We start from the raw sequence: 72,089 nt of genomic DNA, 5'->3' as shown, positions 1-72,089 counted from the left end.
GCTCCAGGTGGGTTGAGACCAATTGATGTATCTTAGGTGGCCGCTTGTTGGCATTTAGGACCCCAGGCGCCACAATTCAAAGTAGGATGCAGAATGTTTTCATAATAGAATTATTTTGCCCGTTGACTTAGAAGTCCCCTCAAACCAAGTTCCCCAGACCCCAGCCCCTGCTCCGCTGACCTTTGAAGCTTTCATTTTATCCCAGAAACCTCTTTGCTTTTAGTCCAGTCCAATTAGGCTGACCTTCCTAGTATTGAGTGTTGTCTTTCCCTTCACCCAAAGCAGTTCTTATCTACAGAATGATCAATAAAAAGCCCTCTCCCTCCCTCCCCTCTTTGTAACCACAAAAGTATGTATTCTTCTCCCTTTTTTATATTTCTCAAGATCTTATAATAGTGGTCTTACGCAATATTTGTCCTTTTGCAACTGACTCATTTCGCTCAGCATAATGCCTTCCAGATTCCTCCATGTTATGAAATGTTTCAGAGATTCGTCACTGTTCTTTATCGATGCATAGTATTCCATTGTGTGAATATACCACAATTTATTTACCCATTCATCCATTGACGGACATCTTGGTTGCTTCCAGCTTTTTGCTATTGTAAACAGAGCTGCAATAAACATGGGTGTGCATATATCTGTTTGTGTGAAGGCTCTTGTATCTCTAGGGTATATTCCGAGGAGTGGGATTTCTGGGTTATATGGTAGTTCTATTTCTAACTGTTTAAGATAACGCCAGATGGATTCCCAAAGTGCTTGTACCATTTTACATTCCCACCAGCAGTGTATGAGAGTTCCAATCTCTCCGCAGCCTCTCCAACATTTATTCTTTTGTGTTTTTTGGATTAATGCCAGCCTTGTTGGAGTGAGATGGAATCTCATCGTACTTTTAATTTGCATTTCTCTAATGGCTAATGATCGAGAGCATTTTCTCATGTATCTGTTGGCTGCCTGAATATCTTCTTTAGTGAAATGTGTGTTCATCTCCTTTGCCCACTTCTTGATTGGGTTGTTTGTCTTTTTGTGGTTGAGTTTTGACAGAATCATATAGATTTTAGAGATCAGGCGCTGGTCGGAGATGTCACAGCTGAATATTCTTTCCCAGTCTGTAGGTGGTCTTTTTACTCTTTTGGTGAAGTCTTTAGATGAGCATAGGTGTTTGATTTTTAGGAGCTCCCAGTTATCTGGTTTCTCTTCATCATTTTTGGTAATGTTTTGTATTCTGTTTATGCCCTGTATTAGGGCTCCTAGGGTTGATCCTATTTTTTCTTCCATGATCTTTATCGTTTTAGCCTTTATGTGTAGGTCTTTGATCCACTTGGAGTTAGTTTTTGTGCATGGTGTGAGGTATGGGTCCTGTTTCATTCTTTTGCAAATGGATATCCAGGTATGCCAGCACCATTTGTTAAAAGGCTATCATTTCCCCAATTGACTGACACTGGTCCTTTGTCAAATATCAGCTGCTCATACGTGGATGGATTTATATCTGGGTTCTCAATTCTGTTCCATTGGTCTATGTGCCTGTTGTTGTACCAGTACCAGGCTGTTTTGACTACTGTAGCTGTATAATAGGTTCTGAAATCAGGTAGAGTGAGGCCTCCCACTTTCTTCTTCTTTTTCAGTAATGTTTTGCTTATCCGGGGCTTCTTTCCCTTCCATATGAAATTAGTGATTTGTTTCTCTATCCCCTTAAAGTATGACATTGGTATTTGGATTGGAAGTGCGTTATATGTATAGATGGCTTTTGGTAGAATAGACATTTTTACTATGTTAAGTCTTCCTATCCATGAGCAGGGTATGTTCTTCCACTTAAGTATGTCCTTTTGAATTTCTTGTAGCAGAGTTTTATAGTTTTCTTTGTATAGGTCTTTTACATCCTTGGTAAGATTTATTCCTAAGTATTTTATCTTCTTGGGGGCTACTGTGAATGGTATTGATTTGGTTATTTCCTCTTCGGTATTCTTTTTGTTGATGTAGAGGAATCCAAGTGATTTTTGTATGTTTATTTTATATCCTGAGACACTTCCAAACTCTTCTATTAGTTTCAGTAGTTTTCTGGAGGATTCCTTAGGGTTTTCCATGTATAAGATCATGTCGTCTGCAAATAGTGATAGCTTTACTTCCTCCTTACCAATCTGGATACCCTTTATTTCTTTGTCTAGCCTAATTGCCCTGGCTAGGACTTCAAGTACGATGTTGAATAAGAGCAGTGATAAAGGGCATCCTTGTCTGGTTCCCGTTCTCTCCATTTAGAGTGATATTGGCTGTTGGCTTTGCATAGATGCCCTTTATTATGTTGAGGGATTTTCCTTCTATTCCTATTTTGGTAAGAGTTTTTATCATAAATGGGTGTTGAACTTTGTCAAATGCCTTTTCTGCATCTATTGATAAGATCATGTGGTTTTTATCTTTTGTTTTATTTATGTGATGGATTACATTAATGGTTTTTCTGATATTAAACCAGCCTTGCATACCTGGTATAAATCCCACTTGATCAGGGTGAATTATTTTTTTGATGTGTTGTTGGATTCTATTGGCTAGAATTTTGTTGAGGATTTTTGCATCTATGTTCATGAGGGATATAGGTCTAAAATTTTCTTTTTTTGTAATGTCTTTACCTGGTTTTGGTATCAGGGAGATGGTAGCTTCATAAAATGAGTTGGGTAGTATTCCATCTTTTTCTATGCTTTGAAATACCTTCAATAGTAATGGTGTTAAGTCTTCTCTGAAGGTTTGGTAGAACTCTGCAGTGTAGCCGTCTGGGCCAGGACTTTTTTTTGTTGGAAATTTTTTGATTACCGTTTCAATCTCTTTTTTTGTTATGGGTCTATTTAGTTGTTCTACTTCTGAATGTGTTAGTTTAGGTAGGTAGTATTGTTCCAAGAATTTATCCATTTCTTCTAGGTTTTCAAATTTGTTAGAGTACAATTTTACGTAGTAATCTGAAATGATTCTTTTAATTTCATTTGGTTCTGTTGTGATGTGGTCCTTCTTGTTTCTTATTTGGGTTATTTGTTTCCTTTCCTGTTTTTCTTTAGTCAGTCTAGCCAATGGTTTATCAATTTTGTTAATTTTTTCAAAGAACCAGCTTTTGGCTTTGTTAATTCTTTCAATTGTTTTTCTGTTCTCTAATTCATTTAGTTCAGCTCTAATTTTTATTATTTGTTTTCTTCTGGTGCCTGATGGATTCTTTTGTTGCTCACTTTCTATTTGTTCAAGTTGTTGGGACAGTTCTCTGATTTTGGCTCTTTCTTCTTTTTGTATGTGTGCATTTATCGATATAAATTGGCCTCTGAGCACTGCTTTTGCTGTGTCCCAGAGGTTTTGATAGGAAGTATTTTCATTCTCGTTGCTTTCTAAGAATTTCCTTATTCCCTCCTTGATGTCTTCTATAACCCAGTCTTTTTTCAGGAGGGTATTGTTCATTTTCCAAGTATTTGACTTCTTTTCCCTAGTTTTTCTGTTATTGATTTCTAGCTTCATTGCCTTGTGGTCTGAGAAGATGCTTTGTAATATTTCGATGTTTTGGATTCTGCAAAGATTTGTTTTATGACCTAATATGTGGTCTATTCTAGAGAATGTTCCATGTGCACTAGAAAAAAAAGTATATTTTGCAGCAGTTGGGTGGAGAGTTCTGTATAAGTCAATGAGGTCAAGTTGGTTGATTGTTGTAAGTAGGTCTTCTGTGTCTCTATTGAGCTTCTTACTGGATGTCCTGTCCTTCTCCGAAAGTGGTGTGTTGAAATCTCCTACTATAAATGTGGAGGTGTCTATCTCACTTTTCAATTCTGTTAAGATTTGATTTATGTATCTTGCAGCCCTGTCATTGGGTGCGTAAATATTTAATATGGTTATGTCTTCCTGATCAATTGTCCCTTTTATCATTATATAGTGTCCTTCTTTATCTTTTGTGGCGGATTTAAGTCTAAAGTCTATTTTGTCAGAAATTAATATTGCTACTCCTCTTCTTTTTTGCTTATTGTTTGCTTGATATATTTTTTTCCATCCTTTGAGTTTTAGTTTGTTTTTGTCTCTAAGTCTAAGGTGTGTCTCTTGTAGGCAGCATATAGATGGATCGTGTTTCTTTATCCAGTCCGTGACTCTCTGTCTCTATATTGGTGCACGTAGTCCATTTACGTTCAGCGTAATTATAGATAAATTTTTTTTAAGTGTTTAGTGTTGTCATTTTGATGCCTTTTCATGTGTGTTGTTGGCCATTTCATTTTTCCACATGCTTTTTTGTGCAGAGACGTTTTTCTTAGTAGCTTGTGAGATCCTCATTTTCATAATGTTTAACTTTGTGTTTGTTGAGTCGTTACGTTTTTCTTGGCTTTTTTCTTGAGTTATGGAATTGATATTCCTTTTTGTGGTTACCTTATTATTTACCCCTATTTTTCTAATTAAAAACCTAACTTGTATCCTTCTATATCGCCTTGTATCCCTCTCCATCTGGCAGTTCAATGCCTCCTATATTTAGTCCCTCTTTTTGATTATTGTGATCGTTTATCTATTGATTTCCATGATTTCCTGTTATGTGTATTATTTTGTTTATTTATTTATTTTTTAGAATTAGTCTTAATTTGTTTGTTTTTGTGCTTTCCTTATTTGAGTTGCGTTGATGTCAGGACGTTCTGTTTTGTGACCTTGTATTGTGCTGGTACCTGATATTATTGGTCATCAGGCCAAACAATCTCCTTTAGCACTTCTTGCAGTCTTGGTTTAGTTTTTGCAAATTCTCTAAACTTGTGTTTATCTGTAAATATCTTAATTTCTCCTTCATATTTCATAGAGAGTTTTGCTGGATATATAATCCTTGGTTGGCAGTTTTTCTCGTTCAGTGCTCTGTATACGTCGTCCCATTCCCTTCTTGCCTGCATGGTTTCTGCTGAGTAGTCTGAACTTATTCTTATTGATTCTCCCTTGAAGGATACCTTTCTTTTCTCCCTGGCTGCTTTTAAAATTTTCTGTTTGTCTTTGGTTTTGGCAAGTTTGATGATAATATGTCTTGGTGTTTTTCTTTTTGGATCAATCTTAAATGGGGTTCGATGAGCATCTTGGATAGATATCCTTTCGTCTTTCATGATGTCAGGGAAGTTTTGTGTCAGGAGTTTTTCAACTATTTTCTCTGTGTTTTCTGTCCCCCCTCCCTGTTCTGGGACTCCAATCACTCGCAAGTTATCCTTCTTGATAGAGTCCCACATGATTCTTAGGGTTTCTTCATTTTTTTTAATTCTTTTATCTGTTTTTTTTTCAGCTATGTTGGTGTTGATTCCCTGGTCCTCCAGTAGTCCCAGTCTACATTCTAATTGCTCGAGTCTGCTCCTCTGACTTTCTATTGCGTTGTCAAATTCTGTAATTTTATTGTTAATCTTTTGGATTTCTACATGCTGTCTCTCTATGGATTCTTGCAACTTATTAATTTTTCCACTATGTTCTTGAATAATCTTTTTGAGTTCTTCAACAGTTTTATCAGTGTGTTCCTTGGCTTTTTCTGCATTTATCCTAATTTCATTTGTGATATCTTTAAGCATTCTGTAAATTAGTTTTTTATATTCTGTATCTGATAATTCCAGGATTGTATTTTCATTTGGGAAGGATTTTGATTCTTTTGTTTGGGGGGTTGGAGAAGCTGTCATGGTCTGTTTCTTTATGTGGTTTGATATGGACTGCTGTCTCCGAGCCATCACTGGGAAACTAGATTTTCCAGGTAATCAGCTAAAAAAAATGCCGTCAGATCCCTATCTGAATTCTCCCTCTGGCTCCGGGTATTCGGATGTTAATGGAGCCGCCTGGGGAGGATGGGGGAGGGATCAGAGAGCTGGGAGTGTAGCACCACAGAATATAGAGCTGAACACCGCGTTCACAGTCCGCACCCGTCCGCCAAAATCCGGGCGGGACGGCTTCCCGGCTAGGACACTGCTTTCCTTGCTCGGAGACCAGTCACTTCCTCCCGAGGACTACTCCCTCCGGTGCGGCACCGCTCGCGCGCACTGGGTGGGCGTCTGCCACACGAACGGGTGGGCCTGCCCCCAGGGTCTATTCAGGAGAATATAATTGGACCCCGCGCTCACGCCCCGCCCGCGCGTGCGCCCAAATCCCAGCGGAATGGCTCCCCGTCTGGGATGCTGTTTTCCCCGCTCTGAGACCAGTCACTTCCGGGGATTTCTCCCTCCGGTTCACCGTGCCACATGCGCGGACTGGGTGGGCGCCCTCCCGCACGAACGTGTGGGCCCCGCCCCGGGGTCGCTTTAGGGAAATATAGCTGACCTCCCCCCCGCCCCCCCGCTCGCGCCCCGCCCGCTTCCTGCCAAACTCCCGGGGGGACGGGTCCCCAGCTGGGACGCTGTTCTCCCCGCTCCAATATCAGTCACTACCTCCCGGGTGCTTCTCCCTCCGGCTGCTCCACTACGCCGCCCGCGCCAACCAGCTAGACTTCCTCCCGGGATGGGTTCGGTGGGGGAAGGGCTGGGCCCCCCCGTCTGTGCCGTCTGCCCCCCTGGGCTCTGCCCCAGATCGGGCTCCGAAGGTCACCTGCCCGGTACGCTGGCTCCTAGTTCTGAAAACAGTCGCTGTCTGCCCATATTTGTTCGTTTTCCGTCTCTAAGTCTGTGCTTGTTGTTCAGAGTTCGTAGATTGTTATGTATGTGATCGATTCCCTTGTTTTTCTGAGTCTTTGTTGCAAGAGGGATCTGTGGCAGCATCCACCTAGTCCGCCATCTTGGCCCCGCCTCCTCCCATTTTGAAACTCTTCATGAGGCAACAGATCCAAGGATTCAAGACATAGAACTGGGAACTTCCTACCTCGTCAAGTGGTCTCTGGTAACAGAGCCAAGAGATGACAGACGAAATAAGTGTCTTAAAAGTCACTATGGATATTAAGAGCCACACTTCCAACTGTTAAAATCCGGAGACAATGGTGCTCCCTGTTAAATGGTGTATTTTCAAATATGGAAGTCTATTACGTTTGGCAATCAGGCATTTTAAAGCCAAAGCAAAGGTTGGTAGTGCTGTAGCGCTATAGGTCAGACTTTCCTTGAGCAGATCTTTCCAGGATTGTTCCTCCAGCCTGTGACTCAAGTGTTAGCAGGGAGCTGACTCCTGTCAGAAAGAAAACGAGAGCTTGAGCAGAACGTCCACACACTGTCATCACAATCTGTGCTAGTCGATGTCAGTTTAACATTGCACCTCTGCAGTCACTGAAGAAAAAAAAAAGCTTTAATCTCAAATTGTTTCTAAATGTAATTATTACTATGAGAAAAAAATAGTTTTCGTGATTATTTTATATTAAAGATTTCTTATGAAGGTTTTGGAAACACTGGCGGTGTAGTGGTTAAGAACTATGGCTGCTAACCAAAAGGTCAGCAGATCACATCCACCAGGCGCTTCTTGGAAACTCTATGGGGCAGTTCTACTCTGCCCTATGGGGTCGCTATAAGTCGGAATTGACTGGACCACAGCGGGTTTGGTTTTGGTTGGCTATGAAGGTTTTTTTTTTTTTTTGGTAAGAATGTTTTACTTGTTAATTTAAACCACAGTGAAAAAAATCTAAGTTTAACTGAGTGCTTAATCTGTGCCAGACCCTTTTCTCCATATTCTATGTATGCATTACTTCATTTAATTTTAACAGTAACCCACAGGAGTTATTATTATTCTATCATTTTATAGGTGACAAAACGGATCATTGGAAAAGTTAAGGAACTTGCCCAAAGTTACACGATTAGTAGAAAACCAAGAATTGAACACCAGACCACACAACCTCAAATGAATATATATTTTTTCTAGAACAGGACACCACCTTGCCAGGTAAATACCCCTTCACCACTGTATATTGTCTATTTTATCTAATTAAGTGTAATTCATTCAACAGGGGATGAAAATAAGATTGTAAGGACCAAGACATACTATTTAACGTACTGAGAATACAAAACACGCTTTACTCCTTAATCATACATACTGTCTTGAGCTTTATTTGTTTATATGTTTATTTATTTTCTATTTTCTTTGCTAATATACAAGCCCTGTGAGGGGAGAGAATTCTGCCTGCTTGTTCTCCAGAGCATCTCCACCACTTAGACCAGGGTCTGCCATATGGTAAATGCGGAATAAATATTTGTTAAAGGAATGATTGAATGGATGATAGGACAACAGATTTTCATTATGTCCTCAGTTTGTATTTTAATTCACACTGTATATCACATTTAATATTCTTTCCTCTTTCTATCACAGACGTTAAAAAAAAAAAAAAAACCTGTTGCCGCCAAGTAAATTCTTACACATAGCGACCCTACAGGACCGAGTAGAACTGCCCCATAGAGTTTCCAAGGAGCGGCTGGTGGATTCCAAGTGCCAACCCTTTGGTTAGCAGCCTAGCTCTTAATCACTGCACCACCACAGACATTGGCACCATAAAATGGGTGGCTTAAAACAACAGGTGTTGGCAGGGCCACGCACCCTCCAAAGCCTCTTGGGGAAGAACTTTTCTTACCTTTCCAGCTTGTGGTAGCCCAGGCATTCCTTGGTTTGTGGCAGCATCACTTCTATCTCTGCCTCTGTCTTCACGGGGCCTTCTTCCCTCTGGGTCCCTCTGTCTGTGTGTCTCTTCTTATAGGGACACCAGTCAGATGGAATTAGGGCCCACTACACTCCACTATGACCTCATGTTGGCTAATTACATCTTCAAAGATGCTACTTCCAAATAAGGTCACCTTCTCAGGTGCCGGGCATTAGCACTTGAACACATTTAAAACATACAACTATCTCCTAAACTGTAACAAAACCCAGTGTGTCGAGTTGATTGAAACTGTAACAACTTTTTCAAAAATGGCACGTGTTCCCCAGAAGAGTGAGCTCTTTCTCTCATCTCTTCATGACCTTATTTGCTCTCCCACGTGCTCTACTTTCCAATTTTCCGAGTGAAGATCTGGAGATTTAGAAATTGATGAAAGGTAAGGGAAAACAAAGAGCCCCCGGGTGGTGCAAATGCTTAGAGCACTGGGCTACTAACAGAAAGGCTGATGGTTCCAACCCACCCAGAGGTGCCTCAAAAGAAAGGCCTGGCAATCTACTTCTGAAAAATCAGCCATGGAGAACCCTATGGAGCACAGTTCTACTCTGACACACATGGGGTTGCCATGAGTTGCAATAAACTTGAGGACAATTTTTTTTTTGAACACTTGCAATGATCCTGGTTCTTAAGAAATTGTGAGAAATAAAGAAACAGAGTTGAAGCGTATAGCAGGAGGTGGAGAAGTTTTTAGTGAGGGTTCAGTTTAGGTTGCCCAAGAAAATAGAAACAGATTGTGAGAAGACCAGAAATGCTTGCTAAAAATGGGTATGCCATCTATGGTTATGTATAGTGGTCCGCTCAATTGGACAATCACTGCAACTGTGGCAGAAGAAGCCTCTGTCCAGCTGACACTCAACAGCTACTATAAAAGAATGGAGACTCTTGCCTTGTGACCTCGGAACTTTTCCAGTAGGAATATTGTCTAATTTTCTGTTATCAAACAGACAAGAGGTCGAGGGGGTAAATGAACGGCTCTCCCAGGCAGTCAGTTGAAAGGCATAAGGGAATTTCCCCCAGGCTGCCAGCCCCTGATAACACAGGTGTTAACAATTAATTCTGATAATTTCTGGAGTTCGTAAAGCCCACATTCTGGAAAAAAATACTTATCAAGTGTCAGTAATCAGAGAAATCCATTCCTGCCGAGTTCCCAGTGGCCATCTGGAGATTCTCTGACCTTCAAGTTAAGAGTCAGCAGCGGTTAAAAAACATATTTTCACCATACATTATTGACCACACGCCTGCACTATTAGGCTGTTAAAAAAATCATAAGGAGTGAAAAAAGTTCTACCATTGTCTAGCAGGAGCAGAATTATAACCGAAATGCCTGATGGGTTTCAAAGTGACATACCGTTTTCCAATCACCCCTTTCATGGTGCGCTATTTGAGCTTAGGTAGTCACCAAGGCAATATAAGTAAAGCATTAAAGTGTCATTTTATTACTTCACCTTTTAGGATCCAATTTATCCAGCAGGTTTTTTTTTTTCTTTTTTTTGAAGCCAATAGTTTGAAGCTCAAATCTTACAACTCTCAGATAGAACAGGTGGCACAGCCATATTAGCAGTGACACTATATATATACACCAAGTGAACCGGTGCTATTATCTGGTTAAGTGGCTGTCAGCATTTCCATTACAAACCCCAGCTTTCAAGGGTCTGTAATTCAGCTACTTTAAATAACATCTGGCTGAAACTTGGTGTATAGCAATGATGAATGTTGAGCAAAAATTTGTATAATTTTGTGAATGTCTGAATATTTCTAGAAGACTCAGCTTGATCAATTGAGTCCATTTTTAAAAGATAACTTCCACTTATCAGTATATTTGGGGATTCTAAACACATGGCATTCATTCATTCCTCCATTCCATCATTCATTCAACAAATATGTATTCCACATTTATCATGTTCCGGGCCCTGTTCTAAGTGGTGGAGATACTCTGGAGAACAAGCTGACAGAGTTCCCTCTCCTCATAAAACCAAAATCCATTGCCGTCGAGTTGATCCCAACTCATAGTGACCCTATGGCACAGAGTAGAACTGCCCCACATGGTTTCGAAGGAGCGCCTGGTGAATTCGAACTGCCGGCGTTTTGGTTAGCAGCCGTAGCTCTTCCCTATGCCCTATATATTAGTGAAGAAAATAGAAAACAGTAAGTATACAAACAAATGAAGCTCAAGCCAATATGTATGATTAAGGATTAGGGTATATTACATAAAGTATTCTCAGTATTTTAAAGAGTGTATCTTGATCCTTCTAATTGTATTTTTGTCCCACCATCAAAAGAGCAGCAATCTTCTTTTTAATATTTATATTATTTCATTCATAGTTTATAAGAATAAATACAAAGCACACTACAAAATATATTTAGCTGCCATAATGGAGCAAAATTTTTCTCATTTGACATCATAACTTTTAAATGGATCAAAAGGTACAAAAACATAAAAACTGGGCTCTCAAAACAAGTCATGTCAGTTTTAAGAAAACCACTGCTTTATTGCTAGCAGAGGGAGTATTTGGGACCTCTCTTTAAGAAAACTTATCCCAATAACAAATATAAATTTGGGTGTAAAAGTGAATATTTAGAATGAGAGAAGAAATTGAAAAATACAAATTTCATGAAAGCTTGAGCATATCAAAACATCAAAAAACCCAGATCCAATTTGGAAAAGGATGGGGAGAATGGTTTGCACAACTTGAAGAATGAAATCAAGGTCACTGAATTACACACGTAGAAATTGTTGAGTTGGCGTATGTTTTGTTGTGGATATTTTCACCATAATAATAATAAAAAAGGATATATATATATATATAAACAGGTCCTTGGGTGAAGCCAATGCCAGTGACAGTCTGTGAAACTAGCTTTACGACCTTCATGATAAGTTTGCCTCTGAGTAGAGGGATCTCCCAACCCAATATGGTGAGTTAACATGAATCTTAACATCAAGGAATCTCAAAACTGTTAGATGCAAATTTGAAAGGAAATAGAAGACACACCAAATACTCACTAAATGGTGATAAACGAGAAATGAATATTTAAGTAACATCAAAGAAGAAATTACACGTGTAGACTTCTGTTTGGTGCCTAAGACATACAGATTTTTCCCTTTAAAACTGCATATCATTGGTTAAAAACTTCTATTTTCAAGACTAGAGTATTGTTTTCTCTCTACCTGATAAATTCATTTCATGTAACAAAAATTGTCGACCCCATTCCGGCAGTAGTGACTGTTTGGAACAGAAGAGAGGGATCCTAAGGTCACGCTTAGTCTTGTTGAAAAAGAGCATTATAATAAGGTGAAGGTCATGGGCACAGGCATGGTGAGTGATCATAGGTGGCCCACACATTTTATACATTAAGGATCAAGATGTAGAGGAAAGAAAACAGGTTTGGGAGACAGTTTTGAATTCAAAGCCATGCGCTCCCACTTATTAGATGAGGGCCCTGGGGTAAATTAATTTCTCTCTCTAAATCTCATTTGTTTTATCTACAAAATTTCAATGATAATATTTCTACTGTAGGGATGTTTTCAGGCTTACATAAGATTACTGCGTGTAGAGAAGCTAGTACGTAGTAGCTGGTCCACATATCCTAGCATCACCCTCATCCATATTTGAAAGCAATGATGAACTTTGAACACGGGTAGTAAAGCCGAATCTGTTGTATGTAACCCACAGTCTTCTTACTGGTAACCAACGAGCTTCTTTCTGGGGATGTTTGCTGTGACACTGCCTCTCAGCACTGAACTGGATGTCTTCTAGTGTAAGAGCCACCAGGCACTTACTTAATTCTCCTCTTCTAAATAAAAGCAAAGGGCATTTCAGTGCATCACAGAATTGTTTGTTTATCATGCATAATATCCTGTAGGTATAATAATCACAGTTCCCTTTGTTCAAAGATGTCCCATTAGCCAGCCAATTATGTTGGTGATCTGTTAGTCTCCTTTATAGCCCAAATGCTCCCCGCTCTCCAATTCCTATGAACCTTTAAGAACGCCATATGTTCAAATTGCTTCACTCTGTACTTAGTCCCTTTCCTACTATTATCCCCATCTGTGTAACTGCATGCTTTGGGGAAGGGATACTTGACTCTTCGTTGGTTTTAAATCCAAGTTACTGCCTGGATTATCTACATGTGCTGTCTTTAATTGCTTTCTCTGGGTATTTAATTTGTTCCATGTGGACTTGACTAAAAATCTCAGTTAAAACAATCTGTCATGAGAAAAATGTGGGAAGTTTCCAACTTGCCCATCTTACTCCTGGTTTGCAATTCTAAGGATGTGACCATTCGTGGCTCTCTGTGATTGACGAAAGACATCCTGCCTTCGGAGAACATTGTAGAAACGTTCTCAGAGTCTGTCTTTCTTACAATGATCCCTTTGTTCTTTTATTTATTCCATTTAGCTTAGGTGAGTGAAAGACCTAATGCAGTCAAATAATAGCTGGTGGTGGGGTGCTATCAAATGGATGTGATCATTATTGTAATCACTGGAGGGTTGTAATCAACCTTGAGAATAACTGACTGACTTGATGTTTTCAGGAATATCAGCCCTGTTTCAGTATTTCCTTGCAGATTGATTTTGACTGTCTCTTCAAATGCTCAAACATGCATTTCAGATTTCTATACTTTTTGGGAAGAACTGGCTGCTGTACATGGTAAAGATAGAATCATCTAAATGGTCACGTTGTTTTGGACAAAATTATATTTTTGGTCATCGTCGTTCTGCCATGGTGGCAATTAAATAGAATGTTTCGATGCTTTGTCTCTACTTTTTGAAAGGAGTAAATGATTTCATGAATAATAGGGGATTCTCATTCGGCAGTATATAGCAAATAAGAAAAGGTGGAAGCATGTTGTAAAGCTATTTGTGCCAAGCTTTTCCCTGTTTAGAGGCAGAGGGTTTGCTATGCATTTGCAGAATACACAATTTCTAGGAGCAGAATCCGGAGGACTTCAGAAAGGCATTCTAAAAGTGGAAGAGAAACTTTAGCTAATTTATGAGTCCCCTTTTTAGAGGATAAGGTCTCTGGGTGGCACAAACGGTTCACCCTCAATGACTAACCTAAAGGTTGGCGGTTTGAACTTACCCAGTGGCACCATGAATAAAGGCCTGGTGATCTGTTCCCATAAAGATTACAGCCAAGAAAATCCTATGGAGCTCAGTTCTACCTGGTAACTTGGGATGGCCATGAATTGGGATTGACTCGATGGCAAGCGGTTTGGGGTTTTTGTTGTTGTTGTTTAGTGAATAGATGTGAGGTTCTCCGAAGAAGTCATTGCTTTACCATGCTTCTCAAGTTGGAACCCCAGCAGACACACGTGAGAGAGTGCCAAATGAACACAAGTTCAAGATAAGTGCATCTTTAGGGAATGCTCATTCTACTCAAAACCCTGAAAAAAAAAGAGGGGGGGGGGAATAAAACCAAATCATTTAATTGCAAATAAGTTTATGCTTCTTTTAAATTAAAACACATATAGCTATATTACTGGAGAGACTGTAAAGTCTGTTTGATGAGACATGAAACCTCAAAAATTATTCAAGTCCGGTGGTATGCTCCTAGTGTAATGCCCCCTTTGCTGCAGGGGAAGATAACCATTCCCTTCTGTCTCTAATGGTACCTTGGCAGAAATGCTTTAAAAAGCACAGTCTTGAGTAAGTTGTAGCACCATTCCATTATCTCTCTTAGGAAAAGCTAGCCAGAAAATTTTTCTAAAGGCTAATGTGTTTGAGCATAAGAAGAGATTTATCAATCCATTTTCACACACCCATACACAAGAAGAGAGGCTGGGAAACAACCATACATGCTAAACACTTCCTTTCCACATCTTCTCATTGCCACGGATGTTTGCAAATAACGGGCAGACAGTGATCACAACACAGACGCAGCAAGGGAAATTGACATTCATTCATTTATATTTAATTTTTATACCTTTTTTATGTTCAACCTGAGGTGGGACTAACTCCTCATGTCTTTACTTATTAAGATAATTAAAGGGTGAGTAATTGATACCTCAACTGAGGTAATTCTGAAATGGTATCATACATGGATATTCATTCATAAGGCACTTGGGCTAGGTTAAGAGGCTGAATACATAATTAGGGTTACTAGTATTTTCTATAGGGTCGCTATGAGTCAGAATCAACTCAAGGGCAATGGGTTTTTTTTGTTTGTTTTAGTACTTTCTATAAAATACTTTGATTTTCTGGTGAGATAAAATTACCTTGGAAAATACAACATGGTGTTATTACACCAAAACCCTCATTCATTAGAACCTGAGCCATTTGAAATTAATAATAATTTGGACTATGCTGTACTGAACTGCCCTGGGCTTTTAGCACTATTAACATTAAAAAAAAACATTAGCAGGCAGTATTTCAGAATGACTGAAGTATATAAGGGAAGAAGCATCACTGATATTTTATTGCCACCATGTCAAATGAGAAACATATACTAATTACATGATTAATTTTGTCCAACAAAATTATCATCCGGCAGCAATTTCAAAAATTTCACCTTATATATGTAAGCTCATTTAAACTTTCCTATTATAATTTCCCCGCAAGCCCTGGTGGTGTAGTGGTTAAGCACTATAGCTGCTAACCAAAAGGTCAGTAGTTCGAATCCACCAGGTGTTGCTTAGAAACTCCATGGGGCAGTTCTACTCTGTCCTACAGGGTCGCTATGAGTCGGAATCGACTCGATGGCAGTAGGTTTTTTTTTTTTTTTAATAATTCCTCCAATTAATTCTCGAATTAGTATAAGATATGTAAGTCATGTTTGCCAAAATACTCTGAAATCTAAATCCATTCATAAGGACGGTGGCCATCGGTATTTAGCATTACTATATTTGCCGCCTCTCGGACTGAACAGGCATGCACACGAAGTCGTGGCTTGCCTATTGTCAGTGTGCATTTACATATAATTTTGAATACTAAAAGAAAACTAGGAAGGCACAGGTAAAACAGAACACATTTGGAAAATATTACTTTTAATTTAGATTCCTTTTGTTTGGGGGATTCAAAGATTAAGTTATTTCTTACATGCTTTTGGCGTAGGTCCAGCTCTCTCTCCCTCATTCTCTCTCTCGCTTCCCCCACTTTAAAGCAAAATTACCTTTAAGATAAAAAAAACCCAAACCAAACCCGTTGCCGTGGAGTCGATTCCGACTCAAAGGACCCTGTAATAAATATCACTAAAAATACATAAATGAAGAAAACGGTCAAACACTTAAGGTGCTTGGGGAAAAAGCCTACTTTGCCTCCTGGATCAGCAGATGAGTTTATAGTTCTATGTCTCCGATAGGGGGAGCTGCCGCACTATTGAACGCTGAAGACCCGGCCTTCAGTTCCCCAGCTACAATTTTAAGCAAAAGAAATACTAAGGGCTTATTAACATGTAATTGTGGAAGACATTTTTTTTTCTTCCTTCACAATGTCACAGATGTCAATTGAGTTTGTCTAGGGAAGTTGATGCTACTATCTGTTGGTAAAACACAGCCTTTTTTTTGGCAGAACTCAGACCAGGTGTCAAGGTAATGGAGTAAATGTGGGTTGCTTAACACACAAAAAGATAGATACCTACACACAAAAAAAATAAAATGATGCAATTTGAGAGGAGGGAGAGACAAAGGTGTGACCGCCTCCCCACCCCCACCCCAGTTCTGATGGAAACCACAGTGTCTTTACTTATTTCCTGACTCTTAGCTAAGGGTTATGAATACTAATTATTTTCAGTTATCATTTTTTTAAGAGAATCTAACATTCTTCTCTCCCTTCCATGGGAAAATATTGCAAAAATGATACACTTTTTAATAAATTGACATCAAAACTTGGAAATGTGGTGTTGTAACAACTGATTGAATCATCACGGAAGGGAGAGAAGAAGTAATTAAGATGATATTTGTCAACTGTTTTTTAAATTCTGAGAAGCACCAAGCTATAACTCGCTAAATTTAATTAAGTTTGGATGGAAACCTCAGTGTCTTTATTTATATCCTGACTCTTAGCTAAGAGTTATGAATACTAATTCTTTTCAGATATTGTTTTCAAGAGAATCTAACGTTCTACTCTACAATATAAATCAGTTATCGGGAAAGAAATACTTTAAAATATTTGATAACTACAAAAATGTTACTGATGAGCTGAAATAAAATAATTTGAAGATTTGAGACAGTTTCTAGTGTTATAAAAAGTTTAGTCAATAAAGGCATTTGAAATCCAGTGGAATTGTGCTTAAGAAATAGAATTATATCTTGTGTAAAATTAAGCATTTGAATGAATAATGTAGTTTCCTTTAGCAGTAAAATTTATGGAATTGGCTTTGTTATTTGCTTTCCCAATTTACCCAAAGACTTGTAAATTTTTTAGTGGATTTTGTATTTGAATTTGAGAAAAGTATTCAATTTTATGATCATGTTTTTAGATAATAGAGCTGGTTACATTATAAAAGTTTAAATATTTATAATGCTTTATACCTGATGATTTATACAGACTATGAAGAGAACATTTACAATATTTCTCTGAAGCTTTATTTTCCCTTTATAGTCACTAAATTCAATGCCTGAATGAAGCTCATAAATTACATAAATTATTGGTTAGTACAGTTACTATAGCTCTTTCCACATGCTACAATCTTAATCATAACCTTTACAGTGTATAACTGACAGAGTGAAAAGGCTAAGAGTTTTTTTTTTAACCTCAACCGATTTGTAGTAATTAATTATTCTGAAATTTACTAAATTGGTAGTAGAGAACAATACATTTGGAACTTTTCAACAATGGCGCACGGAGAGCCTGAAAAAATGTCATATGTACACAAAGAAAACTGAGTTTGGGGCAAAAATATTTTCATAGAAATAAAAATATATATTTTTAATATCCTTCCTAGGCTCAGAGTTTTACAAATATCAAAAAATCTCACTGATAGTATTTCTCTGAAACTGGGTGTCAAAAGAATCATGAAGGTTTGTAGGTTAAATGATTATTTTCACCTCCAAGACTATTTTTATGCTACTTTTGATCAGGAGAGTTGCCAAATCTTTAGCACATGAGCCGACTTACAGAATAAATCATATGTGCACTCGACTGGATTTGAAACAAAAGAAAAAAGTGAAACCTGGTGGTTGATCAGTTAGTTAATTTGAAGAGTAATAATATTACTTAAGTTAATCAACATTTGCTGAGCATTATGCCTGGCTCTGTAGTAATCCTCAGAAACAGATAGTCCAGTGAGATATGGTTCTTGGCTCCAAGCAGATCAGTCTCTCTCTTTATGTATATATATATATATATAATCCAAGGATCTCAGTGTAGAGAGAAGACACAATAGATAGGTAAACAAGTCAGGCAAATAGATGATAATAGGTAATAGACAAGTAGAGAGAGAGAGAGATAATAGACGTATTAAAAAAAAAAAAAAAGACCAAACACATTGCCGCCCAGTTGATTCCGACTCATAGCGACCCTATAGGACAGAGTAGAATTGCCCCCTAGAGTTTCCAAGAGCACCTGGTAGATTTGAACTGCCGACCTTTTGGTTAGCAGCTGAACTCTTAACCACTGTGCCACCAGGTTTTCCAAATGGATGGAGAGATAGGTAAAACTCAGTGAACCTTGTAGAGAAAATTTTTTTTTTTTTTTGTAGAGAGACCAGGAAAAGGAAGAAAGGAGTTCAGTGATGAATACTGAATAGTGTTTAAGCTCAAACATAGGTCAATCTTCCATTATCCCAATGAGAAACACACACACACATACACATGCATACACACATATATAACTATTTTGGTCAATTTAAATATAAGACCTTGAAGGAATATAGATGAAAAGGTCAAATATCTATTTACATGTATTTTATTTATTTCACTACATATGTTTAAAACTCATATATAAATAATATAATTTTCAAATATTTTTCTTCCATTCACATTTCACAAAAAATATTAATATGCTTCAAAGTCAACTCCAACATCAACGTCCTCTCATCACCTTGAACCCTTTTCTGTGTCCTATAGCAGTTTTCTAGGTACACATTTGCCACTTCAGTCTAAATTATTTGAAACACAGCACATTTTTGGATTTGTATTTGGTGTGTTACCGGAAATGTTGATTCAAGCCATGGGTGCCTATTTGCATATAATGAGAGTTTTTTTTTTTTTTTAAATCTGGTTGGTATACATTCATGATCCCCACAAAATAATCCCTTCTGATACTGCCATATTTAGAGTAATTTTGAAAAGATTTGTTTTCAGTGACATTTGACAATTTAAATATTGATGTACGAGATAATTTTTCAGTTTTTTTTTGGAAGGCAGCTCTGCTAAATTAGCATTTCCCAGAGTTAACCAAAAACCAAACCCGTTACGGAGGAGTCAATTCTGACTCAGAGAGAGCCTGTAGGACAGAGTAGAACTGCCCCATAGCGTTTCCAAGGAGCGCCTCGTGGATTCGAACTGCTAATCTTTTGGTTAGCAGACGTACACTTAACCACTAAAAATGTTCAGACACTAAACAGTTTGGGTAATGTGAATTTAAACTTTTTAGAAACTTTAATTGCTGATAGGTGGCGTGACTTTGCAAGGAGAAGATGTAATAGGTGTTTTTTTTCCCCCTTTAAAAAAAATAATGGCATAGCCTTTTTTGTTTTTGTTTTCATGGAGCATTTTTTTTTTTTTAAGAGTAAGCTTCTGGCCCACTTTGGGAAAAAGAATGCTACACTTTACTACTGGTGATACAAATAAAGGCCTGCAAACACTTTAAAATATCACGTGTGTAGGGACAGGACATGAAACTGGAAACATCCTTGGGGGTCTTGCACACCTCGCAAAGTATTTGGAACTATATGGAGTTGGCATTTCGGCATGGGAAGGGTGGGAGTGAGGCTGGGAGAGGCATAAGCTATATTCTAGAAAGCACTGCAGGTGGTCGTATTCAAATGATATTTAAGAGTTAGATTAAATAGGATTTGGTCAAATAATCCATTAGAAACCTGCCTAATCTATCAAATTAGAATATATTCAGCACTTAATCTCAAAGTGATTTATATATTTTGGCATGAGTTAGCAGAATGCCTTATTTTTAAATGTCCACACAATGCAATTGCCATTCTGGAGTCACAGATAAGCCAGTAGGCACACTGTGCCATTCTGTGGTGATTTTTATTACTATATACGTTCTATTATAGATTGCTGGCTTTTTTTTTTTTTTACTTTTTTCCTTGAATTTTGTAAGAACTCCTGACGTAAAGTTCAAAGGTGTCCTCCTAGCTAAATTTGTTTAATAAGGTTAAGTAAATGTTCTGCTGATAAATAGAGTTGCAATTTAGAGTACTTACCTGCTTCAGTGGGGAGGAAGCAGAATTGGGACTCGTGTTTCTATTTTGGAGCGAATGGCTTTTCATTGTCTCAAGTTCTGAGAATGTGTAAACTGTTAGGGGTGCCTTTCCCTTTCTCTCTTACTCCCCTGATTTCCCCTCATATATTATTAATTTCTTCTCTTTACTTATCTTTTTAAATCCAAAGTAGGGGTGAATGGGAAAGGAGGTGTCACACAGTAAAGAGAGGCATTTCTACATTTCCACTACAACTACCCCAGAGCTGAAAGGATTTTCCTTGTTAGATTATCTACATTACTGTCTCCAATCTCCCGCCATTAATGCAATTCTGGCTTGTATTCCTACTACTCTACTGAAATTGCTCTTGTCAAGGTCAAGTTGACAAAATCCAATGGACATGTCTATGGCCTCAATATCAAACCCAAACCAAACTAGTTGCCATTGAGTCAGTTCCAACTCATGGCAACCTCATGTGTGTAGAGCAGAACTGCACATCATAGGGTTTTCAAGACTGTGACCTTTCAGAAGCAGGTGACCAAGCCTTTCTTCCTAGGCACCTCTGGGTGAATTCGAACCACCAACCTTCCAGTTAGTAGTTGAGCACTTAACTGCTTGTACCACCCAGGGACTCCTGACCTCGATATTAGAGCAGTGTTAAGTTGACCCCGTCTACTGGCCTCTGTGACACCACCCGATAGTGCTTTTCTTGAACCTACCTTGCCACTCTATCGCAATCTCCTTTGCTCCTTTTCTGAACAACCCACGAAATCTTTGTAAGTCCTAGTAGCTTTACCTTGCAAGATTTTTACTTACGGATTTCCCTTGACTTCTCTCTCTCTTTGATTGGTCCTTAACGGCAGCTTAGGCTTGACTGCTTTACGTGACCTGCCTCTTGACTACTGACATATTCTTATTTTGATGTTTAGTACAGTTATCTACTCAGTCCCTGCATTGATGTTTTTAGGGAAAAAACCAACTCTCATTATTCATTTTTATCCATTTTTTCATGGTTTACACATATAAACTAAAATGAACTGTTTTTTTTACAAAGTATGGCAAATATTTGGAATATAATTTGGGTGGAAAGCAGTGAGAAATGGTTTGTAAGAAGACATTTTCCAGTTTCTTCCTTTTTACTTTTCTGAAGAAACTTTCCCACATAATGTTTAATTTGGGGTTGAGAAGCCTTCTTTCAGAATCTATGTATTTCATGGAAGTCATTGACTTTCCAGAGAGGTCTCACGGCTTCTTCTCTGAGACACAAACAATACATTAATATATCAGTTTGCTCCAGTTATCAATTGCTGCATAACCAACCACTCCAAAATGTAGTGGCTTAAAGCAACCTTTAGTTTGTTCACAAATCTGCAGTGTAGGCAGGACTTGGCAAGATCAAGTTATCTCTGCTCGTTGAAGCATCAGCTGGAGTGGAACAAAGGCTGGGGGTGGGACTCATCTAAAGGCTCATTTCTTTCTTAGTCTGGAGGCCAGGCTTGGAAGAATCAAACAGCTGAAAGCTGGAACAGATGAGGCGCCTTTGGCTTCTTTCTGTATTTGGCCTCTCTACAAGGTCTCTCCAGCGTGGTGGCTTCAGGGTAGCTAGACTTCTTATATGTCAGTTCAGGATTCCCAAGACTTCTGTTTCAAGGGAAAAAGTGCTTGGTAGAAGCCATATCTACTTTTATGACCTACCCTCATAAATCACATAGATCACGTCCATTTCATTTTATTCATGGAGGCAGGCACAAAGATTCAATCCCCTATCCCTAGCCCCTACCCTGCAACTTCCCATCCTCTGCCCCAGGTTCACTGCCACGTGCAATCACGTTATATTGAATACAGTAAGTGGTAGGAGTGCCTGGGCAGTGCACACGGTTAAGCGCTTGGTTACTAACTGAAAGGTAGGCAGTTCGAACTCAGCCAGAGTTGCCTCAGAAGACAGGCATGGTGATCTGCTCCCGAAAGATCACAGCCATGAAAACCCTACAGAGCACCATTGTATTCTGCACACACGGGGTCACTGTGAGTCGGAATCGCCTTGATGGCAACTGGTAAGTGAATACTTACTGTATTATAAACAGGTATTTTACTCACAAAAACTGACTAGATAAATATTGCAGTGTAGCCTAGATTAACACAAAATATAATCTAAGATCCCAGAATAATTACATTGTGAGTATAGTCATCTAAAGCAATCCAAGAGAGATAAAACACTAATTTGGAAAAAAAAAATTGAAATGACGATCCTTTTAAAGCTCCAAATGGATATATCATTTTCAGCAATTACAGAAATAGCCAGAATACTAAAAGCCCTCTTCAAATATAAAGTATAGGATCTAGAAAATGCATCACTTTTATGTCATTTATATTGCATTTTGAATTTAAACCTCCGTCGGTCTTCCCTTCCAAATTCCATCCGTTTCCCCCTCTCTCCATTATTGTTGTTGTTGTTAGGTGCTGTTGAGTCGGTTTCAATTCACAGGGACAATAGAACAAAACGCTGCCCAGTCCTGCCCCATCCTCACAATCGTTTCTATGTTCGAGTCCATTTTTGCAGCCACCGCGTCACTCTCTCCATTACAGCCTTCATTTCAAGTATAATCTCTTTTCATAATGGATGATTTTGCTAAGAGTCAAGTAACTTCCATATAAAACTGAAGGAGGGAAGGTTGAAGTGAAACCCTTCAGATAATTCCATATTAAGTAGCTAAGAACAGGAAATCAAGGGTGCTGACATGGATGAGCAGAGGGAAAAAATCTCAAAGGAGAAGAATTTTCTTTAAAAGCTATAGACCCCCTGATGATTTCTCCATTAAGTTATCATTTATTGGCTATGACTCTGCACTATCAAGACAACCAACTGAAAAAGGAAAGAGTCGTTTTATCATGTGCGTCAACACAGGAGATTCATTCCTAAAAAGTCAGCTGCCTTGAATTATCTCCTTCAAATAACTGACTGAAATGAAAGCTGTCAAAGCTCCTTCCCTCTCTCTTCACTGATCACACGCTCAGATGCATATATGTTTCTCCCCACTCACTGGCTTGCTTTCTCTGCTAACCACACAGTTAAAAGCACTTGGGCCTCTTTTGCTATAATGCCCCTTTTAATTAGATTCCCTACTGGTATCCAATAAAATGGAGAATGGGTGCATATGGTATCATGATAACTTAAAATCGTATTCTCTTGGAAGCTTCTACCTGCTGGGAAACCCAAAGGAGAAACTGTTAGAAAATGGTGACTCTTTGTTGTCATTCAAATCATAAAATCAGACCCCTGTCTCTAATGTACGCAAAGGAGCGTTTTCCCATCCCAGCCACACACTTCTCCTGCCGGGAGTAGGGTGACTGATATTGTGAAAGTATGTCTTCTGTTGGGTGGAGTTAATGCATCAGAGGCCTCTGTCTTTGAAGCTGTCTGTACTAATTACAGCTGGAGGCAGACTCTGCACCTCTATGAAACAGGTTAGTTGAGTGTCTGGAAGCCTCGTTTCATTCCCAAGGAGGATGGTAGACCCTTAGGAGGAGAGAGTATGAGGAAGGCCACTTTGGCCTTAGAATTTTTGACAGCCTAGTTTTAAAAAAAAAAAAGTTTTAGTGGATATAAAATGTCATGTTGTTGTTGTTGTTGTTGTTAGGTGCTGTCAAGTCGGCTCTGACTCATAGCCACCCTATGCGCAACAAAACAAAACACTGCCCAGGCCTGCAGCCACTGTGTCAGTCCACCTGGTTGAGGGTCTTCCCCTCTTTCGCTGACACTCTACCAAGCATGGTGTCCTCCAGGGACTGATCCCTCCTGACAACATGTCCAAAGCACGTAAGATGCAGTCTCTCCATCCTTGCTTCTAAGGAGCATTCTGGCTGTACTTCTTCTAAGACAGATTTGTTTGTTTTTCTGTCAGTCCATGGTATAGTCAATATTCTTCACCAACGTCATCATTCAAATGTGTCAATTCTTCTTTGATCTTTCTTTTTTATTATCCAGCTTTTGTATACATACGATATGATATCATATGGTATCTTAATATTAATTTCCCTATACAGTTAAAGGAGCTTGGTGGTGCAATGGTTAAGTGCTCAGCTGCTAACTGAAAGGCTGGCTGTTTGAACCCACCAGCGGCTCTGGGGGAGAAAAGACCTGGCAATTGGCTCCCGTAAAGATTACAGCCTAGGCAACCATGGGGCAGTTCTACTCTGTCACACGGGGTCACTGTGAGTCAGAATCAACTCTACAGCACCCAGCAACAACAATATAGTTTAAAGCGTTGGGAATTGTCTGTAAATCTGGTACTTTCTTTAAGAAAAAAATTATTCAATTTCTCTAATGACTATAAGATACTACAGATTATGTTTCCATGAGTTGATACTTTAATGGTTTTTCATTTACAAGTTACATTTTCTTCTTTTTTTTTTTATTTGACTGGTAATTTTTGGCAGTCTCTTGTTACTTGCTCACTTTTTATTCCAATGTTTAAATTTGTATACAGTTAATACAAAGCTATTTTATATTCTTCTTGCGATGATTCCAATGTCTGAAGTCCTTGAGGGGGAAGGAGTCTAAATCTTTTATGTATTATTTCTGTTGATTCTTTCTTACAGCAGTTTGTCTCCTTGCGGTTTTGGTGATTTTTGGTTATGAGATTATATATAGTTGATTGTCACTATGGGACTCTCAAGGACCAAAATATGGTTTCAGGGACCAAAACCAAAATGGGATATTTTCACCTCCTTTGAGCGTTTTTTTTTCTTATTGGGGTCTCAGGTTCTACTCTTTCCCCAAGCTCCTGAACACCATACAGTCATACATTCAGTTTCTTTTCAGTCCACTCATTTCCCTTTCCCTTTCCACTTTCTTCCACCTTTGGGAATTCCCCTTACTTTTTTTTTTTTAAGTCAGCAATGTATTAAATAAAATGTTTGTTACAATAGGTTATTGATAGAGATAGATAGTTGCTGTCGAGTCAACTCCAACTCATGACAACTCCATGTACAGCAGAACAAAATGTTGCCCAGACCTGTGTCATCCTCACAGTTGCCAGCACGTTCAAGTCCTCATTCTGGCTATTGTGCCAATTCATCTCACCCAGGGTCTACCTCACTCTCGTTGGCCCTCTGCTTCACCAAACATGATGTCCTTAACTAGTGATTGATAATTCTTGATAATGTGTCCAAAGCAAGTGAGTGCTCTGTAGTGATCCATAAGGTTTTCACTGGTTAATTTTCAGAAGTAGATCACCAGGCCTTTCTTCCTTGTCTGTCTTAGTCTGGAAAAAAAGAAAAAGTCTGGAAGCTCCACTAAAACCTGTCTACCAAGGATGACCCTGCTGGTATTTGAAATATTGTTGACATGGTTTCTAGCATCATAGCAACACTCAAGCCAACACAGTAAAACAAACTGACGGATGGTGGGCAACATGTTATAAAGGTTTGTAAAAAGGAAAACAATCTGAGAATACATAATAAATTCATCAAAGACTATTTCCCCATTTCTGTATTAGAAGCAAATAGCAGAGATGGAGGAAGAGCAGAAATAGTATAATTAACATCACCTGGAGCCTCGATGGTATTCCGAGTGCTGCTGCCACACCCTTGCTACTCTAGTCTCCACCTCTTTAGCTCTCCAGGTCCTGCTACCACCCAAAAGTTTGCTGTAGACTCGCCGATGCACTAAGTAATAACAGTGAACAAAGAACCTTTCCCTTCTCCTTCACCTTATCATCCATTTTTCCTTTCTCTTCCCTTTGCTTTCCTGGTTAATTCAGTTCTAAAGCCATTAGTTAGGGCAAAGGAAGCTAGGTAAGCAAGGAGGAGTGTTACAGCCCAAGCAGGCTGATAAGGGTATCCATGTGGTGGGGGGTGGGGGGGCAGTGACCTAGCATGAGGAGTTGGGGCCTGAGCAGAGTGAGAATGGCATCCATGTATGTGAGCAGTCTGATGTGGGGTGTCAGATCACATGGGGGGTGAGGAATGCTTCCATGTGGGGGAAGTGGGCCAGTGTGGAGCGTCAGAACCCGAGTGGGGTGAAGAAGACCTCCATGTGTCGGGGCAGCCCAGCACAGGTGTCAGAACCCAAGCAGAGTGAGGAGGCGGTCTGCATAGGGGACAGCCCTGCATGGGGTTTGTGAGCCAGAGAAGAAATGGAAGGGAGTTGATGTGGAGGTAAAGCTTGGCATGTCTGTCAGACCTTAAGTGGGCTGAAGGGGGTGTTCTTGTCTCTGGGTGTCTGGCATGAGGAGTAAAAGCCTAAGTAGGGTGATGAAGGTGTCGAAGTGCCAGGAAGGCCAGTGTGTCAGACCCTGCCTACAGAGCAGAGGGCATCCATGTGGATGGGGCCTGGAGTGGAAAGCCAAAGCTCAAGTAGAGTGAGGAAGGCATCCATGGAGGAGAGGGTAAACTGTTTATATCCAGGGGATTTTATCAAATAAGTAAATATATTAAGGATAATAGGAGCCAGGATTCTCAATGGTGAAGAAGGAATTTATAAATATGGAAATGGAATACTAAAAAGCCTGTTATTAAAAAATATATATATATATAATATATATAATAATTACACACAAACATTTACATGTACATGCATGTGTGTATATACATACACGCCTTGGAGTAGCAACTCACCCAATGAATTGGCATCCTAGCTTTTAAATACTATTCTCCACTAAAAGCAACCGAGGATATTTTGAAAAATGGTTCCAGGGCTGGGGCAGAGAAAACACAGGATGAACTTGGAAGACCCTCTTATGTTGGGTAACAAGGAAATGTGCAAAGAATGTTGGGAACATGTCAAAAGAACACAAACTGAAGAGGCCCTCATTGGCCAAATCTGGGATCAGGATCCAAACTACAAACCAAACCCTTTGCTACTGAGTCAATTCCAATTCATGGAGTCTCAGAGATACAGAGCAGAACTGCTCCCTAGGGTTTTCTTGGCTGTACTCTTTACAGAAGCAGATCACCAGGCCTTTCTACCATGGCATCGTGGGGAGGCGGGGAGCTTGGACCGCCAACCTTTAGGTTAGTTGTTATTGTTATGAGCCATCAAGTCGATTCCTTCAGGTTACTAGTTTGTGCCACTCAGGGATCTGGGCTCAGGATAAATACCGGTAATGATGGGTTGTAGTCCATTTCATAAAACAGGAAAACCTGAGCCTATACTGAGGTAAATGAATAAATAATTTTAAAGTTTGACAGAGAACAAGGCATTTATATAGTTTCAAAGTACCTCCTCCACAAAATACCTATTAATAAAAAAGGAGAACAAGTAACTTTTCAGCGGGGAAGCCTGGCAGATGTCCTCTTCGTCAAGTTAACAAAGCAAGCACCATTGGTAGGAGGTAAATCAAAACCGTGCATCTCCAGTTAAGAGGCATTTCGAATAACACAGCAGTGCTTGATGACATGCTTCCAGTTGTAAGGAAACCATGGACAAACCCAAACTAAGGGAAAGTCTACAAAGTAACTGGCCTGTAATTGTTAAAACTGTCAAGTCCCGGAAGTCACAGGTTGAGGAACTGTTTTGGACTAAAGGAGACAATGAAGATAGGATAAATTCATGCAACATCTGAATCTGAGCTAGATTTGTCTGTTTTAAAGAGCATCATCGCGACAGTAGTTATAATTGAATGGAGTCTGACAATTAGGCAGTAGTCATTTAATATGTTAAGTTCCTGATTTTACTGCTAAAACCAGGGCATTCTTTTACATCACCTATGTAGAATTTTTTTTTTTTATGTAGAATTAGAAACCAAACTTTTGGGAAGTGTTGAGGTCTCAGGTCAGCAAGTTTATTCTCTGAGAGTTCAGGATAAAAAAATAATCTTTGCACTTGCAATTTTCCTGCATGTTTGAGATTACTTCAAAAACTGTATGTACAAAAAAAGATCAATATATCATTGGCAGATATGGGACAGGCCTGAAATGGAGGGAGAAATCTAGAAATATTGATGAAGTGATTTGTTGAGCAAATTGAAAAAGAAAGTATATTTAGTTAAAATTTAATTTATAGGTCCAGAAAACAAATAAATGGGAATACATGCATTAAGCTTTAGAAAAAAGGTTAAAAATAGATTCAATATACAGGCATTAGGTTATAGCAAACTTTTAAAGAATGCTATGTATCGGATATGTTTAAAACTACTTCTATAGGTAACCTGGAGTCCTGAGCCGTGCAAATGGTTCAGTTCTCGTCTACTAATGAAAAGGTTGGTGGTTTTAACTCACCCAGCGGCACCACAGAAGACAGGCCTGGCAATCTGCTTTTGAAAGGTCGCAGCCTTGAAAACCCCATGGACCAGTTCTACTCTGCACACATGGGGTTGCTATGAGTCAGAATTGGCTAGACATCAACTTTTTTTTTTAAGTATATGTAACCTATATTTTTCAAGATTACAAAACCCTGAAAAGAAAAAATATGATCAAAATAGCAGGAATAAATCAGTCTTCATCAGCTACTATCATCTTCTAGCCCCATTCATTTGTGGAAAATCCATACCATCTAAAAGCCCTTCAGAATGGTTCCAGGTGTCCCTAGAGTGTGACTTTTGTCTCTTTGGTCATAAGATGGCAGCAGTGATTATCTTTCTGTTCTGCTCTGTTGTCCTTTGCCATCAAGTCGATTCCAAGTCATAGCGACTCTACAGGACAGAGTAGAACTGCCCCATAGGGTTTCCAAGGAGCTGCTGATGGATTCGAACTGCCAACCTTTTGATTAGCAGCCTGAGCTTATTATGCTCTACTAGAAAAAAAAAATGCTCTAGTTCCCTATAAAGAGGTTTCCTTTTTTGTTGACATGGTCTCTAGGTGGTGCAAACAGTTTATGTTCAACTGCTAATCTAAAGCTAGGCAGTTCAAACCCTTCCAGTGGTACCATGAAAGAAAAGGCCTGGCAATCTGCTTGCATAAAGATTACAGCCAAGAAAACTCTATGGAGCAGTTCTATCCTGTAACACATGGGGTGTCCACGAATCTACATCAACTCGAAGGCAACTAACACCAAGAAGGAGTCCTTGGGCGATGCAAATGGTTAACGTGCTTGGCTGTTAACCAAAAAGGTTGCAGGTTCGAATCATCCCAAAAGATCCTCGGAAGAAATGCCTGGCCATCGAAAACCCTAGGGAGCACATGGGGTCACCATGAGTAGGAGTTGATCCAATGGTAATTTATTTTTAATAAGGCAGGAACAATTTTGTCATTTTGCCCAGAAATTACTGCTGTTGTTCATGCCTGCTAAAGGCATTTCTTCAGCTGTTGGTATCTGCCGATGCTTTCATCATGTTGGCTAATACCTGGTGTTAAGGGTGACACTGGCAAAGCCACTAACATGCCAATTTCATCATTGCAGAAGCCACCCCTCACTTCATTTCTTCAGGAGAATCAGAAACTGCTATAACAGCATATCTGAATTCTTGCATTAATTCAATTTTAGTTTTTTATTTATTCTCTGATTGCAGCTTCCTTATGCCAGCTAGGACTTAGGCTAGAGTCCAACATTGGAAAGGAGCACAACCTAAGTGACATATTAACCTCTCCTTGCAATCTCTCTCCTTGCCTGGATTCATTGGCTATGCCTCTGTTTTCTCTTTTTGTCTTATTTGGTTTTTTTTCTCCCCCAAGAAGACTAACTGATAAACCTACCTCTATCTATTCTTGAGGTATGCGCAGACATGATTGTATCTCAGAGTTGTCAAAGCTTTGACTCAGGCATAACCCCACGTACACCTGAACATCATTCTAGTTCATCACACGTGCAGTACACTACACTTTTTAAGAAAGGGATACCAAACTCCATTAGTCCATGTTGCATTGTAAGTTCCTTAGTGCCATTTAAAGTGTTAAAAGCATCAACAGCTTTAAATACAACTCTTAGGAAATTCCAAGGCCATCTCTATAATGTAATAACACGTGCACTGTTATTTCTAACTTTCTTCTAAAATCCTATTTCTGGTTTTTAAAATTGTCAAGAACATAGATACAGAAAGGATCATACCATGTGACATTGTATCATGTAATAATGATGTGTACGTGTACACACACAGTCTATAAAAGTGTCATAAAAATGAATTACCTACCATATTTCTATGCAAATAATGTGCACCTTTTATGTTTGTTTGCCAACCTAGCCCTCCTCCCACGAGGTATTTTTGTAAGCGTGCTAATTTCTTTTTACAGCAACATGAGAAAAAAATTGGCCTAGTAGTGCTTATAAAAATACCTTGCTGAGAGGGTGTGGTTGGCAAACAAACATAGAAGACGCGCGTTATTTATGTAAAAATACAGCGTATTGAAATTATGGACAGCTGAGAATTTTAAATCTCTTCTAACTAAAGCAATTAATTACTCCTTAAAATTATTCTTTGTTGAGAAAAGTAAATTTATCCCCTCTGTTCTAGTGAAACTAAGCACCAAAGGGATTATAAAAAAATTTAAATCAAGATTTAAAAATGCATGCACTTTAATATCCTTTGACATACTGAGCAAGTGCAGATTTGACAAATAAAGAGTGGCTTTTACTGCTTCAGTAAACAGCATGATCATGGAAGAAGTTATGTCTTTTAAGGAAGCAAGTTAGTAGTAATTAAAAATGTACGTTAGATGAACAATACAGTTCCTTTTAAGAGAGGATGTTCATTTGTAACACTCGCTTAGATGCTAATGTATAATTTAAATTCCTTCGGGATTTTCAAATAAGGCAGGATAAATAGCACACACATGTACATTCACATCCTAAAATAAAAAGCTAAACTCATACAGCTTTAGGAAGGAAAACCATTTCAAAGCCAAAGCTTAACATTAAATATGGGAAAAGACAAAGGATAATTTCAAGGTTTCCAATAGGGATTATACAATCGTAGCTACTCAAGGACATGGCAAGGGCATTACAACAGTAATTATTTCTGTGACATCATCTTTTTTAAAGAGAAAATTTCATTTTTTCAAAATTTTAGTGAACGCTGCAATTTGTTTTAACGTCCTTTTCCCCTTTGTTTTATATTCTTATTAGATTCTTTTTTCTTCAATCTTAGTATAGTAGATGGGTTATAAATAATTGTGTGCATACCTATGTTACCTTAAAAATTTAATAATGTTAATTTACTGGGAAAAACCCAAAGATAATAAAAAATATTAAAATCAGGAGAATTAAGACAGTTTTAAAAAAATAAGCTTATTTTTTATTTTCTTCTGGATTATATGACACCAGACCGTGGGCTGCTCTTGGGATAGAAGAGATACGAGCCTCCAGTAAGCTCTTATCTATTTCTTAGCCATTTCCACTTTGCCCATTAAGGCATTTATGCCCTCACCCATATCTTTCACAAATTGGTTTTATGCTCCATTGAATTATATATTAATAATCATGCATATAGGAACTTCTCAGAGTGTAGTATTTTTCTCTCCCTCTTTAGAGGCCAGTGTTTGCGTCAAGAAGGTTTTGAATATTCAGGCGTCAGTATAAGAGTTGCTCTTTGTTCCTCTCATTCCCAGCTAATTGAGTTAGTATCCTTATACTAAGATCTGAGGACGTTTTTTAAGAGCTCTCCACACCCTTACTTGGAAGGTCTGTGGGATGTATTTTTTGATTGTTAAGACTCTGCCTGTAACACCAAGTAGTCTGATTACAGCTTATAAGGAATTTCAAATACATTGAACTATTTAGTTGGAATCGACTCCAGGGCATTGGGTTTTAGTTAACATTGGAAACTTCTCAGGACAAAAGCTAACTGGTTGCAATAATGAGATAGTCTTACCTGTCTTTTTGGACAAAGTGCTTTATAAATCCAACCACATCTCCTGTGTCTGGGCACGTTGTATTGGAAGGGAGAATAAATCGGTGAGAGAAAACAGGTTAGTCCAACTTGTGAAATCATTTTGAATGCCCTTTTCTCTGCAATTTTATTGATCTGAGACACTAGATTTCTCTATGTACAATGAGGCTTCATGCCAATAAGGTATATGCCTGCTACTTACAGTGGCTGCAGTAGTTAAGGTTATGTGTCAATTTGGCTGAGCCATGATTCTCAGTGGTTTGGCAGTTATGTAGTGATGTAATTTGGCAGTTACACAATGATGTAATTTAGCAATTACATGATGATGTAATTTGGCAGCTATGCAATGATGTACTCATCCTCCATTTTGTGATCTGATATGGACATCCTCCATTTATACTTAATGCTTATTTTTGCATAACAACCTGGTCTTTGGAACCTAATCATGTTGATAAGTGAGGAGTGGGTGTACTAATATTCTCTTTACAAAATGCTCTCCATTTTAGTACACCTGCTCCCAGGACTCTAGGTTCTAGGGCTGGGAGTGGAAGCATAATGGGGGAGGCAGCAGGAGGGGTGATAGCTTCAGTCCTTTCTCCATTTATTATGATGTTGCTCATTGTTCCAGTTGTGAGGATTTTTGTTTTCTTTCTGTTGAGGTGTAATCCACACTGAAGGCTACCTTTAATCTTCATCAGTAAGTGCTTCAGGTCCTCTTCATTTTGAGCAAGCAAGGTTGTGTCATCTGCATATTGCAGGTTGTTAATGAGTCTTCCTCCAATCCTGATGCCGTGTTCTTCTTCATTTGATCCAGCTTCTAGGATTAGTTGCTCAGCATACAGATTGAATGAGTCAAAATCAACCTGACTGCAGTCTGTTAGTTTGTTGGTTTTTGATTTATCATTATTACAGCTCTGTGGTGAGAGAACTTGTTCTCCACACTTAAGAATTATTCCAAGGTGTGTTGGGAATGGGAGAATATGCCAAACTACAAAATATTCCCTAGAATGGTCCTCTATCTTTATTCACGTGTCACATGAGGATATAATTGGTTACTGTGTACAGTTTTTTTTTTTTTTTAGATTGGCTTTTTTTTTAATGCTTTAGATGAAGGTTTACAGAGCAAATTAATTTCTCATTAAACAATTAATACACATATTGTTTTCTGACATTGGTTGCCAACTCCACAACATGTCAACACTCTCCCCTTCTTGACCTTGGGTTCCCCATTACCAGCTTTCCTATCTCCTCCTGCCTTCTCGTGCCCATTTAGTCTCGTTTTGTTTTATGGGCCTGTCTAATCTTTGGCTGAAGGGTGAACCTCAGGAGTGACTTCAGTACTGAGTTAAAAGGGTGTCTGGGGGCCATACTCTTGGGATTTCTCCAGTCTCTGTCAGGCCAGCAAGTCTGGTCTTTCTATTTGGGTTAGAATTTTATTCTACATTTTTCTCCAGCTCTGTCCAGGACCCTCTATTGTGATCTCTGTCAGAGCAGTCAGTAGCGGTAGCTGGACACTGTCTAGTTGTGCTGAACTCAGTCTGGTGGAGGTTGTGGTAGTCGTGGTCTATTAGTCTACTATTTTTTCCCTAGTGTCTTTGGCTTTCTTCATTCTCCCTTGCTCCAGATGGGGCGGGACCGGTGGAATATCTTAGATGGCCACTTGCAAGCTTTTAAGATCCCAGACACTACTCACCAAAGTAGGATGTAGAACATTTTCTTTATAAACTATGTTATGCCAATGAGCTAGGTGTCCCCCGAGACCAGAGTCCCTAGCCTTCAGCATAGTAATTTGGTCCCTCAGGGAATTTGGATGTGTCTATGAAGTTTCCATGGCCTTACCTTGGTCAAGTTGTGTGCAGTGTTTGATCTTTCTTTCAGTTGTAGAGTTGAAGTACAGTTCTAATGCTTAGATGTGAATTACTTTCTTACAATTTCTTCCTGCAGCTTGCCTTTGTGAACCATCTACTATTTCTTAAATACCCACTTTACTAATATTTGGTAACTGAGTGTTAATTTGGGGCCACATTCCCTTCTGATTATAGAGATTGAGGATAGGGATGATGCCATGTTATTACTTAACATAATCATAGAAAATATTATTCTAATAGGAAAATATGTTCTATTCTTATAGCCACGTAAGAGAGAGTTTAAGAACTATGAGGAAAATCATGGGAAGACAGCTAAATAAGAAGCCTAGGAAAAGTATCCAACTAAGATTATGCCTTTATACCTAATATTTTAATAACTACTACACAAGTGAACACAATATTAACTTTATGCTTGGTGAAAAAGCAAACCAAGCCATTGCCGTTGAGTCTATTCCAACTCATGGTGACCCCATTTATTACAGGGTAGAACTGAGCTCCTTAGGATTGTCTTGGCTGAATTTTTATGAGAGTGATCACCAGGCCTTTCTTCTGCAGTGTTGCTGAGTGGGTTCAAACCACCAACCTTTAGGTCGGGAGTCAATGGCAAGCGACTTGTGCCACCCAGGGACCTTGGTGTTATAATAATACAAATTGTTTAAGGTTTTTTCTTCCGTAGGTTGACACACCAATCTTTGGTTCCCTAGTCATTGTGTTGAGGACTCTACTGAGGCCAAAAAACCTGTTTAGAGCCAGGTTAAAAAGGACTAGGAGAATCCAGTTCACATAGCCCAATGGTAGCAAGAATTGCAGGGAGCAGAGTCAATGGAAGATGGCAGATCTAGCAGCTCTCTATTTCTAAATAGATTATCTAAGTGGCAGTTATTTCTACTTTTTGCATCCCAGTGCTTCTCACTAAGGTGAAAGAAGAAGAAGAAGGGGAAGGGGGAGGGGGAGGGGAGGGGGGAGGGGAGGGGGAGGGGAGGGGGGAGGGGGAGAAGACAACGAAGAAGAAGAGTATACCAGACAGGAAGTGAGGCAAATATTAGCATATAGAAATCAGATAATAGAGTACAATCATGGAATGGAATTACTAGAGCATATTCTCCCTTACTCTCTCTCAAACTTGGATTCTTTCTAAAAGCCAGAAGATTAGCAACTGTGATTAAAAGCTTTCTTCTCACGTGTAAAAAGAAAGGTGATCACACCCATGTTTATTGCAGCTCTGTTTACAATAGCAAAAAGCTGGAAGCAACCAAGGTGTCCGTCAACGGATGAATGGGTAAATAAATTGTGGTGTATTCACACAATGGAATACTACGCATCGATAAAGAACAGTGATGAATCTGTGAAACATTTCATAACGTGGAGGAACCTGGAAGGCACTATGCTGAGCGAAATGAGTCAGAGGCAAAAGGACAAATATTGTATAAGACCACTATTATAAGATCTTGAGAAATAGTAAAAACTGAGAAGAACACATACTTTTGTGGTTACGAAGGGGGGAGGGAGGGAGGAAGGGAGAGGGTTTTTTATTGATTAATTGGGTAAAGGGAAAGACAACACTCAATACATGGAAGGTCAGCTCAATTGGACTGGACCAAAAGCAAAGAAGTTTCCGGGATAAAATGAATGCTTCAAAGGTCGGCGGAGCAGGGGTGGGGGTCTGGGGAACATGGTTTGAGGGGACTTCTAAGTCAATTGGCAAAATAATTCTATTATGAAAACATTCTGCATCCCACTTTGAAATGTGGCGTCTGGGGTCTTAAATGCTAACAAGCGGCCATCTAAGATGCAACAATTGGTCTCAACCCACCTGGAGCAAAGGAAAATGAAGAACACCAAGGCCACGCGACAACTAAGATCCCAAGAGACAGAAAGGGCCACATGAACCAGAGAGCTACATCATCCTGAGACCAGAAGAACTAGTTGGTGCCCGGCCACAATCGATAGACTGCCCTGTCAGGGAGCACAACAGAGAACTCCTGAGGGAGCAGGAGATCAGTGGGATGCAGACCCCAAATTCTCATAAAAAGACCAAACTTAATGGTCTGACTGCTACTGGAGGAATCCCGGCGGCAATGCTCCCCAGACCTTCTGTTGGCACAGGACAGGAACCATCCCCAAAGACAACTCATCAGACATGAAAGGGACTGGTCAGCGGGGGGGAGAGAGATGCTGATGAAGAGTGAGCTAATTAAATCAGGTGGACACTTGAGAGTGTGTTGGCAACTCTTGTCTGGAGGGGGGACGGGAAGATAGAGAGGGAAGCTGGCAAAATTGTCACGAAACGAGAGACTGAAAGGGCTGACTCAATAGGGGGAGAGCAAGTGGGAGAAGGGAGTAAGATGTATGTAAACTTACATGTGACAGACTGATTGGATTTGTAAATGTTCACTTGAAACTTAATAAAAGTTAATTAAAAAAAAAGAAAGGTGATGTATTTTAAAGCACATTGTAACTGTTCAAGTTTATTGCAAATATGAGATATTCTTAGTATACTTCAGAGTATATTATTTTATATATAAGGTATTATTAGGAAAATGTAAAGTTTTGTTAAGTGTTACACAAATGTAAGCTATCATAATTTTGAGGAAATTGAGCAAACTGCTCCAGGATAAGTCCTTAGTTTTCAGAACAACGGAGTCCCTGGGTAGTGCAAATGGTTAAGTTCTCAACTTGATGGTTCGAACCCACCCAGATGGGCTTTGGAAGACAGGCCTGGAGATCTGCTTCTGAAAAGTCACAGTCTTGAAACCCTTGTGGAGCAGTTCTGCTTTAACAAATGGGGTCACTATGAGTTGAAATGAATTCAAAGGCAAATAACAACAGTAATAGCATATAATTGGAAAATTAAATATATTGAATTATTGATTAAATGTTGTTTTTATCTTTAGAAAATGAGCCCTGGTGGTACAGTGGTTAAACACTTGGCTGCTAACCAAAAGGTTGGCAGTTTGAACCCACTAGCTGCTCTGCAGGAGAAAGATCTGGGCAGTCTGCTTCTGTAAAGATTTACAGCCTTGGAAACCCTATTGGGCAGTTCTACTCTGTCCGATAGGGTCTCTATGAGTTGGAATTGACTGGATGGCAACAGGTTTGGTTTTTTGGAACAAGTTCTATGACCAATAGTTTGTAACGAAGGTATGGTGAAAAAACAAAATCATCAGATGAAAGAAAGGTAAGGGACTGATAAGATTTTATTCTCTTTTTATCCAGAGTTTCCATTTTTACCTTTGTTCTGAGACAGTGTACCTGAGTTCCAGCTCATTGGTGCCTTACTCTCTTAGCTTAATGCCTCTAGGTTCATACAAAGTAAATATATTGATGTTTCTCAATTGGGTGCATACAGAATTTAGTTTTCCGAAATGAGGTTATTGAATCTAATAAGTTTAAATTGTTTGTGAATATATCAACCAGCACAAAGAACAAAGAAGAGATTCATTATGGGCAATTGCTGGAATGGAATCAGCTACAGAACAATGTAGTTGATCAGGACATTGATTATTTGTGTAAATAAGAATCGTATCGCCTCCTCCCTTACATGGTTCTCGGAATATATGTGTTTGAGTGCAGAAGTACAAGCCCAAGGATCATTTCTAAAGGTATTCCTTGTGTTTCAAGTTATGCTGAGTAGGGTTCTATATAACTCTGATTGGAAATTATATTGAGTTCTCTTGAAGTGGGTAAAAAATGACTACAAGGGGAAAATGAAATAAAGAATACATAAAAACGATACAAGAAAAATCAAAACTTTTGGAAGGAAAAATCACTCTCCCTGAAGTAAATGTAGACAAAAACAAAACAAAACAAAAAACTCCTGAATTATGTTTCCTCCCTACATAACAATCTTAAATGAATCTATTTCTATCCTCTGGCTTGGATTAATTCTCCCTTCACTCACCTCTTTTCTGTCTCTTTTCAAAATTCTCCCAACTACTCCTTCCTATCACAGAATTTTTTTCAGAACTGGTAACAAACAATCATTATGGAAAACAAATTCAAATCCATTGTACACAGAAGTATACATACAACTGCCCACATCGGTATATACCTATAAATTTTCTTCTTCAGCCTTTCTGCTCACTCTCAGAAGGCCAACATTCATCAGCAAGTATATCCATCATTACTGACTAGCCTAGATCTACTGCTGAGCCTCAAGATATTCCCACTTGCCTTGCTCACTACACATGAATACCTGCCCATACTCAGAGTAACTCACTGAATTTTTTAGTCTGTATCACTCTATTGGTTTCATTTTTTCCCCTGGCCTTTTATAGGTTCTAGTTATTGCGAGATCCTTAAGATTGCCCCAAACTCTAGTGTTTGCCAATATCTATCCATTCCTGAAATACTATCTATGTTTGGGAGAGGTCTGTTTGTTTTAAGGGGATGTCACATGCTCCACTCCGATAATGATTGGCTAACCTACCCAAAGTACCTAGATAGAAAGTGAGAGGTCATGCTGCTTCACAGGATAAAGGTGAAAGACATGCTCAGTGGTAGAAATGTCAAACGAACACCCTATCTTCCTTCTGTCCTTTTTTCACCAGATAAATTCCAGATGAGTTAAGTTGAAATGTTCTGGAAATCACTCAGGGTTCATCTTCAGGGAACAGAAGCCACTCAAGCTAAGTAAAGTAAGTAAGGACTTTTTAAAATAGAGAATTAAATGGCTCACAGCATCCTTGGGAGGTTGGTAGAAACAGAATATATACTCTGGGTGTGGGAAATTGGATTACTGTTGCCAGCGCTGCTCCCTCCATATTATAGAATTGTGCATGCAAGATCTTTGTCATGTGACATTGAAGTGTCTCCCACTAGAACAGGTAGAGTAATAGGTCCCCACCCCATTCACTTTGTCCAATCTAATGTGAAATTATGCCAATTTTGAGCAGATGATTTAGAAGAATCTTGGTTTCCCCTCACTCTTTTGCACTCCTGCTGCTCATCCTGAGAAGAACATGCACCAGGGAGCTGTTGCTCCTTCAACCTGGATCTTGGAATGAGAGATCCATGAAGTAAAACTGAATCTGATCTGCAGCCTGAAAGAGGGATGCCACAGCCAACTCACAAACTCATGGGAGAGAAATAAATGTTACAGGCAACTGAAATTTTGCACAGAAATTTACTTACATATTGCACTTTCTGGAGCCCTGGTGGTGCAGTGGTTCAGAGCTACAGCAGCTAACCAAAAGGTCGGCAGTTCGAATCCACCAGGCATTCCTTGAAAGCCCTATGGGGCAGTTCTACTCTGTCCTATAAGGTCGCTATGAGTCGGAATTGACTCAATGGCAATGTTGTTTTTTTTTTTTTTAATTGCACTTTCTAGAATGAATCTGAAAGTCACATCATAGAACTGGGTCACCAAGGGAAGATCCCATTTTCCCTTGTGAAAATATAACATTTTCACTTATACCTCACTAGCCAGAGCTTAGTTACATGTCCATAATCAGCTGCAAAAGAGGCCTAGAAATATTTCCTTTATTCTGGAAATGTGTGTGTACAGTTAATTTCATAATACTGTGAAAGGATGGAATGACACTGAACTTCAATTAATTATTATCCAATAAGAGTTTATTTGAAACATCAATTAAGATAAACATATCAATTAAAAGGTAAAACATATGAATGGGAAACTGAAAAGAAGAACTATATTCAACAAATTTTAATACTGATGAAAGAAAATTAATGTAAAATAACAAGATACCATTTTTGCCTATACATTAGTGAGTGTGTCTGTATACAGATTAGGAAGAAAGGTGATCTACTTCTTAAATTAACCAATGAAAACCCTATGGATCACAACAGAAGATTGTCTGATACTGTGATGGAAGATGAGCCTTGTAGGTTGGAAGGCACTCAAAATACACAGGGCCACAATAATGAACTTGAGCATACCAATATATATCACTAATATTGTTGTTAGGTTGTTGTTGTTAGGTGCCCTTGAGTTGGTTTCAACTCATAACGACCGTAGGTACAATAGAATGAAACACTACCTGGTCCTGCGCCATCCTCACAATCGTTGTTATGCTTGAGCCCATTGTTGCAGCCAGTGTGTCAGTCCCTCTCGTTAAGGGTCATCCTCCTTTTCACTGACCCTCTACCTTACCAAGCATGATGTCCTTCTCCAGGGACCGGCCCCTCCTGATAACGTGTCCAAAGTAATTAAGGTGAAGTCTCACCATCCTCACTTCTAAGGAGCATTCTGGCTGTACTTGTTCCAAGACAGATGTGTTTGCTTTTCTGGAAGCCCATGGTATATTCAATATTCTTTGCCAACTTAATTAATTATGGATCATTCTTCTTCAGTCTTCCTTATTCGTTGTCCAGCTCTTGCATGCATATGACATGATTGAAAGTACCATGACTTGGATACGTGCACTTTAGTTCTCAAAGTGACGTCTTTGCTTTTTAACACTTTACAGGGGTCTTTTGCAAGATTGGCCCAATGCAATATGTCATTTGATTTCTTGACCCCTGCTTCCTTGGCTGTTGAATGTGGATCCAAGTAAAATGAAATTCATGACAACTTCAATATTTTCTCTGTTTATCATGATGTTGCTTATTGGTACAGTTGTGAGGATGACGTTCAACCATTTCAGGAGGCAGCATATGATCAAGAACTGATGATACTGAAGGAAGAAGTCCAAGACACACTGACGGCATTGGTGAAAAACAAGGAGCCAGGAATTGATGGAATAGCAACTGAGATGCTTCAGCAAATGGATGCAGTGCTGGAAGTGCTTACTCATCTATGCCAAGAAATTTGGATGACAGCTACCAGGCCAACTGACTGGAGGAAATGCATATTTGTGCCTATTCCAAAGAAAGGTGATCCAACAGAATGCAGAAATTATCAAACAATATCATGAGTATCACACACAGGTAAAATGTTGCCGAAAATAATTACAAAATGGTTGCAGCAGTACATCGACAGAGAACTGCCAGAAATTCAAGCCGGATTCAGAAGAGGATGTAGAATGAGAGATATCATTGCTGATGCCAGATGGCTCTTGGCTGAAAGCAGAGAATACCAGAAAGTAGTCTATCTGTGTTTTACTGATTATGCAAAGGCATTTGACTTTGTGGATCATAACAAATTATGGATAACATTGAAAAGAATGGGAATGCCAAAACACCTGTAATTGTGCTCATGCGGAACCTGTATATAGACCAAGAGGCAGTTGTTTAAACAGAACAAGGGGATACTGCACAGTTTAGAATCAGAAAAAGTGTGCGTCAGGGCCTATCTTTTCACCATACTTATTCAATCTGTATGCTGAGCAAATGACCCAAGAAGCTGGACTATGTGAAGAAGAACGAGCCATCAAGATTAGAGGAAGACTAATAAACAACCTGTAGCATGCAGATGACACAACCTTGCTCATTGAAATTAAAGAGAATTTAAAGCACTTACTGACAAAGGTCACTAATATTGGTGATGATAAAATTATGAATGTTCATCAGTATAAACTAAGATCACCTTGATAAAGGTTAAAATGACATTTGCAAAGAAACATTTAAAACAAAATATTGCTAGTGAAGTGATATTTAATTGACACACAAAAATTTTCTTTAGTGTAGTTTGGAAATATATATGACAAGCTTTAAAACTATTCAGAGCCTTAAACCTAGTAGTTACATTTCTAGAAATTTGTTTTAAAGGAATAACCAAAATTGTTAATATGGGTTCTTGTGCAAGAATGCTCAATACAAGGCAAATTGTGACACTGGAAACTTTGAAACACCACTAATATCCAACAAGAGAAGACTTGTGCAATAAATTCTTCTTCACCTTTCAATTGAACATTAGCAGAAGTCTGTAAAATAAGGTTATGAATAAATGCATGTTTTGTAAACCAAAAGACCATTAGTTGAATGAATCACTACTCTAGCACATACTATCTCGTGACCTGGGTAAGTTACTTATTGTTTTAAAGATTCTCTAAAATAAAGATAATATTATCTGCCTCATATTGTTACTGTGTGAATTATTATTACTTAGATTAGAGCCTGAAGCTTGGTATATGGTGGCTATTATTATCATCACAATGAAACTATTAAAATCAAAATATTAGGAGAATATTTTTGACATTAAAGTGTGCAAAACCTGTGAAATAAATCAGTACCTGCAGTAACGATCTCAGCATTATGGAAAAATATACAGAAAAAATGCATAGAAAGAAAGAAACAAGATGAAAATTAAATTGATTTCTACCGTTCTACTTCCTTCTTTTTACAAATATATAGAATATATGTAAATTGTATGTATACGTGTGTGTGTGTGTATGTGTGTGTGTATCCACCACCTGTCAGTTTGTTGTACTGTGGTGGCTTGAGTGTTGCTAGGATGCTAGAAGCCATGTCAACAATATTTCAAATACCAGCAGGGTCACCCATAGTAGACAGGTTTCACTGGAGCTTCCAGACTAAGACAGGCTAAGAAAAAAGGCCAGATGATCTACTTCTGAAAATTAGCCAGTGAAAACCTTATAGATCACAGCAGAACACCATCCAATACAGTGCTGGAAGATAAACTCCCTTGGTTGGAAGGCACTCAAAACACTCAGCGTCCGCAACAACGGACTTGAGCATTCCGATGATCGTGAAGATGGCATAGGATAGGGCAAGGTTTTGTTCTGTTGTACACAGGGTTGCCATGATAGCAGCCAATTCCACGGCAGCTTACAACAACAACATGTGTGCCTGTGTGTGTGATTATGTTAGTTTTCTAAAATGACTGTTTGCTTTTTTCCTTGTTGGAAAAAAATATATGTAATATATTAGCCTCAGCAAGCAGGTTATAAAGGTAGCGACCAAGGCAATTGATTTGCTATTTCATTAATAGAAATGTACTTTGTCATCAAATGGATCAAAATAATCTATGCTCAAGAATCTTTGACACAAGAGAACAACCGTCTTACTTATCAAGAGGAGATTCAAGGAGTAAGGACTTTTATGTCTGTTTACACAGATTCTACATTTACAACTCCACATATCTTGTTAATATATTAGAAAAAGAATGGATAAAACAAAAACTAATATTCCAGTAGGGACTTGAGAAAGACAGGGCAAAATTTTCAATATGAAAATTGTAATCAGAAATACTTGGAGGAAAATGTACCTGGCCTCCCCATGATGCCAGCCTTACTTGGAGAGAGTTAGCTGATCATTGTGGTTAGTCTACTGGAGGGAAGCAAAGTGAAACAAGCTGCAATCACGTGGATGCTGTCCTGAGATGTGAGGCAAACCCTGCACAGTAATCGTGGCAAACAAATCAGCTGGAGTAGCCTGCCAGCTCACGAAGTAGGCGGCAAAACCCCACATGCATTCACGCAGACACACATTCACACACGTGTTCATATTGTCTTTCTCTTTGACTCATGGCTCTGAACCAAGATTCTATAAACTTATCAAATGTAAATGTTACATCTTTTCCTTTTTATCCCCCTCATAAGTGGAATGGAAAAAGCGTAGTGGTTAAGAGCTACGGCTGCTAACGAAAAGGCTGGCAGTTCAAATCCACCAGGTACTCCTTGGAAACCCAGTTCTACTCTGTCCTCTAGGGTCTCTATGAATTGGAATCGACTCGAGGCAACAGGTTTGGTTTTGTTTGGTAAGCGGAATGTGAATTCTTCCCTCCATGTGGAAGACAATTAGCGCATCCACAGTGCTTCTGCTGTTTTGTGGAACTTCTGGTTTTCAGGAAAACTGGGTAAAGATCAGCATAGTTAGCCTCTTCTTTTAGGGAAGCTGCGCAATGGGACATAAATGTAAGTAGGTTCTTTTGTAACCCTGTCCTGTTTGTTCCTCTCAAAATAGCCAGCATGAAGTTGCTTTCCTATGATTAATGTTATGTTCACTTTTATTATTCTTTAATACTGTTTTTGTTTTTGTTTTCCTATTATTTTCTCCTTTGGGAAGCATGGAATTGGCAGAATTGCTTTTATTTTATTTTATGACTTTCGGGTCATATTCTGTAAGTCAAACATATAATCACTAGGCTAGCATCGTGAATGTAGTAAAATATTTCTTCCAGAAGGCAAATTTTAATTATGATTCTATTTAAAGGATATCAGTAACGTTGTTAAATTTACACTCACTATTCTTCTCTAAAATAATAGGGACTCTCATGGCTTTATTTGTTTAAATCTGTTTTATTATTTCCCTTGAAGAATGTGTTTAAAATATTCAAATGTTACTGATAACCCCTATCAAAAATAATTGTGTTACTGTGTTGAAAATTCCTGTTAATATTTAATCCACAGTAGTTTTAGATGAGTTACTATGGTCATGACTAAATCTCTTTATTTAAAATCCATAACTTCCGCTTACCAGGCACAAGTGAACAAGCCGTGCCATATGCATCCTCCAAGATGGGCTTATCAAGCATTGAATCAAAGCCTTCTGTCCTTCTCCTCAATTAACTCAATTTAACACAACCAGAGATTTCAAACATTAAATTTCAACTAAAGCAAAAATGCCACAGTTTCTCTGTGAATCATCATTTGCATGCCATTTTATTGAAAGCAGTACCCAGAATGTTGAAAGCAGCACCATCTTCAAATTTGCCCCCTCTTTTTTTTTTTTCTCAATACAGAGAGTTTGACCACCAAAAAAAAAAAAAAATAGCAATTTTGCTAAGAGTTAAGTAGTATCGAGCCAGGAACTCTTCTGAGAATGCCTCAACTTATTTCATCCCCCCGCCCCCCACCACAGCCCTGTGAATAGGTACTATTGTTATCTCCATGTTGCAGAAGAAACTGAGACTCTAAGTTTAACTAAATTGCCCAGGATCACCCAGGTAGTAATGGACGGAGTATATGTATTACTTCCACCTATGTAACACCTATATACAAGCTTCTACATATTTTATATGTAATACACAGGATTAGAGTAATAAGGAGACAAATAAGAGAGCTAACTATAGGGGGACCAAACTGTCTCAGTTTGCCTAGAAATGAGGGTTTCCTGAGACAGGCAACTTTCATTAGTAAAACCAGGAGGTTCCTGGAAAACTGGAACAAGTTGGTTACCCTAAATCAAAAACCTGAACCAAATCCATTGCTGTCGAGTGATTCCAAATTGTAGAGACCCTAAAAGACAGAGTAGAACTGCCCCATACGGTTTCCAAGGCTGTAAATCCTTCCAAGGAGCGGCTGGTGGGTTCGAACCACAGACTTTTGGTTTGCAGTTGAGCGCTTAACCACTGTGCTACCAGGGCTCTATGGTCACCCTAGAATACGTTAATAAATGTAAAGTGGTCAAAACAATTCACTGAATTGTATGCTTACACTGAATTTTATGGTATGCAAATTATATCTCAATAAGTCTGTTAACAAAAAAAAAAAGAAGGAGGAGGAGGAGGAGGAAAGGGGGAGAAAAAAATTTAAGGAAGGGATCCTAAAAGTTGATGTCTGGATTCTGAAGCCAAAGGATAAAATACAGCCAGTCCGAAATTCCCAGTGGCAAAAATGGCCAAGAAATTTTAAGAATGTTTAAAGGATGCTCAATTTGCATAAACAGTTTTCTTCCTTATAGCAATACATCCTTTATTTCTATAACTACCCTCATCTTTCCCTTTCCTCATGGGTAATGAATATCCCATTCATTCTATTTGCAACTGAGCACTGGAAGTAATGCCACCGTGACTTCCTTTGACCAAAATATAATGCACACCTTTAAATAAATCTCTTCTTCTTAGAGAGAAGAATTTTGTATTCTGGCTTTGTCAAATTCAGGCTATGGTTCCAATTTATCAATTGGAGTTTGGAAGGACCTTACTACTTTCTATGGGGAATTAGTCTCTGACTTTTCTGCCAAGTTTCTGACTACATGAGAACTACTATAGATATGACCAACACCTTGGCTAGAGGGGTCATGGAATACTTTGGTAGAAATACCCATGGATTTGCTCGTGGTTCCATCATTACTAGTTCAATTTCTTTCATTCTTTCCCTGTCTTAACAAGCATACCCACAGATTGGAAGTGCACTGTGCTTCCCCTAATATAACATTAGTAGAACAATACAGGGTTATTTCCCAAAGAGAAATGAATTTCTTGTCTCATAAAATGGCATAGACACAATGGTATCATACCACGTACTTAATATTCAGGTAGATGGTACCCAGCTACCATTACTCAATATTTTGACCAAAGATCCTATAGAATAATCTTGATCAGAAAGGGGAAAATGTAGAACAGAATTCCAAATTATCACGGAATCCAGACTTTCTGAACTTGTGGAAACTGGACGAACCCCTGAAACTAGTGTCCTAAAATAATCTTAAACCTTAAACCAAAAATATCCCCTGAAGTCTTCTTAAAACCAAACATTAGTTTAGCTGTAGTAGTAAAGAATGTTTGCCTTGAGCGTTATGCTCTTTTAAGATCTATCTACAGGGGCTCAAAATGACAACAGCAACTCAAAAGATTAAATAGGAAATTTACGGGCAGTGAGTTTATGTTAATGAAGAAGGAACAACTCGGAAGGGAGAGTGAGAATGGTTGCAAAACTTGAAGAATGTGATCAATGTCACTGAATTGTACATGTAGAAACCTGAATTGGTGTATGTTTTTGCTGTGTCTACTCTCAACAACAACAAAATGAAATAAATTATTTTAAAAAATTTCAGACAGTCCTGTGTTTAAACCTCAGCTCCATTATTGATTTGCTCTATGTCTCTGGAAAAGTACCTTAATCTGTTTGAACCTCATTTTACCTACAGGCAAAAATGGGAATAATTGCATTTAATTGGTAGAAAGCAGCCCTGGTGGCACAAGGGTTAAGCACTGAGCTACTAACTGAAACGTAGGCGGTTCAAATCCACCACCCACTGTGCAGGAGAAAAGACCAAAAAACCAAACCGATTGCTGTCAAGTCGATTTCAACTCATAGCCCCCCTATGTAAGAGTACAGGCTAGGAAACCGTATGGGATAGTTCTCTGACACATAGGATTGCTATGAGTCAGGGTCAACTCAATGGCACACAACAACAATTGATAGGGAGGTATCGTGATGGGTAAATTAAAAAAGGATTAAGATCAATAGCAGGGTGCATTGCATATAGCAAACAAATCAATTTATAGACATAATTTAACTATTTGCTATTATTCCACTCACTAATTTTCCTAGGAGTAGTCGACATGTGTGCTTTAAAATTTAGCTCGTGTCCCTAGAGATTTTCTGGTTAGTAGACTCCCTTTCCATTTGGAAGCGTTCTCTCTCTGTCTCTCTCTTTCCTTTAATTGAATCCATCTAGCTAAAATAATTTAAAATGTGGTTTTTAAATATATTTCAAAGATGAATATTTCCAATGAATGTTGCGTTGTACGTAGGGATTCCTTATATGTAGGAAGTGTTAGTATCTAGTAAGAGAGATTTCAAATAACAAAACAGATTTGCACATGTACTTGAGGAATGAATCTTATCATTTTAAAGATATGCTTCATATAACATGAAGAGATGATTCTGCCACTACGTGTTCTGCTGGGGAACTATATAGTAATTCTGATGGTTTTTTTTACAGTCTAATTTCTACCTTCGTAGATGTCTCAATTTTGAATTCTCCCTTTTAACCAAGGGAGTTGTGTGATTCAATTATATCAGTCTATATTTCATAAACCAAAGCATTATAGGTTTGGAATTTATTTGAACAATTATTTATTCCAAACTGAGAAATCTTTAGGGAGTGAGTCTGTCTAAATGTTATAGATGTGGTGAAGTAAACTGGCAGATTTGTTTGCTGCCTGAAGGAGCAAAATAGGATCTATTTTGCAGGTAGTAAACTATGCTGTCTCCCCAGCTCTATATATCCCGAGGGCTTTTGTTTTGGGATTTCCAGAAAAGGTTGGTTGCTACCCAATAGCCAGCCCCCTTGCATTCCTCTGAGTACTCCAGAAGTGGACCCTGAGTCCAGGACTCACATGAAAGTGATTTGTTAGAAAGTATTTCTGGTAAAATATTAAGGAAGTAGGAAAGAGGAGCCAGGGCAGAAATGGGGTAAGCAAGGATACAATATCAAGCAAAGCCCCATGGAGGATAACTCTGGCTAAATCCCATTGACAAGCTTTAGAGACAACATTGATCAATGTTGATCATACTCGAGAGTTGTCTCCATCAGGGCACAAGGGAGCTGAAGTATTTTTACCCCCATATCAGTTATTTATTGCTTAAACTCTGCCCGGCATGGAAGGGGGAACAGAATGGTAAATTCCCAGGCACTTCTGGCTCTACACACACACACAGGCAAAGCAGATTTTGGCAGTTTGAGGATACCCTGCAAACAAAGAGACACAGATGCTGACTGTCGAGAGTGAAAGCACACGATCAGTTGGTGTGCATGAAAATGGTCACCAAAATGATAAAAGATATCCCAGGGAATATGTGCAAAGTACTGACAACATCTGTTAATACACCCCAATTCTTTGCTAAAACATTCAGATTTGGGGGGGGGGTCAATGTGCCTAGCCCCAGTAAATCAGGGGATGGGTCACAATTGGTCTATTAGATTTATGGTAATATTGTTTCCTGTTCTTTTGATTGATCTAATGGTGGGCATGTGACCTTTATCTGGTAAATGGAAAATCTATTTGAGGTCTCTGATAACATTATTTCTCCCTGAAAAAGCATAGCCCCTCTACCTTGTTTTTTGCTTTTGATGGTTCCACTTGAGATTATGATGCTTGGAGCTACAGTAGCCAACACAAGACAACCATTGAAGACATTGACAACATACTAAAGAAGGACAAGTGAGAGAGCTTAAGGAATGTGGGCACCTGAAGACACTGTGGAGTCACAGAGCCAACCCCCAATCTCTAGACTTTTGGTTAAATAAACAATAAGTGTCCTTTTGACTTAAGCCAGAGGTCTTCACACTAGAGTATGTGTACGCCTACTCAGGTAAAGACTTTTCTAGAGAACACAGATTATACAAAGATCTTCATTTCCAGGTCTTTGAATTACATAGTCTTTTCTAAAATGGATCCATCCAAGAAGGGCATGGAGTCCCTGGGTGGTGCAAATAGTTGCTGATAACCGAAAGGTTGGAGGTTTGAATCTACCCAGAGGCACTTCAGAAGAATGGCCTGGCAATCTGCTTTTGGAAAATCAGCCACTGGAAACTCTATGGAGCACAGTTCTACTCTAACACACTTAGGGTCATGATGAATTGGAATAGACTCTAGGGCATCTAGTAAGAAGGGCACCCATGCAATGGAGGCGCTGGTTCTTCTTTCTTTCCCTCCTCCTCTTTCACAACCCCCTTCTCCCCTTTAGAAAAGAAGGAAAACATTGACTCTATTCCTAAACTTTGCCCAGGTGGTAAAGACCTCCAGGATACTGGACAAAGGGACAATTCGCTAGAATCATATTGGTTTTGAAAAGCGAAGGACTAACTACTGGGTAACAAACTGTTTTGAGAAACAAATGGTTTCCGCTTTTTTGCTTCCCAAGGAATTGAAGAGGGATCTAATCAAGTTGTCTGCTAGTAGGTCATTAAAATAATATTTGATGGCAGGTGACAAGTTATTTTTGCATATAACTTAGAAAGAGTTCAAAGCGTTGAATGACATTGCTAAAACAGAACTTCTATTTTTCTACCTGTTTTTATGAGAAAGATTTGTCAGCACTCTGTACTACAAAATTTTAAAGTGAGAATACAATTGATGCTCAAACCTGGTCTATTCTAATAATAGATAATATCCATTCAAGATTACGTAAATTATGAAAAAGGAAATAAGAGACACGATTTCAATAAATCTTTTTTTCATGTTTGATAAGTATTTCTCAAAATTCCATCATGTTTACATTCTTTTGATCAATTGTGTGCTTATAAGTAACATGATAACAACTCCATCCAAAAGAAATTGTTTAGTATCTAGAACCTTATATTGTAGCAAATAAAAAATACAATACTCCAAAATATGCATATAGTGATGTTGTTTTGTGCCATCAAGTTGATTCTGGCTCAAGGCGACCCTATGTGTTACAGAGTAGATATTAGTTATAGAATATGATAGTGTAATCAGTAAAGAAATTGCCAAAAAAGTGCATTACACTAAGATAAATGGAAACCCTGGTAGCATAGTGGTTAAGAGCTACGGCTGCGAATCAAAAGGTCAGCAGTTCGAATCCACCAGGAGCTCCTTGGAAACCGTATGGGGCAGTTCTACTCTGTCTTATAAGTGGATATGAGTTGGAATCGACTCTATGGCAATGGGTTGCTAAGATAAATTTCTGTGGGAGAAATGAAATGGAGGTATTGATTTGCAGAAAAAAGGAATGACGCTAAATTTCCAGCTTTAATAAAAAAACCCATTGCCATCGAGTTGGTTCCAACTCATAGCGACCCTATAGGACAGGGTAGAACTGCCCCATAGGGCTTCCAAGGAGCTTCTGGTGGATTTGAACTGCTAATCTTTTGGTTAGCAGCTGTAGCTCTTAACCCCTACGCCACCAGGGTTTACTAGTCAATGTGAGAAAGCTTATTTGCTTATGTTTTAGCAGTCGATGATGGGTATCAAGACAATCTGTTATTTATATTTCATTGGAAATACCTAAAAACTGATACTCAATTTTATTTTAAAATGTCACTATTTACAATACACTATAAATTGCTTCATTTGAAATTACTTCAGTTTTGCAACTGGTACATGCTAACTTAAAAAGAAATGTGAGTGGGAGTACATAATTTTACAAAACGTTTTTCTGGATACCAGTGCAAAAATATTTGAAAACCATCCATCTAAGATACTTTCTTCAGGAATTTTCATATGAGCTGATCGAAGATTCCGTAACTGATTCAAGGAACTTTACTCTTAAGTGAACCTCATGCATTTCATCTAGAAAATGCTCAATATTGTTTTATACAATCAAATAGCAAAAAATAAAAAAATAAATTTTTTTTTTTTTTAATGCCAGTGCCTAATTTGGGAGAAGTTGTGGGGTAACCTACACAGTCAAAACATGCTGGTGAGATTTTAAATTTGTACCAATCATAGCTTTTTAAATAATTATTTTAGTAACTTTAAAATTTGGGCAAAAACAAGTGTTTGAAGCCATTTTATTTTTCTCAGTATGTGTGCTTTTATTGTCCTACTTTATTATAACCTTGTATTTTAGTTAAAGAGTGTTTTCTTTTGATAAGCTTTAAAAGTGAAATACGTATTTGTGGTTCCCTTGAGTGAAGAGGAAAAACAATGGAAGTCTTTGCTCTGGGCGTGTGTCCTGTGATTTAATTCTCTAGGTTCAAGCTTTGGAAATAGTCAGACAATGTTTATCGTCATTGTAAGATTGTAGGGAGTGAAAAGAGAAGGACTGAAATGTAGCTAAAGTTTTTAGAGTATCCTGTCTCCTTGATTATAGGTACTTAATGTAACGGAAGATTTTCATTTAAATCAAGGAAACCATTTTACTTTCTGACCTTCTTAATATCTTATTTGACTTTGTTACGGAGTTTTGGCTCCCTTGGAACAAGCTAGGAATTTCCTCACAAAACTCACATATACGTCTGGTATGGCACCACCTTCGCCTGATCTGTCTTATGATATCCCTTTTTCAGTTAAAATGAACTTCTTAAATATCTGAGAAAATCCATTCAATTTTCAGAAGGTTCTAATCTTCAGAAACTCCCTCTGGACTTCTGAGTTGATATGCAACTTCCTGTACTTTTCAAAGATTGATGTGATTCTACCTCTAGCACCATAGAAACAAGACTACCCCCTCTCCTGCATGACAGCATTGCAAATAGAAACTCCATTATCCACTCCTCCCCTCCATTCAGCCTTTCTGGGGCTGAGCATCGCTAACGTTTAAACTATTTCTCACCTTCTCATGAAGATGGACTGAGTTTACATCTGGCATTGAAATGAAAATATATGTTTATGGAAGTTAATAGTGAGCAAACGTAAAGCTTGCCTGAAATATCTTTATTAACCAAAAGAAGATGATTTATCCCAAATTATAATTTATCATGTGTTCTATAAAATATCTATATGGATGAGATTAAGACAGAGAGAAACTGTACAACAGTGACTAGTGGAGAAAAAGAAAAGAAAACCTAGGTGTTTAGTTCTCCAAGAAGCACAAACTGAGCCAAGGAAGGGCTGAGGTACAAGTGGTTTTTTCAGAAAGTTCTCCCAAGAGAAACTAGTGCTGTAGTGGAGGACACAGGACAGAGAAGGGGAAGAAGTCAAGTAAAGGTGTGATTTCAGGTGAAGTGCCAACCTCAAAACCTCATCCCAAGAAGACCTGTGATTCAAAGACTCTAAAGTGTAAGTTCCACCACAGAAGAGCTGGGCTCTTATATTCCCATAGCAGTCAGTCAATGAATAAAGACTTTGGTAAGACTGAGGAATCTTCCAGACACGCCTGGCTCTCAGAGGGGGCAAGGCAGCTGCAGTGCCAAAGGGCAAGTCTGAAGATCACAAATGTAAATGATTATCAGCAAAGCAAGAGTAGAGGAGGATAACAGAGCTGGTTAAATTGATCCAAGGAGACCTGGATGTGACATGAGCGATGTTCTCTATTAGAGGCAGGGCAGATACAAGACCAATGCGTGTTAGATACGTGGGAAATAGACAAGTAAAATTATCAGATACAAGAATATCAACAGGTGAAAGCAGGGCCTGATTAAGCCCCGTGAGGGCCCTAAACACTGATAATCTGGCGTCTCTGCCTCTGCTTAGTCACGAATTCCAATGGGATATGTGAGTATACATATAAAACCAAACGCATTGCCTTCCAGTCCATTCCGATTCATAGCGACCCTATAGGACAGAATAGAACTGATCAGTAGGGTTTCCAAGGAGCCACTGGTGAATTCCAACTGCTGACCTTTTGATTTAGCAGTTGCGCTCTTAAGCCACTATGCCACCAGGACTCCCGTGTGTGTGCATATGTGTGTGTCTTAGCTATCCATGATGTAACCTTTTTATAAATGCGACTATAATATTAAAAAAAAAAATCTAATATTTTTTATAATATTAGCCATCAAACACAAAATGGCGTGTGCCATTTTAGCAGAATGAGATGAACTGGATTATAAAATTTTTAGTGGATGTGGGGGTACTAAGATTTTTAATATATATCCCACATTTTCTACAAAAAGAATATTCCACATATTCTACAATAAGGAGAGTCAATGAACTTACTGATTTCAACAATCAGTGTAAAATTCTGTTGATCTCTTACAACAAAAAATTGACTTTCCCCAATTTTGCTTTAATTGGCTCATACTTCAATTTTGCTTCTTGTTTCATAATAAATGCTATAATTATAAATGAACAAAGGAAAAAATGCCATAAAGGAAAATTTAAAGATCAGGAACAAATATAACGAATCACTATATTTTATTTTTAGATAGATCTTTCATCTCTAACACATCACAGTGAAAAACATTTCTTTCTATTCTTTACTCTTACAAATATTTAAGTGATTACAATGCTGTACAATATCTATGTCCATACATAATAAGGATAATGAATCGAGTCTTTCTTGGATCATTGTTGTATGCTGAAGGTTGTTGAGTGTCTTTAGGGATGAAAATAAGCATTCTGTTGTGTTGTTTATCATCATTAAAGTTAGGAATATGTGTAAAGCAATTTCAACATTGGGAAATATGCATTGTATCTTATCTTCTATTATGGAATCATACGTGCCTACATGAGTAAAATTTGTCTTTGCTAAATCTGTGAACTTAGTTCTCATGTAGGAATGAAATTGTTGCACTTCTCTGTCAAGGTTTTTATTTAAGTCATCTGGGTAAGCCTGCACTCTTTTCTCGGATGTCTTCATGCATTCTCGCCAGGTATATCCACATTGTTTAAGAAGAAGAATATATTTGAAAGAACTTCATACACTTTCACCCTTCTTTTCTTGCAAGATTCAAGTGTGCCAATGATGGTGTAGTATGTGGTTATGTGAAACTGATCTCTAGCACGCAATACTTCTGGAGCACTTCCATCATTTAGTTGTTTCTTTCTAATGCTTCTGCGATGATGAACCACTTGATAATCAGTATTTGGCAGTATTTTGTTAGGCTTTCAAAATTTTCAAAATCTTCTCTTAAATTATGCAAATACCCTGTTAGTAAGTGCTAGAGATCTATGCATGTCTTTAAATTGATTTCTGAATCTTGGAGAGTTCGACTCATCTGATGAAAATGCTGCAATATATTATTCCACATAACCAACATCAATACATATTCTAGTGTTTGCATTCTGTTGGTGATGTTTTCAGCTTCTCTTTTGGTATCTCCTTTTTGTGTCTGGTCTTCAGCAATATTTTTCTAAGGCATCTAGAATCTGAGTGTACAATCCTAGGATTATATTCATTGCTGCAGAATGCACTTCCCAATGTGTATTAGAAAGACATTTTAATACTTGATCATTGCCTAAATATGTTTTAAGAACTGACCGTAGGTGAGTAGAGGCAGCAAAAAATGTGTTGAGTAACTGAACAGTAGAAAAAAAATAAAATCAACTGCTTTGGGACAATGATCTACATCCTACAAGATTAAGTGAATGCGCAGTACATGGTATGAAAGTGGCATATTCATTACATTTTAAAATTTTCTGTTGCATGCCTTTATAACGCCCTGGCATATTGGCAGCATTGTCATAGGACTGGTCTCTACACTTAGCAAATATCAATTTTGCAAACTTTACATAAGGAGTGAAGTACTTGATTTGCAATTTCTTCACTGGTATGACTTTTTTAAGCTAGTAGATGTGATAAATCATTCGACAGGTTTTCCATCCGTTGGAGATATGTATCTTAAAACAATACTTAAGCTGATCTGTATTGGAAAGATCAGGAGTGGAATCTACACACAAACTGAAATATCGAGCTGTACTTATTTCACTGAAAATAGTTGATCACACTTTATCACTTATTAAGTTTATTATTTCTTCACATGCTATTTTAGACATATACGATGTGTTATCCTTTCCTGCTTTACCATATTTTGAGATGTGACGTGCTAAAAATAGATCAAACTGAGCAACAAGTTCAAGTGAATCCCCAAAATTTCCATTTTGGGGCCATCCAAACACTTCATTTCTTCCTCAAAAAGATAGTCCATGTTCAGCCATTGTTATAATGACAGCAACAACGCCTTGCAAAATGGCTTTCCGGTACTGACTTTCTTCATTAATTTATGTTTCCAGCTCATGAGTTAAGCCAAAACCATGTCTTCAGTTAAAATATGACAACACACAATCTCTGTGAATTGAACTATTTTCATGGTTATCAATCATATGCGAGTTGCACCAATCACTAAATCTGTCTGTAGCAAATCGAGAATTAAATGATTTAGCACTGAATAGCTTGCAAACAAAACAATATACAGAGCTGACTGATGGAGAATACAGTAGCCACTCTCTCTTATAATTTTCACCATTAGCTTTGCACTCTAAAATATATTCTGGCTACAGAATCTTGTTTGTTTACCATCCAGAAACTTTTGACACAAATTCTCAAATGTCCTCTGTGATGTTGACAATCACTTGGCCTTCTTTTGATCCAGTAATTTACATCATTAGAAGAAAAATTATTCCCCAGAGCAGGAGCTGTATTCCTGTTATTTATGGGGTCTGCAGATGCGACAACTTCAGATTCTAAAATAGTTTCACTTTCTACAGCATTGTTAATTTTTTTTTTTACTATAACAAAGAATGGATGCAGAAATTGGAACAAATTCTGTTATATTCGTATTGCTATTAGTAACTTCAGCACTAACAGTACTGGTAGAGTGATTTGCATCCATTAAACTCGAGGATTCAATGGAAGAAGTCTCTCCTGATTTGTTACATTTTAAAAAGGAAGTCAATTTTGGAATTATCTTTAGAGATTCACAAATCATTTTCTTTTTATCTTTTCTTAGCTTTTGTTTTTGCTCTCCACTTTGTTGTTGCCATTTCTTTTTACCTGGATATAAAGCTATAAATACTATTGTTTATAAAACTTAGGACATAACTCTGTACGTAAATACTATACAGTTAAAAAGTAACTTGATTGAATTCATGGCAACGGTCATCTTATTTGAGTTCCCTCCCTTTTGTGAGTCATCTGGGACTGGAGTTCCCATTGGTTGTTTACCAGGATGTGCACAAGAGCATACCCTTGTGTTTGTATCATGGCGAAGAGCATTGCTGGCTCTCCTGGTTGGAGTTACTGGATCAGCAGACATGGATGTACTAGACGATTCTACCAAAATGGATCAGAGACTTATGATCTATTAATATTACCTGCCCTTGCCCAGTAACGGCTCATGTTGGATCCAGCTGCATATGTGTGCAATGTAGCAAGAGTTAGACTTGACAACCCACCCCTACCTCTTGTTTATTAGAAAGAAATAGTATGCTCCCAAGAGATAGCCAAGTTAAGGAGTTTCAATCACATGGGAGGGGACCACAGGAGACAGATGTCAATGAACGTATTGAAGTGGCAGGGGCTTCGTAGCTTAAACAGCCTTGTGTGTGGTCACCCTCATGACCCCGTGTGAACCTTATGACTGGCACTTTTTCATGCACTGGAGCTAGTATCAATTTCATTTAGTGCCCTGCCAGCTCCCTTCTGCTTTGGTGCTTGCTTTTCCTTGTGTCCCGTCTGCTTGGCATCTATGGATCTTTGCTTTGGACAACTGATGCCCCTGTTTTGCTGATGCCCTAAGCACATGCTCAACTTGCTTATTGGGTAATCCGTCCCTGGGTGAAAGTATTAGCCATGGAAATGCGTAAATGCATAAATGCGAAAGTTAAAAATGGTGGATAGTTTAAAACAAAAAGTGTGACAAGTTGAAGAAAATAAATGGTTTATTGATTCATGGGGCACCATATTTCACTCTTAGGTATATACCCAGGAGACTTGAAAGAAAGGTCACAAACACATTACACTAATGTGCATTACAGCACTGTTCACAATAGCCAAAAGGTGGAAATAATCCAAATGTCCATCGACAGGTAAATGGGTAAACAAAATGTGATCTATACATACAAAGGAATATTACTCTGCCATAAAAAATGAAGTCTTGATACATGCCACAACATAGATGGAGCCTGAATACATTATGCTGAGTGAAATAAGTCAATCACAAAAGATAAATATTGTATTGTTTCACTAATATGAAATAAAAAAAAACAGGCAAATATATAAAGATCAGAATTTAATAGTGTTTATATAACAACAGGAAACCCTGGTGGCGTAGTAGTTAAGTGCTATGGCTGCTAACCAAAAGGTCAGCAGTTCAAATCCGCCAGGCACTCCTTGGAAACTGTAGGGGCAGTTCTTCTCTGTCCTGTAGGGTTGCTATGAGTCGGAATCGACTCTATGGCAGCGGGTTTGGTTTGGTATACAACACCAACCAGCAGAAGGAGGGAAGGAGGAAACTGGAATCATTGTTTAGGAAGCATTGAGTTTCTGTTTATGGTGACAGGAAATTTGGCAAAGATTATGGGTGATGATGTACGACATGATTGATGTAACTGGAGTCACTGGATTATACACATGAAAAATATTGAATTGGCAAATGTTGTGTTATCTATATTTTTACAACAATAAAACAAAATTTCTAACTCCATACATATCCCAGGTGGGTTTTCTGTTTTCCCCATTTATGAATAGCAGGGCTTCTGCAGGGTGTTCATCCTGGGATTTCAAGGAAGAATCCAATTCCGAAGATGCAATGGGAAGAAATTACACGCAATTTTCTTCAATATACTCAGAAAGGAGATTTTATGAAAATGATTATCTGATTCTCTTCACTTTTTCAATATTATAAGCATGTCAGGATTTTATCTATGCTCCAAGTGAGATTACATTTAGTAAGCAATTATCTCCTGATTTCTCATTATGATTAATTTTATTGTAGGTTAAACTAGGAAACCAATACTTCCCAAGAATTAGGTTTGTTGACACCATCTATCTTTCATGTGTTTGTGATGTCATCATACGAGAATGGAAAGATCATGGATGGATTCTGCAGTTGGGTGTAAATGGGTTCAGATTTAGCAAATCATACATAGTTCCTCTGTTTTCCCATCTCTCAAAAGCTATTTAAATTAAATGTGGCAACAAAATGTAAAGTCTGGCCTATGACAAACAGTAAATGACACAGAATAGGTCTTCTAAAAATGTTAGTTCTCCATCTTTCTTCCCTCGGTAATAACTGTATCATATAAAATAATCAAAAGTCAAAGGAAAACTGAAATTTAATGCGTATGGAAAATAAATAAGAAACTAAAAACAAATACCAGAATCCATGTAAGGTGTAGGTGAGAATATGCCCTGGGAACAGATAATTGCTGAGTTTCTTTTGTAATGATGAGACTGAGCCTTTTAATACAATCCTTCTCCTTGAAACTCATTCTTCTTCATGAACCCGTTTAACGTTTTTTTTTTTTTTCCTTAATATAGTTGATCAAGACCTTGCTGGTTCCTGGAAGACATGCGCCCTCTTTGGGATATAGAGGCTTCCTGTTGGTAGACCTCCCAGACCTGCCTCATGCGTTTCTCCTTTGTGCTGATCCTGATTTGCATCCTCTATAATAGAGCTGTAATCAGGAGGCGGGGCCAAGATGGCTGACTAGGTAGAAGCTACCTCGGATCCCTCTTGCAACAAAGACTCGGAAAAACAAGTGCATTGATCACATACATGACAATCTACGAACCCTGACCATCAAACACAGATCTAAAGACTTGACCTGAGTGACAGAGACTGAGAACGAACAACCATGGGGAAGCAGCGACTGTTTTTGGAGCCTGAAGCCAGCATCCCAGTCAGGAAATCTCGGCGCCGGCTTTGGACTGGGCCCAGGGGAGCTGAGCACGGCATCCTGAGACGGCGCAAACACGGGACACAGCCCTAACCCCCTGAACTGTCCTCGGGGGAAGCCCAGCCAGTGCGCACAGGCAGCGCAGAGACGCGGCTGACAGGAGGAGAAGTCACCGGGAGGCAGCGTCCCAGCTGAGGAACCTTGGCGCTGGGCTTTGGATTGGGAGTGGAGGAACTACGGCGGCTTCTGAGACAGCGCAAGCAGGGGACGTGGGCCTGACCATCGGGGACAATCTCTACCCAGCTAGCGCACACAGTCGACGCGCCCCTCGGGAATCTCAGATAAAACAGTCATCCCAAGCAAGATAAGTAACTTTGTCTATATTCTGGGGTGCTACTCTCTCCTATTTATCTGAAACCTCCCCTCCCCTTCCCAGGTGGCTTCATTAACGTTGGAATTTCCTGAGCCAGAGAGTGAACTGCCCTGCGGTTTTTCTTTCTTTCTTTCTTTTTTTTTTTTTGGTCTTTTCCTAACCTATTCTCCTGGCCTGAGAGAAACAGCTACAAAAAACCCAGGGACCAAAAATCCTTCCCTAATTGGACTAAAAACACACAACCAGCTCCAGCCAAGCATATGTGATCCACAGTCTTGGGCTTTCATCCCTACAGGGAACAAGGTGGCTATTATACTGCAAAGGCATTTCTGATAGGGATTTGACTGTAATTGTTTTAGCAGATTACTGGAAAGACAAGTTTCCAAGGTCTGATATCTCTGCATATTCAACAGAGCCCTCACTGACCCACAACAGGGAACTGAGGGCTGAAGCTCCCCCCAGACCACCTAGCCTCCTGCCTTAGGGGTCTAAGGAGGGTCTGTAGAGGTACTTGCATTGGGGGCCTAAGGTACAGCTGCAGAGCCCACCCACCAAAGTGCTTTAGGAATAGAGACACACCTACCTCACTGGCACTTGGGGGAAGCCTATCAGCATCCTGCCCCCCCCCCCCCGGAGTGTGAAACCCTGCTGCTACTAGAATCTGGTGCACACAACTATCACCACTACTTCTCTAGGTGGATAGGTGACAGTCTGCACCACACACTTGGTGTCACAAAATCAGATTCTACTCAAGAATAGTGAATGGACTCTTAGGCTTATATAGCTGGTAACAGCCCAAACCAGCTGGTAATAGGACATAAGTGATTCAAGGGCTACGACAATCAAGACAGCGCAATCTAGTAGCCCATCTACGTATATTGAAAGAAAACAAAACAAGATAAGACTCAGTGAGCAAATATAGAATAAATCACTACAATATCTTAAAGATGGCTTGGAGACAGCAGTCGATATCAAACCACATAAAGAAGCAGACCATGATTGCTTCTACAACTCCCTAAATTAAAGAATCAAAATCTTTCCCAAATGAAGATATAATCCTGGAATTGCCAGATACGGAATATAAAAAACTAATTTACAGAATGCTTCAAGACATCAGGGATGACCTCAGAAATGAAATAAGGCAATCTACAGAAAAGGCCAAGGAACACACTGATAAAGCAGTTGAAGAACTCAAAAAGATTATTCAAGAACATAGTGGAAAAATTAATAAGTTGCAAGAATCCATAGAGAGACAGCATTCAGAAATCCAAAAGATTAACAATAAAATTACAGAATTAGGCAATGCAATAGCAAGTCAGAGGAGCAGACTCGAGCAGTTGGAATGCAGAGTGGGAAATCTGGAGGACCAGGGAATTGACACCAATATAGCTGAAAAAAAATCAGATAAAGGAATTAAAAAAAAATGAAGAAACCCTAAGAATCATGTGGGACTCTATCAAGAAGAATAACTTGTGTGTGATTGGAGTCCCAGAACAGGGAGGGATATCAGAAAACACAGAGAGAATAGTTGAAGATCTGTTGGCAGAAAACTTCCCTGACATCATGAAAGACGAAAGGATATCTATCCAAGATGCTCATCGAACCCCATTTAAGATTGATCCAAAAAGAAAATCACCAAGACATATTATCATCAAACTTGCCAAAACGAAAGATAAAGAGAAAATTTTAAAAGCAGCCAGGAATAAAAGAAAGGTCTCCTACAAAGGAGAATCAATAAGAATAAGTTCAGACTACTCAGCAGAAACCATGCGGTCAAGAAGGCAATGGGATGACATATATAGAGCACTGAAGGAGAAAAACTGCCAGCCAAGGACCATATATCCAGCAAAACTCTCTCTAAAATATGAAGACGAAATTAAAACATTTACAGATAAACACAAGCTTAGAGAATTTGCAAAAACCAAACCAAGGCTACAAGAAATAGTAAAGGAAATTGTTTGGTCAGAAAACCAATAATATCAGATACTAGCACAACACAAGGTCACAGAACAGAACATCCTAATATCAACTCAAATAGGAAGTCACAAAAACAAATTAAGATTAATTTTAAAAAGAAGAAAATGCTCAAAACAGGGAATCATTGAAGTCAATATATAAACGATCACAATAATCAAAAAGAGGGACTAAATACAGGTGGCATAGAACTGCCATATGGAGAGGGATACAAGGCGATATAGGACAATACAAGTTAGGTTTTTGCTTAGAAAAACAGGGGTAAATATTAAGGTAACCACAAAGAGGTATAACAACTCCACAACTCAAAATAAAAACCAAGAAAAACATAATGACTCAGCATACATAAAGTCAAATACTATGAAAATGAGGAACACACAATTTACAAAGAAAAACGTCTCAGCACAAAAAAGTAAGTGGAAAAATGAAATTGTCAACAACACACATAAAAAGGCATCAAAATGACAGCACTAAACACATACTTATCTATAATTACGCTGAATGTAAATGGACTAAACGCACCAATAAAGAGACAGAGAGTCTCAGACTGGATCCATTAGAGAAATGCAAATTAAAACTACAATGAGATTCCGTCTCACTCCAACAAGGCTGGCATTAATGCAAAAAACACAATATAATAAATGCTGGAGAGGCTGCGGAGAGATTGGAACTCATACACTGCTGGTGGGAATGTAAAATGGTACAATCACTTTGGAAATCTATCTGGCGTTATCTTAAACAGTTAGAAATAGAACTACCATACAACCCAGAAATCCCACTCCTCGGAATATACCCTAGAGAAATAAGAGCCTTCACACGAACAGATATATGCACACCCATGTTTATTGCAGCTCTGTTTACAATAGCAAAAAGCTGGAAGCAACCAAGGTGTCCATCAACAGATGAATGGTTAAATAAATTGTGGTATATTCACACAATGGAATACTACGCATCGATAAAGAACAGTGAGGAATCTGTGAAACATTTCATAACATGGAGGAACCTGGAAGGCATTATGCTGAGCGAAATTAGTCAGAGGCAAAAGGACAAATATTGCATAAGACCACTATTATAAGATCTTGAGAAATAGTATAAGCTGAGAAGAACACATACTTTTGTGGCTATGAGGGGGGAGGGAGGGAGGGAGGGAGAGGGTTATTTACTGATTAGTTAGTAGATAAGAACTACTTTAGGTGAAAAAAAAATTGAGGGACAATACTCAATACACGGAAGGTCAGTTCAACTGGACTGGACCAAAAGCAAAGCAGTTTCTGGGATAAACTGAATGCTTCAAAGGTCAGCGGAGCAAGGGCGGGGGTTTGGGGACTATGGCTTAAGGGGACTTCTAAGTCAATTGGCAAAATAATACTATTATGAAAACATTCTGCATCCCACTTTGAAGTGTGGCATCTGGGGTCTTAAATGCTAACAAGCGGCCATCTAAGATGCATCAATTGGTCTCAACCCGCCTGGATCAAAGGAGAATGAAGAACACCAAGGTCACACGATAACTATGAGCCCAAGAGACAGAAAGAGCCACAGGAACCAGAGACTTACATCATCCTGAGACCAGAAGAACTAGATGGTGCCCGGCCACAACCGATGACTGCCCTGACAGGGAGCACAGCAGAGAACCCCTGAGGGTGCAGGAGATCAGTGGGATGCAGACCCCAAATTCTCATAAAAAGACCAGACTGAATGGTCTGACTGAGACTAGAGGAATCCTGGTGGTCATGGTCCCCAAACCTTCTGTTGGCCCAGGACAGGAACCATTCCCGAAGACAACTCATCAGACATGGAAGGGAATGGACAGTGGGTTGGAGAGAGATGCTGATGAAGAGTGAGCTACTTGTATCAGGTGGACACTTGAGACGGTGTTGGCATCTCTTGTCTGGAGGGGAGATAGGAGGGTAGAGAGGGTTAGAAACTGGCAAAATTATCACGGAAGGAGAGACTGGAAGGGCTGACTCATTAGGGGGAGAGTAAGTGGGAGTATGGCGTAAGGTGTATACAAGCTTATATGTGACAGACTGACTTGATTTGTAAATGTTCACTTAAAGCTCAATAAAAATTATTAAAAAATATATATAGTTGATCAAAAGTCATTTTAAACCATTTTGCTAATGGACACAACATAAAATTTCAAAAAAAGATCATCTAAAATATGAGAGTTCTTTGCATTTGCCTACTTACCTCAATAAATAGAAATATTTTACATTCTCGCAACATAATAAATGATTTTAAATTTCATTACATACGAGACATAAATGTTATTAAGTATGAAAGACTTGTTTCCTATCATTACATTTTTTTTCTAAGTGAAATATTTTTTCCCGTGGAGAAGCAATCAAGAGAAATTTAATGTGCCAAGTAATATGGAGAGGTGTTATAACCATAGGTATTTTTGAAGTTGAAATACAATTTATTGTAAGAAAAAAAAAGTGAGAATTGTTAGTAAAAAAAATAAAAGCAAAAAAAAAAATTCAGTAAAATACTCAGGTTACATGTGAAAAAGCCCTAAACAATTCTATAATTAAGAAAAACAATAGTATCTAAACTAAGGAATCTGATACCTTTTGTTTGATTCAACCAATAAGCATTTATGAATTATTTAAATGTAAAAAAATCTGAAACAGGTTTTGTGAAGATTCAAAAACTAATTAAACATCTTTGTACTCAAGGGATCTTGTTCTTTAATCAATGATATGCTACCTATGTGCAATCCACCTGTACTGCCCCACAACCTCTGAGAAAGCATAAAAAACAGAAAGGCCCAGTACCAGAAGTAAAACATTCTTACTGGTAGCCAGTCACAATTGGATTTCCATGTCCAGTGTTTTCTGGCATCTTAAACTCCAATGAACTTTACTGTCCTTCCACATCAACAACTCATTTCAAAGGTTATAACCCAGAAACAATGCTACATTTAGGAGTCCTTGACTAAAAAAAAAAAAAAAAAAAATTTTTTTTTTTTTTTGACTAGTACTGATTATTTCCATATCTCTCAGGCCCTCGGATCTAAAATATCTCTGCGGAAGCCACGAGTTCAGGCAGGATTGAGCTAAAATATTCCTTTAGACAAAAATGGTCAGGACCAATCCTCTGCTCTTCCTTCTTTTCAGACTCATTAAAAATGATCTCTGAAAAGATGTCGAGGGAAATTTGAAGGCACACGCTAAAAACTATCAGAACTGATAAATGAATTCAGCAAACTTGCAGGATACATGATTAATATAAAAAAAAAATCAATTGTATTTCTATACACTAGTAGTAAGCAATGCAAAAAGGAAATTAAGAAAACAATTCCACTTAAATAAGGTCAGAAAGAATAAAATACTTAGAAGTAAATGTAACGCAAGAAGTGCAAGACTTGTGCACTGAAAACTAAAAAAAGGTTGTTGAAGTGAATTAAAGAGATTCTAAATAAACGGAAGGACATGGCTCATGCACGGATCACAAGAGAATATTGTTAAAATGACAATATTCCTCCAAAATGATGTACAGATTCTATGCTATCCCTATACAGATTCTATTAGGCTTTCTTGCAGAAATTAACAAGTTGATACTAAAAATCATATGGCAATGCAAGGGACCCAGAATAGCCAAAACAATCTTGAAACAGAAGAACAAATTTAGAAGACTTACACCTCCAGATTTCAAAATTTACTACAAAGTTATAGTAATCAAGACAGTGTGGTACTGGTATAAAGATAGATACATAAATAGATGGAATAGAATTGAGATTTGGAACAAACCCTCACATTTAGAGTCAACCAATTTTGATAAGAGTGTCAGGACCATTCAAAAAGGGGAAAGAATAGTCTCTTCAAAAAACGGTGCTGTGACAACTGGATATCCACATGAAAAAGAAAGAAGTTGGACTCCTACTTCACAACATATACAAAAACTAACTAAAAAATGGATCATGATCATATACTTAGTAAGAGCTAGATTTTTTTTTTTTTTTTTAGAACTATAGAACCCTTGGAAGAAACAGAAGGGTAAACCTCGTTTTAGGCAATAGTTTCTTAGAAATGACATCAAAGGCACTAGCAGCAAAGAAAAGCTTTTGTGCTACAAATGTTACCATTAATAAATTGAAAAGACTACCACCCACAAAAAAATATATATGCAAATTATACAAGTGATAGAGGGTTTGTAATCAAACTATATAAAGTGCTCTCACAGCTCAATAAAAATACAAATGATCCCCTCTCCCCAAAATAAGAGTTTATTTGAAAAGACATTTCTGCAGACAAGATACATGAAATGGCCAATAATGACATGAAAAGACACTCAATATATTTAGTCATTAGGGAAACACAAGTCAAAACTGTAATGAAATACTACTTCACACTCACTAAGATGATGACACCAAAAAAACAGACAAGTGTTCAATAGGTCTTGGAGAAACTGGAATCCTCATATATTTCTAGTGGGAATGTAAAATGGTACAGCCACTTCAAAAAATAGTTTGGTAGCTCCTCAAATTGTTAGATGCAAAGTTGCCATGTTGTTATTGTTGTTAGTGCTTGCTGTTGAGTGGGTTTCAACTTATAGGGACCCTGTAGGACACAGTAGAACTGCCCCTATAGGGTTTCCAAGGAGCAACTGGTGGATTTGAACTGCTGACCTTTTTGGTTAGCAACCGTAGCTCACCGTTTCTCTTAACCACTGCACCACCAGGGCTCCTAAAGCTATCATATGACCTAGCAATTCCACTCATAGGTGTATGTCCAAGAAATGAGAATATATGCCCACACAAAAAGCTGTACACAAATGTTCATAGTATCACTATTCATAACAGCTCAAAAGTGGAAACAACTCAAATGTCTGCCAACTGGTGAACTGTTAAAAAATACATGGTATATTCACATGATAAAAATATTAAGTGATAAAAATTAATTCAGTACTGATACACACTACAACATGGATGAACCTTGAAAACAGCATGCTAAGTGAAAGAAGCCAGTCAAAAAATGTCACATATTATATGATTCTATTTGTACGACATGTCCAGAATAGGCAAATCTATTGAAAAATAGAACAGTGGTTACCAGGGTCTAGGGGGTTTGGGGGAAATGGAGAGTGAAATGTGTGTGGAGTTTCTTTTGTTTCTTACATTCTGGCGATGATTGCACAACTCTGTGAATATACTAAAAACCATTGAAATATACATTTTAAATCAGTGAGTTTATGCTATGTGAATTATATCCCATCAAAGATGTTTTCAAAAACGCAATTTTCCAGTTGGCCATTGTTTGCCTGAAGGTCCCAAATGAAGTGTATATACATATATGTGTGTACATGCACATGGAAAATGATGACTTTAAAGTCCAATAATTGTTAAACCAATGACTTCCTATTAATAATGAATTCAAATGTCTGACATGTAAAGGTCACTCTCATCCTGACTATTCAAAGTGTAGTTCCCCAACCAGCAACATCAGCATCACCTAAGAGAGTTTGCTACAAACGCAAATTCTCACCACCCCCTCCCTTGCCCACTACTGAATCAGAGTCTGCATTTTAACCAGATAACTGGTGGTTCATATGCTTATTACAGTTTGAGAAGAGCTGGTATAATGTAGGAGCTTTATCTGCAATCCCTTATTCCTCTGGTTTTCTTACAGCTTCATCTTATTGTCCCTACCCTTTATTCTTAGCTATATTTCCAATCCATTAACTCATTCCATTACCCTACTGTATCACCCAACTGCTGGCTTCACATCGTTCTCTATCAAGTGTAGATTCCATAGTGAATCATAAACCACACGTTACTAGCATCATCAACACCTTTATCTCTTTGTCCAATACCTATATCTGCCTTACAAATGAGTTTTACATAAATTCAAAATCCTGCTTTTCATGTTTTTATGCCCAGATGGCTCAGCTTTACCAAAGAAAACCAATGTTTGTGACCCAGTGCCTCTAAAAATATGTGATCTTTATTCTCACGTGACGTTTCAGAGCCAGTCAGAAACACTTTTGTATGCTCATTGCCGTTACCATTTTCCAAAGAGCTTATTTCAAACTTTATTATACCTTCACCTTTATCAGATAATTCACATTTGTACATAAAACTGTGTTTTTCAGACATGAACTTATTGATAGGCCCTTTTCCCAGGAAACCCTGGTGGTGTAGTGGTTAAGAGCCATGGCTGCTAACCAAGAGGTTAGCAGTCCGAGTCCACCAGCCGCTCCTTGGAAAGCCTATGGGTTTTTTTTTTTTTTTCCCCGTTCAAATTATTTGCACTTTCACCTATCCTAAACTGTGTCTAAGCATTTCAAAAGAGATTTTCTTCCCCTTGTTTAAGACTTAGCCAATAGCTGTATCTTGTTACCAACCAATAATTGTACTCTTGTTCTCACCTTTTTCAATAATCCCTACATAATCCCTTCCACATTTCTTCAACCTGGTCCTCTCCACTGCTCATTCCTTGAGCTGTAAAATCATATTCAAACCTCTCTTCTCTAAAAACCAACCAAACTCAATCAAAGCAAAACAACAAATAAAATCCCTCTCTTGAGCAGGTATATTCGTATTGGCCAAAGATTTTCTCCGTTTTCTCCTAATACAGACTTCTTTCTTGAAAGTACAATGTATTTATTCTACTTTACCTCACATTCATCTCTTTGCACAGTGTAATCTGACTTCAGTCTCACTATACTTTGACCGATCTTATCACAGTAACCAAAACCAAAAAAAAAAAAAAAAACCCATTGCTGTTGAGTCGATTCCAACTCAGAGTGACCCTGTAGGACAGAGTAGAACTGTCTGGTACATAGAGTTTCCAAGGAGTGCCTGGTGGATTCGAACTGCCCACCTTTTGGTTAGCAGCCTTAGCTCTTAACCACTACGCCACCAGGGTTTCCACAGTAACCAAGGGCCTCCCATTTTTAAATTCTTTGAAGCTTTCTTTGTCTTTATGTTTTCTGACTTCCCTACATTGCTGGCCACTTATTTCTTCTTGAAATCCTAACTGACTCCTCTTTCTCCTTCTTCAGTTTACTCCGTGACACTAACCCACTGCCGTCGAGTCAATTCCGACTCATAGTGACTCTAGAGGACAGAGTAGAACCCTTAAAAAAAATGGTTAAGTGCTCAACTACTAACCTAAAGGTTGGTAGTTCAAACCCACTGAAAGATTCCTTGAAAGAAAGGCCTAGAGATCCGCATCTGGATGTTCACAGACCTGAAAAGCTTATGGAGCACATGGGGTCACCACGAGCCGGAACTGACTCAGTGGCAACTGGTGGTTATGTTCTTCCCAGGCTCATGCCCTTCCTTCAACTTCTTAAAATTTGTTTCTCATGGTCTCTTCTTTGGCTCTCTTCCATTCTCTCACTACAAACTCCCTTCATACAATTTCATCCACGCACGTGGTCTCAGCAAGATGGCGACTTCCGATTCCAGGACTCCAGCTCTGACCTTTCTTCTGTTCAAGGGTAAAACTTAAACCTTCTGAAAGTTTTCTAGCCTCAGGTATGAAAAAGATCAGAAAATAGAACAGTATCATAAATTTCTTCTGGGGAAAATAAAAACGACCTTGAGATAAATCAGTATAAGAACAAAAAAAAAAAAAAAAGGAGGGGCGTTGGGGTGGGAGTGGAAATGCACTCTAAAAGGAAATATGGCTTACGTTAAAAGCATTTATAAATAGAATTAAGTTTAAATAAATGTTGAAACTGTGCTTGCTAAATACAGTGAAAGTGCCACAGATTCTCAAAAGAAAATATGCACAATGTATGAAAATGTAATTTAGCAATAACAAACTGAACTAAGTCATCTGTTAATATGAACAAAAAGAGAGCCTGAGAGAAGTAGCAAAATAATTCTTCAGGAAAGGAGGGAAACATACAATTTCAGATTCTTTGGTAAGTAAACACAATGACAGCCCTACATGTCTGAACTGATGTGATACAGCCAAGTGTATAATAAACTTTAAATAGCATTTCATATCTTCAAAACCTTCCACCATTAAATAATAAACAATGGTGATAATTTAACAATACATCCAACTCCAGAAGTTTAGAAAAAAATGCAGATATGCAAGCAAATCTTAGTGATGGAATTAATAAAGACAAAAGCAGGAATTAATAAGCTGGATTTTTTAAGATAGTAGAATGTATTCTTTGCTAATCTACTCAAGGATAAAAGGAGAGAAACCAAAGGCGTACAAAATTATGATAAAAAACAGCATAATTATATATAAGTAGAACCTTTGCTTTTAATTATAAGACCCTTTCCGTTCAAGATGGTAGACAAACAGGCACACACACACACACACACACACACACACACACACACACACACATACATACACATGCAAAAATAAAACAAAGCCTTACAGAATAGAAGTCACAAAAAATGATGGAAAATACACAGAGTTAGTATATGAAAGTTGTAGATTTGTGAAAGGTGACAAATGGAAAAGAAAACAGGGATTTGATGAATTCTGGAGGGGACAAGGCAGATGGGACCATACTGATTGATAATCATTTCTGGAAGGAACTAAAGCTCAGAGCATAGAATTTGACAATAGTGGAAAGGGGTTCAGACAGCAGGGCTTGGACAAAGGGCCCAAATCAGGGATTGGCTGGAAGAAGTGACTGTGAATGGCTCCACAGATAGGCCTCCCTTGGCCTTGTACAAAGCTGGGATATCCCCACTCCATTTGAAGACAAAATATCCTCTCCAGTGAAATTAAATGTTATACTGCAGAGTGCTTCTAGGATAGGAGCTTATACTCTAAACCTGGTCCCTTTTATATCAGCTTGGAGGGAGCAATGGAATATTGGCACTGGAGAAGCCCTCCGTGAGGGCTAACAGGCCGCATGGGACCCTTTGTGAAGATCAATCACTCGATTAGAGAGGACCTAGAATAATGAGTTCAAACATATCAACGATTGTGAGGTTGGCACACGACCAGGCAATGTTTTGTTCTGTTAATAGATAAGGTTGCCATGAGTTGGAGTCGACTTGACAGCAACTAACAGCAGAATAATTTTATTGCCTGCTTAAGTCATTCCCCAGAAGAGAGCTTCAGTTCCTCCCTATGGGCCAGTCCAAGCCCTGCCTCTAGGGAGGCTACAAAAACCCATTAATTCCGACTCATAGCGACCGTATAGGACAGAGTAGAACTGCCCCATAGGGTTTCCAAGGCTGTAAATCTTTAGGGAAAAAGACTGGCACATCTGTGTCCCGCAGAGGGGCTGCTGGGTTCGAACCACCCACCTTTCGGTTAGCATTTAACCACTGCGCCACCAGGGCTCCTCACAAATAATATATGCATTATAAATAAATAAGTGGGTTTGTGTGTGTGTTTGTACTCCTACTATAGATACATTTCTCTCTTTTCATTCTCCTGCCCACTCCCTCCAACACCCACACTGAAATTAGCTGGTATTTTTAGTGGAAGATTTGTAAAACAAACAAACAATGACTGTGTTATGAATCATCCAAAGGCCCTTAATGCAGAGACAACTTTGTCTTTTCCCGTGTACTATATTCTTTCCTCAGGAAGCTATTTTATTATGCGTCTTCACTCTCATAGGTTTTCTGTTCTTTCTCCAACCCAATCTCCACCCAACCTGCCATCCCCTACTTCTTGGAAAAGAGTTTGAAATCTTCTTGAAAGCACTAACAATCGGACTTTAACTTTCTGCTGTCTTCAGCCTTGGGGTCTGGAACCATCTCAGAGTAATTTCTATGAGAGAGAAAAAACAAAACATACTGATACTCAGCAGTGATAACCGAAGGTGAAGAGCGAGAGAGAACTCAGGTAATATTCGATTTATCCTTGCAAATGATCCCCTTTTCTTTCTTCCCTCCTCTCCCTTTTTTTTCTGACTCTGTTTTTCGCTCCACGTACAGTCCACAGTCTTGCTGGTCTTCTTGTTGGAAGAGCTAGAAGAGTTGAAGGCTTCGTTTCTGAAAGTTGCAGATTTTGATTTCTCTTCTAGATCTGTCCTGTAGAAATGACAGCAACTGAGTGTCAGGAGGCAGGAGGCAATCAGGGATTTTGTGTACAGGCTGCAAGGCATCACGCTTTTCCTCCCTCCCAATGTTTTATGCCCTAGCCTTTAAGCCAGGGGCTCAGTAGGGGTATTTTGGACGAAAAGAATATGATGGGAAGCAAAATGGTACGATAGTGCTGTTAGTCTAAAGAATAATATAATATCAGGGGTCCTGGGATGGGTGGAAAATGAAAGTAAACTTTAGGTCTGGTTTGACATACTTAATTCCTTATGTTTGTTTGTTTCTGGATGAAGCTTATGTAATCAGGTAACAACAACAACAAAGCCCCACAAACAACTGCTTTTTCTATTTGATATTAGAAAGTCATTTTAATCATTTTATCGTATTTTCCACTAGCTTTATGCTTTGTGTGTGCGTGGAGGTGTATTTATTTAGCATGATAGGATATTTAGTATATGGTCTCAAATTTCAACAATAGTTGAACCTAAAAATACACAGTACATTTCAAAACGTCACTGCTAAATTTCTACAACTAGAATGCATTCCTTTAAAAATGCATATGACTGGTTTACAGTTATTAATCAATGTTTACAATGGGTTGGTGATAATGAAATATTTCTTTTGTGAGACTTTTAAAAAAGAGACAGAATTTTATCCGTGGCAAGTTAACCACTATGTAAATGTACTGAGGCAAAGATCAGAAATTAATCTTCTAAAATATCAGCAGCTTTCTCTGGGGCTATAAGTGATTTTCATTTTCTGCCACATATCACGTCTATATTTTCTAAATTTATTGTGATCGTGTAAGGATTTTTAAATTTCTTTTCTTTTTTTTTGTTGTTGAGAATATGGACAGCAGAACATACACCAATTCAACAGTTTCTCCATATACAATTCAGTGACACTGATTACATTCTTCAAGTAGCGCACCCATTCTAGCCCTCCTTTTCTGAATTGTTCTTCCCCCATTAACATAAGCTCACTGCCCCCAAAGGTTCCTGTTTAATCTTTTGATTTGCTGTTGTCAATTTGATTCCATATAAAACCCACTGCCATTGAGTTGATTCTGACTCATAGCGACCCTACAGAACAGAGTAGAACTGTCCCATAGAGTTTCCAAGGAGCGCCTGGTGGATTCGAACTGCTAACCTCTTGGTTAGCAGCCGTAGCACTTAACTACTACACCACCAGGGTTTCCTTGATTCCATATAGATAGCTCTTAAAAGAGCACAATGCTGGAAGCAGACATTCTTTACTAATTAAGTTAAATTATTATTTGGTTTTAAGAAGACTTCAGGGAATATTTTTAGTTTAAGGTTTAAAGATTATCTCAAGGCAATAGTTTCTTATGTATTCTATAGCAATTATACCATACTAAGGTGCCCTGGAGGCATAGTGGTTAAGAGCTCAGGCTGCTAACCAAAAGGTTGACAGTTCGAATCCAGCAGGCACTCCTTGGAAACCC

The sequence above is a fragment of the Elephas maximus genome, chromosome X, assembly GCF_024166365.1.
Source record: "Elephas maximus indicus isolate mEleMax1 chromosome X, mEleMax1 primary haplotype, whole genome shotgun sequence".
NCBI lineage: Eukaryota > Metazoa > Chordata > Mammalia > Proboscidea > Elephantidae > Elephas > Elephas maximus.
This window is presented reverse-complemented; position numbering follows the sequence as displayed.